Source organism: Arachis ipaensis, chromosome B2, assembly GCF_059453495.1.
Source record: "Arachis ipaensis isolate K30076 ecotype BB chromosome B2, ASM5945349v1, whole genome shotgun sequence".
In the NCBI taxonomy this organism is placed as follows: Eukaryota; Viridiplantae; Streptophyta; class Magnoliopsida; order Fabales; family Fabaceae; genus Arachis; species Arachis ipaensis.
In genome coordinates, this window is record NC_142437.1 from 14,442,422 (window position 1) to 14,514,510 (window position 72,089).

At 31.7% G+C, this 72,089-nt stretch overlaps 4 protein-coding genes across 14 annotated transcripts; 3 read left to right on the plus strand and 1 right to left on the minus strand.

Annotated features, from left to right (window-relative positions):
* Positions 1 to 6,071: 6,071 nt before the first annotated feature.
* LOC107624895 (uncharacterized) lies at positions 6,072 to 12,054 on the plus strand. Of its 10 annotated transcripts, none has more exons than XM_088505486.1 (10): positions 6,120 to 6,354; positions 6,658 to 7,029; positions 7,367 to 7,410; positions 8,406 to 8,451; positions 9,602 to 9,668; positions 9,767 to 9,888; positions 10,462 to 10,597; positions 10,708 to 10,787; positions 10,872 to 11,058; positions 11,601 to 12,054. In XM_088505486.1, the coding sequence occupies exons 5-10, from the start codon at positions 9,608 to 9,610 to the stop codon at positions 11,699 to 11,701; spliced, it is 687 nt and encodes a 228-aa protein (XP_088361612.1). In that variant the 5' UTR covers positions 6,120 to 6,354; positions 6,658 to 7,029; positions 7,367 to 7,410; positions 8,406 to 8,451; positions 9,602 to 9,607; the 3' UTR covers positions 11,702 to 12,054. The 10 variants fall into 10 exon arrangements, with proteins under 10 accessions (XP_088361616.1, XP_088361617.1, XP_088361612.1 ...); XM_088505489.1 differs by lacking the exon at positions 8,406 to 8,451 and adding an exon at positions 9,243 to 9,437 and having other exon boundaries at positions 6,174 to 6,354; XM_088505487.1 differs by lacking the exon at positions 6,120 to 6,354 and adding an exon at positions 9,243 to 9,437 and having other exon boundaries at positions 6,600 to 7,029.
* A 10,973-nt stretch (positions 12,055 to 23,027) lies between these two features.
* On the plus strand, positions 23,028 to 27,705 carry LOC107624894 (transcription factor UNE12). 2 transcript variants are annotated; one of them, XM_016327371.3, is made up of 6 exons: positions 23,028 to 23,561; positions 24,986 to 25,105; positions 25,260 to 25,325; positions 25,922 to 25,987; positions 26,355 to 26,432; positions 26,510 to 27,705. In XM_016327371.3, exons 1-6 carry the CDS (start codon positions 23,193 to 23,195, stop codon positions 26,735 to 26,737), a joined length of 927 nt encoding a protein of 308 aa, XP_016182857.1. In that variant the 5' UTR covers positions 23,028 to 23,192; the 3' UTR covers positions 26,738 to 27,705. The 2 variants fall into 2 exon arrangements, with proteins under 2 accessions (XP_016182857.1, XP_020971186.1); XM_021115527.2 differs by having other exon boundaries at positions 23,050 to 23,552.
* A 1,538-nt stretch (positions 27,706 to 29,243) lies between these two features.
* Positions 29,244 to 32,487, plus strand: LOC107624893 (protein OSB1, mitochondrial). The gene is made up of 5 exons (XM_016327370.3): positions 29,244 to 29,680; positions 30,830 to 30,968; positions 31,059 to 31,143; positions 31,236 to 31,339; positions 31,942 to 32,487. Exons 1-5 carry the CDS (start codon positions 29,307 to 29,309, stop codon positions 32,128 to 32,130), a joined length of 891 nt encoding a protein of 296 aa, XP_016182856.1. The 5' UTR covers positions 29,244 to 29,306; the 3' UTR covers positions 32,131 to 32,487.
* Positions 32,488 to 36,544: 4,057 nt separating this feature from the next.
* On the minus strand, positions 36,545 to 38,187 carry LOC107626821 (uncharacterized). The gene is made up of 4 exons (XM_088504867.1): positions 37,657 to 38,187; positions 37,343 to 37,572; positions 37,121 to 37,220; positions 36,545 to 37,029 (listed from the first exon to the last, which is right to left on the minus strand). Exons 1-4 carry the CDS (start codon positions 37,920 to 37,922, stop codon positions 36,957 to 36,959), a joined length of 669 nt encoding a protein of 222 aa, XP_088360993.1. The 5' UTR covers positions 37,923 to 38,187; the 3' UTR covers positions 36,545 to 36,956.
* Between the last annotated feature and the right edge of the window lie 33,902 nt (positions 38,188 to 72,089).

Genomic DNA, 72,089 nt, shown 5'->3' on the forward strand with positions numbered 1-72,089 from the left:
TGCGTCGGTTACAGCAAGAATAGAATGATACCTTCTTAGTGATAAAGGAGTCCAGTAAGGTGCTGGAGTATCATATTGTGAAAACGGATCTCTCCACTCAACGGTTGGGGGCGAGCTTCTCTTCGAGTGGCGCTATGACGGAGAAGGCAGTCAATAGCCAACAAGACATACCTCCTTATGTTCATATGATGGTCTCGCCAGTGAGTAAGAATAAAGAGGGAAGCTCTTCCCGGGATCGCAGCGGTCTAAAGCAAAGGGCAAATGCCCAAAAATGAATTCCAGGTTTTCCATAACCTTCCTCTCTTTTTTTGGTCTTATGAATATTATCAGTTGAAATTGTAGAGGTGCTCACTCTAAATCTTTTCCCACTCTTATTAAAGATTTAAGACGTGAATTTGATGCAAATTTTTTACTTCTCTTCGAAACTCATCTTAGTGGGGATCGAGTTTGGAAGTCAGAAATAAATTGGGGTTTGAGGGTTGTTTTGTTGAATATGCTGTTGGGCATTCTGGTGGTATTTGGGCTCTTTGGGATTCGAGTACCTGGAAGGTTGATATTTTGGGTCATAATATATAATATGTTCATTAACTGGTATCTTGTAATAACTCTGCTCCTTGGCTTCTTAATGCTATATATGGAAGCCCCCAAAAGGTTAACAGAAAATTGCTTTAGAATAGCTTGCAAATTTTGTCAGAAAATACTAATCATCCCTAGTGTGTGATTGGCAATTTCAATGCCACCCTCCATGATCATGAGAAGCGAGGCGATTCCCTTAGGATTGACTCTGGCGCTTGCTCTAATTTTCGTGATTGTATTTCTGACTGTGGCCTGATTGATCTGGGGTTTGTTGGACGGCCCTTTACCTAGAAGAGAGGTAACTTGGTGGTTAGACTGGACAGAGCTCTTAGAAATTTGGATTGGCAAATAAAATTTTCGAATACTTGTATTAAACATCTTCCTATGTTGAAGTCTGATCATGCTCCCCTATGCCTTCAGCTTTACCCTAATTCTGTGGTCAATAAATGAAAAATGCCTTTTCGCTTTGTTGCGACTTGGCTAACTCACCCGGATTTTGACAACATGGTTCGAGATTGTTGGAAGGTTGAGGCTTCCTGGACAGCTAGTGTCAATGATTTCCAACGTGCTCTTAAGGATTGGAACAATACGATCTTCAGTGATATTTTCAAAAGAAAAAGAAGAATTCTTCATAGGCTTCAGGGTATCGCAAATAGTCTTGCTAACAGCACTAACTAGTACCTTGAAGATCTGCAATTTCAGTTGTGTAAAGATTAAGAGGAAATTCTTACTCAAGAGGAATTGTTATGGTACCAAAAATCTAGGAGCAACTGGATTGAATTTGGAGACCGCAATACAAAATTTTTTCATGGGTATACTATGATTCGAAGAAGAAGAAATAAAGTTCTTGCTCTCCAACAAGAAGATGGTTCATGGATCACAGAAAAGAATGATCTGGAATAGCATGCCTTTGCCTTTTTTACCAACCTGTATCAAGACACCCATGATAACCCTCCCTACGTTCTCCGTAAAGACTTTCCACCTCTTAATGAGACTGATCTTAATATTCTGGGCTGTCATGTGACGCATTAGGAGATTAAGGATGCTCTTTTTGGTATGGGAAGCCTAAAAGCCCCTGGAAAAGACGATATTCAAGCTATTTTTATCAGCAACAATGGAATAAAGTTGGGCCTGAACATTGTAACCTGGTGCAGAGTATTTTTCACAATCCGATCAGTGTTGAGGACCTTAATGAAACGCTTATCATGCTTATACCCAAGGTCGACTCTGTTTCTAATCTAAGACAGATGAGACCTATAAGCTTGTAGAATGTTTCTTACAAGGTTATCACCAAAATTCTTGCTAGCCATATGAGAAGGATTATGGAAAAACTGGTTGGTCCTACTCAAAGCAGCTTTGTTCCAGGAAGACAAGGCTCTGACAACATCATCATTGCTCAGGAAGTCATCCATTCGATGAGAAATAAAAAAAGAAAGCAAGGCTGGATGACTATCAAGATCGACCTTGAGAAGGCCTATGATAAGCTTAAATGGTCTTTTGTTAGGGACACCTTAATTGACATTGGGTTTCCCTCACATACCATTGAACTTATTATGTCTTGTATTTCTACTGCAAGAATGAAAGTTCTCTTAAATGGAGAGGAGCTGCAGGAGTTTAAACCAACTAGGGGTATTCGGCAGGGTGATCCCATTTTTCCTTACATTTTTATCTTGTGCATTGAGCGTCTCTCTCAACTCATTAATTGTGCTGTGAATTATGGGTTCTGGAAGCCTGTTTATATTAAGAAAGGAGAGTCGTCCTTATCACACCTTTGTTTTTTATTCTTTTTGCTGAAACTAGTATGGAGCAAGCTAGTGTCATTAATAGATGCCTAAGTACCTTTTGTGAGAGCTCCAGGCAAAAGGTCAGCCAGGAAAAAACACGTGTTTTTTTTTCCAAAAATGTTGGAAACCCAGTTAGAGAAGAGATGAATGAAGCTTTGGGTTTCACCAGAACTGACAGTCTTGGGAAGTACCTTGGGGTTCCTCTTCATCATTCAAAGGTCTCAAATAACACTTTTGATAAAATTCTCAGTAAACTCAACACCAGGCTTAACTCCTGGAAAGGTGTCCTCTCTTTCCGTGGCAGGAAGAACTACCCTGGTGAATTCTCTCATTTCTTCTATTCCTTTATATACTATGAAAATGCCTTACTTCCTATTACTATTTGTAATTCCATTGACCATAAATGTAGGAATTTTCTTTGGGGAGAAACTGAATAAACGAAGAAGATCCACTGGTTAAGTTGGAAGAAAGTGGGTCAGCAAAAGAAAAATGGGGGCTTGGGTGTTCGCCATGCCCATGCTCTTAATAAGGCTTTCATGATGAAGGTTGGTTGGGGCTCATTGAGAAGAAGGATGCCCTGTGGACAAGGGTTTTGCGATCCAAATATGGTGGAGGTGATGACATTATTCCTCGGGTAGAAAGAAAGCAAAGCAACTCGAACCTCTGGAAAGGAGTATGCGCTAATTGGGAGAATGTCACTAAAAACATCATTTGGTGGGTTGGCAATGGCAAAAAAAATCAACTTCTGGAAATATAACTGGGTCCCTGATTTAAGGAGTTTGGATATGCATGTTAATCAGGTAAGCAATAGAAGCGTTGATTATTCTAGTAACCTTACGGATTTTCTCTTTGTTTCAGGGGATTGGGAGGTTGACAAAATCAAAGATTGGCTCCCGGATGATGTAGTCAGCAAGATTGCTGTGATTCCCCCGCCGTCCCCTTGGAAAGATAAAGACCAGATTGCGTGGGCTCTCACCTCGGATGGATGCTTCAAACTCAAATCTGCTTACCAAGATCTCCAGAATACCACTGACATCTCCAGCAACATTTTTAGCCTTGTTTGGAGTTGAAAAGGACCTGAATGAGTGCGTTTATTCCTTTGTCTTATTGCTCATGACTCCATTCTTACAAATGAGGAAAGGAAGAGGTGCCATCTTACCAATGACGATCGTTGCCCCCTGTGTAGAAACGATGTTGAATCAACTCTCCATTTCATTCGAGATTATTTTTTTGCTAGGAACGTATGACGAAACCTCCTACCTGCCGATCAGTTCCGACATTTCATGAACTCTGACATGCTGAATTGGCTGCAAAGCAATCTCTCGAAGAGATCAAAGTGGTCAAACCTATTTGGCATTGCAACATCTCACCTTTGCTTTTGCTGTAATAAGATTATTTTTGAAAATATGTTAATTTCTTTCGTTACAGCTCTTATCCAGATTAAGGCTAGGTATGAGGAATATCTACATGTCATGAATGTGCATTGGAGGCAAAAGCACAATAAGCCAGCTGCTTATCCGCTGGCTCCCTCCTCATAAGAATGAAATTAAGCTTAATGTTGATGGCTTCTTTTTCGCTAACCAGAATAGTGCGGCGTGCGGTGGAGTATTTAGGGATCACTTGGGGAGATATATCATTGGTTTCGCTTCCAACTTGGGTAGCTGTTAAATTATGCAGGCGGAAATGTGGGGGGTTGTGCGCGGTCTCCAGATTGCCGTGGCCAACAATTTCAAGCGGCTTATTATTGAAATGGATTCTTCCTCTGTCTTTGAGTTTGTAAGAAATAGTTGTACTGCGAGTCATCCTTATGCATCGATTCTTATTGATATCAACATTCATGCCCAACGGCTTGATATTTCCGGATGGTTACATACCCTTAGAGAAGCAAATTATGTTGTGGATACGCTTGCTAAAAAGGGACATACCCTCCTCTTTGGCCTCCACATCTTTGATGTTCCTCCTCCCGATATTAGCTTAACTCTGGATTTGGACTGTTTTGGCATTTTGTGCCCTAGAGGCTCTTAGCTCTGTTTAGTTGTATTTGGTTTTCTTCCTTGTTTGGGGTCTTTGACCCCCTAGCTCATAAAAAACTATTTGGTAATAAAAAACTTACATAATTAGGTTGATCAAGATAATTAACAATGTGTAGTTCTGGACAATTAACTTCTTTTATTCTTGGTCTTCTTGGCATTGTTGATTTTTGTTTTCTCTCCTTGCAGCTACCTCTTATTGAATTTTGGCTTTGCAGCTTCAATGGAAGAAGAGAAGGGAGGAATGTGGGGTTGGGTTTGTTGGAGAATGAAAGGTGAACGAGTGAGGTTGAAAGGGATGGGTGGGTGGAGTTTGTTGGTTTTGAAAGTGGGTCCACGGGCTGGTTTTCTGCATACGTGACGCGTGGCCGTTGGTACGCAAATCGGATGGTCCGATTTGTGTACCCCGAAGTCTGTAATTGGACCGTCCGATTACTCTCCCTGAAATCGGACCATCCGATTTCTTAATCGCAGCCACCACATCCCAGTGAAACACGCCAAACCCCAATCACCATTTTTATTTTTTTATTTTTTAGTCTTGAATCCACATTCATCATTTATTTTATGAAAAGTATAGGAAATTAAGTGTCTAACCAGTCAAAAATTGAATAACTCAATTAATTATAATTATTTTAATTTATTTTATTAAATTATAATTTGAATAATTGACATTAATTATTGATTTTGCAAAATTAGGATTGGTGTAATAACAGAAGCCATCAACAACGTTAATCACGCTCCTGTTTCTTTATTTTCTCTCTCCACACGGTGCTTGTTTTTACTCATCAACTGCGCTGACATTCTCCATCCTATCATCCAACCCGTCGCTGTCTCCTTGGTTCTCCGCTGCGTGTGCCGCCATTAGCGGTGCCGTTCATGAGCGTGGTGCAAGTGTTGTTCATGACTCAATCACATCGCCATTCCCCCGCAAGGACCATCACGCCGAGCTGTTCTTACACAAAGAAGCTGTTGTCGAGGTGCAAAGTTTCCGACAGAGAGCATCATCAATGGCAACTCCTCCACTCGCGATGCGCGGCCTTCGTGGCTTCCTCCTCGCAACGCGCCACTGCGAGTCCCCCGCCGTCCATGCAACGCCATCCAAGACGTCGTCGCCAGCCACCCTGCGGTTCTTCTTTTTCTCCTCTTCCTATTTGGTTTTGAATAATTTTTTTTAACTAGATTTTTATGTTTCTTTTTCCTAAATTTCGGATGATTCTTTTTATTAGTTTTGGATAATTTTTTTTCTATGTTTTGTATATTTTTTTCTTAGGATTTGGATGATTCTTCTTCCTATGTTTTGTATTTTTTTTTAAGATTTAGATGATTCTTTATCTTATGTTTTGGTGTTTTTCTTTTAGAGTTTGGACGTTTTTTTTTTTGGAAAAAGGAATTATGATTTGCGTAATAAATAGTAAAGGATGAATTAGAGTAAGAAGATGTAATTAATTAATAATAATTAATCTGGTATCTTTTAAAAAATAAAATTTAAATAATTACTAATTAATAACAATTAATTAGTATAGAGTTAAGTATAAAAATACTTTTTCGGCCACTAATTCTCGACAGTTATTTAAGCAGACTAGTGAGCTAATCACTACCCCAATCCATCCTAATTCCACAATCATCATTTTTTTTTGGTCAAATACCCTTACAAACACACACATCCCTTCCCTTTCCCAATGGGTTCCACAATCATCATTTATGATCTCCTTTCTTTTTGGGCCTTGGGCCTCTCACTGGATCCAAAAAAAAAAACCGTAAGGAACCTGTTCCTCCTCTCTCTGTCTCTGTTTGTCTGTTCCTCTGCACCGGAGACGCTGCTTCCTCCGCCGTTCGTTGTGCCTCCATCACGGCAGCGCCGTTCTTTGTCCTCTAGCTGGTTTCCATCCGTTTATGGTCGCCGCTGCTTGTTCGCCGCCCTTCACTATCGTCAGTCGTCGCCTTTCGTTGTTGATCCTTCACAGGTAGGTCTTCCCCCATGCATCTCTATTTTTTTTTCATTTCCGACAGCAATTCTCTGTTTTCCGGCCGGTTCGACCGGTCTAATCGTGAACCGACAGCAATTACGGTCCGGTTTGCCCCTAAAACCTTTTCTTTAAAAACGGGAGGTGAATCGTCGAACCGGCCAGAAACGGTTGAACCGGACAGTGAACCGACCGGTTTAAAAGAAGCGGCGTCGTTTTTGCCAAATTTGCTTACTTTCACTCTTGGTTCTAAAGCTCCTTCGTTTCTTTCTCCCTTTCTCCCTCCGTTTCTTTCATTCACAGAAACTCGGCCAAAAAACCCTAGCACTGCCGCCGTCCGTCCGTCTATCTAGCTTCCCTCGTGCTCCAAGTCTTCAACCCCCGTTCGCTGTCACCGATCGCAGCTGCTTCCTCGAGCTCGGCGTCCGTCGTCTTTGTCTGCTCAGCCGCGCTTCCGCCGCCGTTGGTTGCCGTTAACGTTCGCGTCTTCGTTCAGCCGTCGTCTTGGTTCGCGTTCTTCGCCGTTCAAGTTTGCTCGGCGTTCACCGTTCGCGTTCACTCGCCGTTCACCCTTCGGGTTCGCGTTCGTCTGGAAGCCACGTTGCCCTGCTTCAAACTCTGCGACCAACCCGCGCGCTCCACCTTTCCGTCGAACTGCTCTCTTTTGTCGCCGCCGTGAGTTCCCTAAACCCACCACCAGACAATACACTCACACAACACCAATACTCTGCTTGAAACTCTGCAACTTCTTATTTCTATTACAATAAGTAACTATTTGATTTGGCAGTGGTTTGGATTTTTTTCATAGACTGAATTAAAGGATACAATAGTTATGTTCTCTTTTCTATCACATTGATACTAAGCTTTGAATTCTCTTATTTCGTTTCAAGTTTACCGCACTCAACATGTTTGATGAAATGCTTTAACCATATTTCGGGTTGGTTTTATCATTTCTAGCTTTTAGAAACTTAGTAAGTTGATTGCATATGAAATTAGAATAATTGGATCTTAGTAATTAGAAATTTTTTTTCATAGACGGAATTAAAGTATACAATAGTTATGTTCTCTTCTCTATCACATTGATACTAAGCTTTGAATTCTCTTATTTCGTTTCAAGTTTACCGCACTCAACATGTTTGATGAAATGCTTTAACCATATTTCAGGTTGGTTTTATCATTTCTAGCTTTTAGAAACTTAGTAAGTTGATTGCATGTGAAATTAGAATAATTGGATCTTAGTAATTAGGAAATTTTAGCTGCACAAATAGCATCTTTGTAGAAAACATATTAGCATGATGATTCCACTTGCATTAGTGTTCTTCTGGTAAATTTTAACGGTTAGTGTGAACTTGTTAATTTGCTAATTGTTCTTGTGCTGTTGTTTGGTTGTTCTTCTGTTATTTTTATTTTATTTTTGTTGTGATTTTCTGTTCTTGAACTTGTTAAGTTGATAATTTGCTAAATTGTTGGGCTGCTGTTGTTTTAATTTGCTAAATTTTTTGGTTTCTGTGATTTAATTTGTTGGATTTTCTATTTAGGTCTTGTTCTTGTTTTTTTGCTAAATTGTTGTTGTGTATTTATTGTTGTCTTTGAGATTCTTGCTGGATATTGGTGATCATTGATTTATTATATGCTTCATGTTTTCATTGTTTTCTTCTTCTGAAGGGAAAAAAAAATTCTGTTTTCATTGTTTTGTTTCAGAAATTAATTTTTTGTGATCAATGCTCAAACTCTAAATGCTGTTCTGTTGGTTTTGCAGTGTTTGTTTTGTTTCAGAAATCAATTTTTTGTTATCAATGCTCAAACTCTGAATGTTGTTCTTCTGTTTTTGTTTTGTTTCGTAAATCAATATTTTGTGATCAATGCTCAAACTCTGAATGTTGTTCTGCTGTTTTTGTTGTTTCAGAAATCAATTTTTTGTGATTAATGCTCATACTCTGAATGTTGTTCTGTTTTGTTTTAAGGCTGAGTTTAGAAGAGGTGATTGATTTTTGAGTGTTGTTTTGTTTTTGTTTTAAAGCTGTGTGTTGTGTTCAATTTTCATTTTGTAGGAAATTCTGAGGTATATAAGAATTAAGAAGGAAGACTATTTTAACGGTATTATTCTATTGATTCTGGTATTCTACAAGCTTGAACATAGAATTGAAGAGAGAAACCCTTTATTATTTTATCATTGGCCTATTTTTGGCATTGCATATCATTGTAGTTTGTTTATTCATAGAACTAGTTGTTTATGATCCCCTTTTGAAGTTAAAAAATGCAGTAGAAGAGTGTTTAGAACCAGTTGCTTTATTCATTGAATTTTTATAGAATCAGGTGTTTATTATAAAACGGTTTTTCTGGTTGAACCACAGTTGAACCGGTTAAACTAATGAACTAGTGAACCAGTAACTAGAGTGGTTCGATGACCGGTCCGGTTTTTTGAACCTTGGTTTTAAAAAATTTCAATGGGATGAACGTGATCTTTTGTGATTACTGTCAAAACTAATAAATCTGGTTCCGAAATTGAGATTTGTTGTTGTACTGTTGTTGCTTGTTGCAGATTTTTTTTCCCTTTCATGTTAATTATGCTGCTGATTTTGTTCCAATTTTCAACTCCATATTTTTTCAGTCCTCTAAATTTTGTTATTATGCATTGAGATTTTTTTGTTGACGTACTGTATAATAGATGCAAAAAGTTTCATTACCAAAGTGACAATTGGTGTGCTACATCTTCAAGTACTGTTCAAATGTAAAAATTCTGAGTTTAAAATTTCAATTCTTAAACCACAAAGTGTTAGTTTTTCCACTAAGAGTGTTAAATTTTTTAGGTTAAAATTGTTAATTTTGAGTTAATAATAATTAGGTGCATTTTTTGGAAAATTATTTGATAGTCATGGGAATATCAGGGTCTACACAACATTGGAATCTTCATTCCCGGACATACTTTGCAAGATTTCTGTGAAAGTTAATCCACCTATCACAAAACATTTCCCATCACTTCTCTTTTCCAAATTTCTTCAAAACACATACACGTCCACCTCTCCCATCACTGCTACTACCCCCTTTGCCTCTGCCTCTCTCGTATGTATCGTCAACTGTAGGTAATAATATTAAATCTGTCATGAAATGGTAACCAATGAGATGGAGATAGTTCAATGTTAATCATAAATGCTGTTTATTATGTTTGGTTTTTTGGATATGCAAATTACGATTTTAGTTTACAGAGATTTAATTTAATTAATGTTTGACTTTGAAAATTTGACAGTAACAAATGCTGGGACTCTCATATGGAGAAATACTTCTGTTGATTGGAGTAACTGCTGCTGTAATTGGTTGGTTCATGCTGCTGGTCTTATTTTCTCTTTACTGTATGATGATTTTGATTGTAGGAATTTGAAAATTGTTTCTCTGACAAATTGATGTGTAATAGGCCCAAAAGATTTGCCAATCATAGCCAGAACAGCTGGGAGGCTAGCTGGTCGCGCTGTTGGATATGTACAATTGGCTCGCGGCCAATTTGACAGCGTTATGCAGCAAACCCAAGCTCGCCAGGTACTCCTCATGAGGTTACCAAACTCTCGAGTGAAAACTCAAACTCTTATGGGCATATACGTTTAGGTCCGATATCAAGTTTACAATTTTACAAGTAAAACTCTGACGCATTTGCTAGTTGAGTTTTATAATTCATGTTTACCTAAACTCTACAAGTTTAGATGTATGGAGTTTGGTCACATTGACTCTCCTTTCTCCAACCTAGAGCTATAACTAGCATATACTAGATTTGTTAGGTCACATATGTGCTACATTTGGTTTCTCACAATAATCTGGAGAAAGTTAAACCAGTGGAGGAGGTAATTTCAGAACCAGAATAATAATAAAAAAGAGGGAAAATAAAAAGAAAAAAAGAAAGAAAGAAAAATCTGTCCCTTAAGTGTAGATGGGGATTGTGATTTCATGCTTGATATTTACTTTGAATTTCTTAATAATAGAAGAGTAGTGCAAAAGTTAGGCACATATTTAAATTGTATTGAAGAATTTGAGTAATCATCCCACAGCTTGGTAATGGCATTCAATGAGCATTGAGCAAAAACTAAATTCTATTGTATTCACCTGTTTTGTTGTTAGGTTCACAAGGAACTGCAGGACACAATGGCACAGCTCGATGCTATTCGTCATGAAATTAGAAGTATATCACTTATAAATCCTGGCCCTATGACCCGCGGGCTTGTGGATAATCCTGACCAGACATCTATTCCAAATGGTATTGTTTTTTTGAATTTTTCTGTTTTGGATCGTAGTTTAGTATTCTAAAACTGTACTGATTTGCTAAAATTCTGCGCAATCTTGTTATCTTCTGTCGTCGATGATTAGGCACCAAAAAAACCGAAGACGTTGGAGAGAATAAGTCCATACCCCTTGCTACCACTAACTCAACACCCACTGTTATCAAGGTTAGATTGAACACAAATAGAACTTGAAATAAATTATATGCTGCTTCAGGAAAATGTGCTTACATGGTATCTAATATTTTCCAGGATTCACCTTCAAATTCATGCAACATGCAAAGTCAAGCAACGACATATGCCCGATTGGCAGAGTCTGCTATCATTAAGAACAGTTTAGCTGCAAGTAGTACTGAACCCCAGAAGATTAAACCTGAACTGCAGCATACTGTCTTGCCAATTTCCGCTGAAAGCGCTGGACTCTTACCAAATCGTAGCGGTAACTTTTAGTTGTTGCTAGATTTTGTTAGTTTGTTTCTATGGTTAGCTAAAATATTTATAGTTTGTGCATAATGTATTGGGGGTTGTCTGATGAATATCTCATCCTATCCATGTTAGATCACGTACATATATGCGTATGTGTTCAGGCACTGGAGTGGATACTTTCCAGAGTATACAATCAGTGGTGAAAATCCACGCTTGACATGGTCAAGTGGATTTTCTAATTGATAAACTCTTTAACGGTTTATCCGTAAAGTCGTACATTCGGTTGGAGCCTAAACTGATGAACTTGTAAGAGTTTACAAGTTAACTTGAGAGTTTAATAACTTTGTGTGGACTATTTGGGGATGCATTGAATGCCTTTTAGTTCATTGGCTCATTGTTTGTTATTTGTCAATGATTTGAGTGGCTAATGATTGCTCTTTATCCCAATTAATTTTTTCGTTCATTTTTCTTTAATTATTATTATCATGGTGGACTTTCATGTGTAGTTTTGTTATAGAATGATATCTGAAACAAACTTTTTGGTTGTATTGGCAGCTGATGTGAAAGGATCCGACATAGTTCTAGAAGCAATCGTGGAGGCAGAAGTAGCTCACAATGCCAAGGAATTCTTTTCACAACCCCAAAATCAAACATGATTGATATCATGTGGTAATGTTACATTTCACCTTTCTAATATATCTTCAACGTTAGTTGTTTGTTCTTTGTAGCATTTGTAATTGATTTACTTGTAAATAAAAAATCGTATGTAATCCAGTAGATTTCGTTTACCAACATGACGTAGATCAGGTTGATCGAGTGACACGCTAGTGTCTCTTTTTTTGGGTTTTGTTTTTCTCCCGGTGGCTTCAATTAAGAATGGAAAAAAGTTGTGTTAGCAGAGATAGTTGGTCTCAAGTAGGATTAGTCGGCTTTCTGACATTTGGTTTGCATTTTTACTTTTAATTTTTTCATAATTTTGTGAAGGAAAAAAAAAAAAGGTTGAAATCAATGGTGTTCATTCTTTGCATTCTTATTGTAGCTGTCCCTTCGATTATTTCTTAATGCACTACCACCAATGGAGTACACAACGAGTAAGATGAACAAGAATATAACATTGATTATAGTTACTACCTTACAATCTTTGTTACGATCTTCTATTAATCCAACCTTACAAGATTCACAATTGTAGCATAGAATATTTGGATCATTACTCAAAGCACCACAGTCAGAATTGCTATAAGTTGTATTAGTTGCCTTGATCCAAACATTAGAACTTTGATTAACGAATATCCGATTACTTACAACATGACTAAAAAATGACAGTCCGGTGTACAAGTATCCTGCGCTAACGTAGGATACGGGATCAGGAAATGATCGCATTCAAAAGATATAATGTATGTAGTTTAACCTGATAATTATATTGGTAGTTGTTTTTACGGTTTGAATTCGTGAAGATAACTTAACTGTTCGTGAAGATAACTTAACTGTTTCCAGTTCCAGGTTTTCCTTTAACTTGCAACATGACCAAAAAAAAAAATCAAAATTTGTTAAATAGCAATGTTCAACCTATTCATTTGTTATATATATATAACAGCTACTCTATCATGTAATAAAAAAAAAACAGTGTATAGTTTTCGGTAAAACATTATTTTTCTTTCTAATATAGTAATGTTTGAAGGTGGTTTCAGTTTGTCTTAACCATTTTATTTTATTTTATTTCTTTTTCCTTAATTTTAACGTTTGTCATACATATTTTGTGCTAAAGGAAAATTTTATTTATTTTTGACTAATATTACAAATTAATTTAAAAAAAAATTGTAGTCGGATATTTTAGTTTCAACCAATTTTAATGATCTAATCTCTAAAATATTGTACTCGGGTAGATAAATTAGTGGGTTTAGTACTTACTATTGTTGGATTTTTTATTTTTAAATAAAATAAATATTTTATATACCAAAATACATATCACTCATTGCCATTATATATTTTGAGGGGTTAATAGTCAAATTCGTCTTTAAAAGATTACTCATTTTTTAAATTAGTTCTCAAAAGATTTTTTTAGTCATATTAGTCCTGAAAAGATAAAATGCCAGTCGAATTGATCATTCCGTTAATTAGATGATGACGTATCACGTTAAGTGCCATATGGCATGATGACATGATAGGTTAATGTCACGTGTCACAAGATGATTGGTTGATGTGTCAGGTTAGAGACATTTAGCACGCCACGTGTCACTTGACATGTAAAAAAATTATTTATAATCAAAATAGTCTCTGAATTTAAAATTTAAAAAATTAATCAAATTAGTTTTTATATTTTTTTTATTTTTAGTCATAATATTAAATTTAAAATATTTTTTTATAATACTAATTTTAATATTATTTTTTGGACCTTAATAAATAAAATTTTCTTTACATAAAATAATAAAAATAATTAAATTATTATAAAGTTATTTTGTCATTTGTATTTTAAAATAGTAAAACTAGTTATACACTAAGTTTTAATATTTTAGATTTCACTAAATAAATATAGTAGTTATTTAAAAAAAATATATTAAAATATTAAAATTTAACAAGTGATCCCACAAATCGATTTTCAATTATGGAGTTCTACCATATAAATTAAACAATAATAAAAATTATAATTTAAAAAAATTTTAAAAATTTTAAATTTTAAAATAACTTCTATATTATATAGCAAGATTTAAAATATTAAATTTTTAAATATATAATCAATAATAATTTGATAAACTTGTTTAAATAAAAAAAATTTACTATAAAAAATATAATTTAAAAATATAAAATTTTAAAATACAAATAACAAAATAATTTTACAATAATTTAATTATTTTTATTATTTTATATAAAGAGAATTTTGTTCATTAAGGTCTAAAAAAAATATTAAAATTATTATTATTAAAAAATATTTTGAATTTAATATTATGAAGAAAAAATAAAAAAAATTATATAAGGACTAATTTTATTAATTTTTAAAATTTTAGGGATGAAAATGACTTACATCTGGACGTTCAGGGATTATTTTGATTATAAATAACTATTTTACATGTCAAGTGACACGTGACGTGTTAGGTGTCACTGACCTGACACGTCAACCAATCATCTTGTGACACGTAATCATCTAACTAACGGAATGACCAATTTGACTTATCTTTTATCTTTCAAGAACTAATATGACTAAAACAAATCTTTTGAGGACTAATTTAAAGAATGAATAATCTTTCAATGACGAATTTGAGTATTAACCCATATTTTGAGTATATAGGATAAAAGATAAATAAGCATGAAAATCGGGTACTGTATACTTAAAATGTGTAACACTTAATATTTTTAAAATTGAAATAGTCTTTAATATTTTTTTAAATCATTCCTAATATTATAACAAAAATGTTATTTGCACACCAAAATCAACTATTATGTATTTGTCAAATTAGTCTTACTACACATTCAAGTTTTTTGGCAACCAAGTTGGTCCAGGTTCACCAAAAATTAGTTTCATTAGTGAATGCATGAATACATGCTCCAACTATCTCTACTAATGTAAACGTTCGTATCTCGCATTCCTCTTTCTCCTCCTCCTTCTTCTTCTCATTTTTCTTCGCGTTCCTTCTTCTTTTTCACATTCCTTCTTCTTTTTCTTCGTGTGTTTTATCTTTATCATCGTTCTTTTATTGTTGCTGTTATTACTGCATTTTTTTCTTTTCCCCTTCTTCTTCCTAGTGATTTTGTAGCATTATCTGTTTCTTTTTTTTCTTTGTTTGATTTTTTTTAATTTTTATTTTTGTTTAGAGAGTAAAACAAGAAGAATCATGAGAAGGCAAAAATAGAAGAAGATAAATAACAAAAGAAGAAGATGATGATGATGATAATGAAGAAAAAGAAAGAGGAGAAGGAGTTTTGAGAGGAGGAGGAGGAGGGAGGAAGAAGAAGCGCGTGATGTAAAAAATTGTTATAAAAATTTGGTTGGACTTTGTTAAATATTTTGTTTGGTTGTAGAGTTTTTACTTATCAAATACACATATAATTTAACTCATTTTTAATATATATTTTGTATTTATTGTACAAAAGAGATATATTTTACATTTTAGTGTGTATTCTATGATAATTAATTTTGATGTACACCTATTATTAGAGGTGTTCAAGACTTGCTTCGGTGTTATTTTCGGGTCGGATTTGGATTTTGATTTGGGTCACCCAGTTCAAAGTTACTTTCTACAATAATATATATATATATATATATATATATATATATATATATATATATATATTTAAGTTAATTAGTAATGTTATATTATATTTTTATAATTTAATTAATATTTTTTATATTATAAAGTATTATTTTTGTTTTAAAATAATTTATTTTAATATAAATATGATATAACATTTATTAAATTTATTTTTTAAAAATAAAATTTAAAAATTTATATATACTAATGTTTCATTGGGTCGATCCGATTTAATTCGATTTCTTTTCGGATCGCTTCGGATCGGAACAAAATTGATCCGTTATCTTTTTAAAACTGAATCTAAATCTATTTATATCAGATCCGGTTCGATTCATAAATACCCATACTTAGATCCATATTATAATTATTCTTTTTAAATGAGAATTTTTTTATCCCAAACATTAATTTTTAGATAAAGTTATCTCGATAAAAATAAATAAATAAATAAATAAACCCTCCCTCCTTCTTATCAATCCTGCTTCTAATCATCATCATCTTGTTCTTCTAATTTTTTATTTTTTTTTTTGGTGACTATCTTGTTCTTCTATTCGATGGGAAAGCTTAATTGTGAAGGCTATAAAAAATTAAAAAGTGAGGATATATTTGCTCCTTTCTCGATTTTTTTTTTTTAAATATCAGAGATAATGGGTGGACTTGTAAATTTCCCAAAAATGTAGTCCCTTTTAGGAAAACAAAGGGGCAAAAATGAAATATAATTTTCTAAAAATCACCTTTTTATTGGAAGACTTTCACATATGCCATTGTACTTTACTGGCATACTGGTATTCTTTAATTTTTCACCGTGGATATAATGAATAAAATAAGTTGGTGGTGAAGATTATAAAGACATTTTTTTATGTGTATATGCATAGATGTTGAACACCGTGAAATGAGTACCAGCCATTTCGTTAACCGAAGAGTGGATTTTTTTGAAATGTGGCTTGATGCCCTTGTTGTACATTCAAAGCAGCTCATATTGTGGTGTTGTGGAAAGCTTAGTGTTAGACTTGAACCGGCTAAATATAGTGTTAGAAGCAGATGTCAATTGGGCTTGAGTTATTGGTTAATGAATTCTTTTATTTAAATAAAATAAAATAAAAATAAAAATAAAAATATAATTATACAATTTTTATAAATTAAATTTAATACATCTGTGTCTAATTTTTCTTATATAAATTATAGTATTGAATTTTAGTATTCATTATTAAGAGAATATTTAAATAACAATAGTATAAACAATAATTTTAAATTATTAATATTATTCATTGTTAAAAAAATATTTACTAAAGACATAAAAATAAAATAAAATAATACAGATAATGCATATTAAGATAAAATGAGTATTTTGAAGTGGAAAAAAAACACTCTATTCAAATAAAAGAATGTTTGAATACATAAATTTATTTTTGTATCCATGTGCTTTATATTCGGCTTAAATTCATGTAAGTTATAAATTTGTATACTGATATTAATTTTGATATATAAAAAAAGTATGTCAAATTATTTTTGACTATATTACATAAATACAAAAATAAAAAATCAGTCACTAGTTATATAAGAATACATATTTAGTATTTATGAAAAAATTTAATTACCTGGTTATAACAAATTTGATTTTTTTTATGCTAAATTTGATTATTCAGGGGATAATAATTTCATTAAAAATTTGAGTAAAATAACATATATATTTATACATAAATATATATAGTAGTTGATTATTTATCTTTATAAAATATTTTTGCGTGTAATATACACAAATATATAATAATTATATTTTTGTCACATATTTTATTTTATTTGAATGCAAAATAAATATAATTAACAATAACGCCTTTTTATTTTGGTCAAGTCCTCTTACTATATTTGTGCCCAATAACTTTAGCCACATCAAATTGCAAAGGATGAAAAACGAAAAAAAAAAAAAAAAAAAAAAGAGAAGAAGAAAGAAGAGGAGCAGGAGGAGGAACGTATGATACAAAGATACGCATTATGTAAGTGAATTTTGTTGAATTAGAAGAGAAAGTATAGGGAGCCAATGAAAATTTTGTACAATGTGTACAATAGAGGTTTAGGAAGTATTAGAGATATAACCATTAATGTTACATTTTTTTATCAGGTTAAGCTTTTGGGATGAGTGGTTTCATGATATGGTATTAGAGCTCTAGATCCGAAAGGTCAAGAGTTCGATCCTTGGTGAACCCCAAAATCAGCTTAAGCTTTTGGGTCATGAGTGGTTTCATGACATAAGATGTTTAGTACCCGGATGGTTATTCTGAATAGTATAGATGATGTTCATTTTATTCATATTGGCTAGCAGTACTCGAATTAGAATTAACTTGTATGTATTAGGGGTGTTCAAATCCAAACCGATCCAAACTAAACCGCTCATCCAATCCGATCCAAATCGAAAACCGATTAAAACCGCACTAATTCGGATTTGATTGGATTCTATTTTTTGCAAACCGCTGGATTGGATCGGATTTCGGATCTACTTTTCATAACCGATCAAATCCAATCCAAACCGCACAATGTGCTATAATATTATTATTTTATTATTATATTTACAATTATACTTATAACATGTTCAATTTGTTATACATTTTTCTATTATTCATGTATTATATATTATTATTATTATTTAATAAATATTTTATGTTTAAAATGTTATTTATTTATTTATTTTAACTAACCTATAATTTTATTTCTATTGTTGTGTTATCATTAGTTTTTTAAGATATTGTTAAGACTTGTTATATCATTGTTGATTATTTAAAATTTGATGTTGAAACTTGTTATATGTATTTAATTTTTTTATTTAAAAATCGCAAATCCAAACTGATCCAAACCGCTTGTAATCGAATCGGATTTCCAAAAAAAATTTATCCTATCCAAACCGCACCGCACATAAATTAAGCGTTCGAATCGGATGACTTTTTTCCTTAAAACCGAACCAAACCGCACTGCAAACACCCTTAGTATGCATAGTTGTAAAAATGGACCGGACCAACCGGTTCGACCAGAAAACCAGTGAATCGGACCCTATACCGATCCGGTCTGGTGTTTGAAATGTACAAGAAATCGAACTGGTATGAACTGGTCAAATTCAGAATGAACTAATACGAACCGATCAAACTCGGTGAGACGGTCTGACCGAACCGCTTGAGAGTGAAAATATTTTCAAAATGCTGGAGGTAGGGTTCGAACTCCTGCCCTCAAGGAAACAAAAACACTCCACAACAACCAAACCACTATATTTCATATTAAAATATATGCAAATTATAATACATATAGATATCTTTCATCAAATAGTTTACTTTTATTTAATTTAATTTAATTTTAATTATAAATTCACTAATTCTTAAATTAATTATATTTTTATTTAACAATAATTATAAACTCACTTATTTTTTTATAATTATATAATATCTATTAATATTATTTTTTAATAAATACTTGTAGTATATAATAGTATAAAAGATATAAACTAATTAATAAATTATTAAAATTTAAAAATAATAGTTATTTTAATATAAAAACAAAATAAAAATATTTATGATAGAGTAAAAATAATAAAATATTTATTGTTCATGTTCCATATTATTTTAAAATAACTTGATATTTTTAAAATGTTAGTAAAAATATGTATTTTAAATTTTAATTTTAAACTTTTGACTATTTTTTATTTTTTATTTACATAGGACCGGGTCAACCGGTTCAACCAGTAACCCAGCAGTTGAACCAGTAATCCAATGACCCAATGACCTAACCGGTTCGATCACCGGTTCGGTTCTGACAACTATGCTTGTATGACTTATATACCAAGACTTATTATATGTGTAGCAGTACTCTTTTTAATATTTAATAATATTCATCAATCATTACTATCAATCTTAAAAAATACACATATATAATCGATTACAGTTATACCATATTTTATCCTAAGTTATCTTTAATTTTATATTGTCCGTTCCCTTGACAAGAGCACATAGTGATGAAAAATATTCAAAGTTTGTCTATTATCCACTTTGATCTTTTGCAAGATTTGGTAAAAATCTAATATTGTGTTTGTTTAGAGAGACATGATACTGGGATAGAGATACTAAAATAGTTAGTCCAAAATACTTTATTTCGAAAAAAGGTGTATTTGAGAGTCAGTAAGCACGCGTCTTCAAAGAAAGATTTGCATAAAAAAAGTTTATGGCTAGAAATGCGGGACAAGTGTCAAAATTATCACGTTTGTTCAGCAAGCTGCTCGAAATGTTAAATCAAAGGGTCCAAGTTTCGAAAGCTATTCCTGGTGGTTACTTTTGTCAAGCAAAAGAAGCAAGAACGTTTACTGATGAATTAATGAACTTGGAGGTTACATTTCAACCCAATTGGTGGAAGATTCTTATAAATAAGAGAAGAATAGAAGGAATAAATGTTGGAATTTTGTTTCAGAAAATACTCAAGCACACTCATATCCCAGCGACTTACTGAGTTTGCGTTCGAGTTACTTTTCTGTAGGATTCTTTCCACTGTTTTAACTTTTTTATTTACACTTTCTGCAAATTTTACTTTTCTTGCAAGTTTATCATTCAAGCAATATTTATTTTCTCTGTTCAAACTTTACATTCCAGTATTTTTATTTTTCATTTCAAAAGTCCTTTGATCTAATTGAGGACATTTTACTGTTTTATTTAAATTCAATGCAATTCATTTCAAATTCAGTCAATTTATTTTCAAAGTCTTTTATTTATTTTTTCATATTTCCTTAAGTTTCTATTCAATCGAAAGGTTTTTGATGCACTATAAGAAAATTGGTACTCACAAAGATGAGTAGGTTTTGCTCCCAGATAATAGATATCGAATCACCTTCGATTTGCTAAAAATTGATAAAATATATATAAAATTGTGTTTGACAGAAGAAGAGACATGGATAGAAATATTGTATTTAGAGACACTGAATTAGTATATTTTGTGTCCATCCTGACAGAAAAAATATGGAGACAATAACAAAAGACACAACTTATTTTTTATTTTTTTTATTATTCTTATAAATTTTTTATAATTATATTTTGAGTAAAGTATCGTTTTTGTCCCCAACGTTTGGGGTAAATCCTATTTGTGTCCCTAACGTTTAAATCGTCCTATTCATATCCCTAACGTTTGTAAAAGTGATTCAATGTTATCCTGCCGTCAATTACACATCATGAGCGCTTTAGTTTGAGTTTTAAAAATATCTTCTTGAAGTTAGAATACAAATGTCTGGGATGGAATCGATGATCTACTCCGAAAAATAGCTCATCAAATGTTGAAACTAATTCCTACAATATTTACATAATTCACTTTTCTAGGGGACATAATTGAATCTAAACACAAATAGTGGGTATAATATTAAAATCGAACACATCCAAGTGAGACCTAATTGAGAATGAATACATCCAAGTGAGAATAATTGAAAAATATAATCTGATTTGTTAGTATAATTGATAGTAGGATAACATTGAATCACTTTTATAAACATTAAGGATACAAATAGGACGATTTAGTGTGTGTTTGGATTACAGTTTACAAACGGGAGTTTGAATAAAATTGATTTTGCAAACTTGATTTTGATGAAAAGTAGGTTTGTGTTAAGGTGATTTATGTTTGGCAATTTTTACATCAAAATGAATTATAGTAAAATAAATGTTGTTTGGATTATACTACTCAAAATCACTTTTAGATAAAAAATTACTAATAGACACCAACTTAAAAATAATTTTTGTATATTATCTTATCATTTTAATTTAGATATTTGAATAGATCTTATTAATTAATTTTATAATAAAATTAATATTTATACAATAAAATAAAAATAATATATAAAAATTAGCAAAATATATTTTTAATTAAAACTAACAAAATATAAATTTTAGAGAGTACTAAGAATAATAAAAAAAATTAAATATTTATCTTGATAGTAATTGAAATAAATCAAAAAAATTTTATGATATTTTTTATATAGTATATTTTTAATACTCTTAATACTCCTTTTTAATATGCTATAATTTATTATTATTATTATTATTATTTACAATTAATTTTTTGTTTAATTTACTTTACCTAATAGAATCAATAAATCATATTATAAAAATAGGGGTGGCAAAACGGGTCAAGCCCGTCGGGTCAATTCGCTAAACCCGCTAAAAAAGGCGGGTCGGGCTAGGATTTGGAGCCCGCCAAATTAAAAAAACCCGCCAAATCCGCACCGCCAAATTGGCGGGTTTTGGTGGGGCGGGGCGGTCCGAAGATTTTTATTTTTCTTTTTTTATTAAATGAAAGAGTGATTACTATTATAAAATTAATAATTATAGAATTTTTCAACACTTTTTTTTTTCATTTTTGTTTTTATTCTTCTTTTAGTTATTAACTTTATTTATTTTATTTTACAATTTATTATATATGCTTAAATTATGTGACTTATTTTTTAAGATAAAGATGATTCTATTGACAAATAATATTTTGAACAATTTTATTGAAGTTAAAAATTAAAAAAAATAGTAAAAAAATTATATTATAATATGACTATTTTTTTATTTGTATTTAATTTTTTAATTATTATTTTTTGGTTAATTTTAATGAATTTTATTTTTCAAAAAAAAAAAACAAGCGAGCTAGCCCGCCAACCTGCCAATCCGCCATAAAGCGGGGCGGGCTAACATTTTGAACCCATTTTAGTTGGCGGGGCGGGCCGGTCCGCCCCGTTTATGGGGCGGGCCTATGCGGGACGGGCCGATCCGCTTTGCCACCCCTAATAAAAAGATAATAAAAATAATACAAAAAATTGCAATTATAAAGTGTATAATATCAAATAAATAATTAATAAAAAATAAAAATAATAAATAATAAAAAAAAGAGAGTTCATGTAAACAAAAATAATAAGAATTTCATAAATAATATAATAACATGCATAAAGGATAAAGTTGGTAAAAGATAAATAAAGATAGAGTATTGATAGCTAAAAGCCCGTTGGTGAAACGCAGAAGCTCAAAATTGTAGCTTCTTGTAAACGTGGTTTTGAAAGTAAAATCACTTCTACGTTCATGGATCAAAAGTTTACCAAACCAAAAATTGAAGCTTTTAAGAAGGTTAAACGTGCTTCTTCTCCTGTAAGTTATAACGCGTTTGCCAAACACACCCTTAAATGTTAGGGACACAAATAGAATTTACCCCAAACGTTAAAGATAAAAATAATACTTTACTATTATATTTTTTATTATTATATTTTTCATTTCAAATTTTTTGAATAAAAAAAATTAATTTTTAATTTATTTTAATTTATTACCAGATAAAATATAAAAATATAAAATTTTATATTTCTGTCTTTTATATTTTATTTTTATTATGTTGTTTTATCTTATTTTAAGAAACACGTAGCCTAAAAGAACAAATGGCCCATCCACTCTAACAAGTAACCATTAGCTCAAGCCACTTTCACTATTATTGGCTATACTTGGCTAAAACAAGCTGTTCACGGAATCTAACCTTTATGTAATTTTAACTTGCAAAATAGGGTTGTTTTTGGTATTTTCAAACACACAACGACAAAATAATGACCATCAACCGAACCGTACATGTCATATCGGTATACCAATAAACTAATTGGCACATGTGAAAAGTTTCCCTTTTTATTTATTCACTTTTTAACCACGATAAAGCCAAACGCCTCTTGTATCTTCTCCTTATTTTTTCCTCTGAGCTCAGAAGTCAGAACACTTTCGGGAAAAAAAAAAAAAGAAAAGAAAAGAAAAGAAAGAGACCCTTCTCTCCCCTTACTTCATGTAGCTTCAATTTACCCGAGTCAGAACTCATAACACGTTAGCTTCAACTCAGAACTCGACTCGCTCGAGTCCAAAAGAAACCCAACTCGCTCTCCCTCATGGCCAATCGCCATCCTTCCGAGGCTCCCGCCGCCGACGACTTCCTCGAGCAAATCCTCGGCCTCCCGAACTTCGCCTCCGCCGACTCCACCCTCGCCGGAGGAACCGGCGCCTCCTCTCTCGCCGCCGCCGCAGCTGCAGCTGCTGCTTCTCCAGCGGCGCCGATGATGCTTCAGCTAAGCTCTGACGACGCCTCCGCCGCGTACCTCGTCGGCGCCACCGCAGGTGGTGGTTTCCACCCGTCGCCGGTGTACGAGCTTGGGCTGAGCCTGGAGCAAGGGAATGGAGGAGGGTTCTTGAAGCCTGAGGATGCTTCTGGAAGTGGAAAACGGTTTCGTGACGACGTTGTTGATGGAAGAGTTAAGAATGTAACAATCATTTTCTCTTCTTTCCCTTAATTTTTTAGAAAATTAGTGAAATTCTATTTCTAGAAATATTTGTTTATTTATTTTCTCTGTGCCCGCGCGCGTTTGTTGCTTTTTGTTTTTGTAGTGTGTTGAAAATTGATACCGAGAGTGAGAGTGAGGTTAGTGCTTCAATGATTTCAAATTCAGTATAATATGGTAGTTTGCTTTATACTTTGAGTAAACAAAAAGAGTTCATGTTTTTGTTTATGCTTTCTTTTTTTGTTTTTTGGTCCATGCGATTTATTTTGTTGTATTTTATCTATGAGATTTGAGAGGGTTTATAGCTTTGGTGTATTTAGCTTTATAGTGTAGAAACAGGGTGAGCCTTGGCATAATGTTGAGATTGCTGGCTTGCAACCCGAATCTCGCATGAAAGCAAGGGTATGTAGGTTCATTCTTCTCAGACACCACTATATAGGAGCTTCATGCACTGGCTTGGAGAATAAGACTTGAGAGTTAAGTTTAGTGAGGGGTAAGAAAGGTGACGATCTTAGTTTAGGAAGGAGGGTTTTAATTTCTCGGCAGAATATCTTTTATTTTGGTTTGTTTTTGTGGTGTTTTTTTTTTTTTTTTTGGGGGGGGGGGGGTGTAACAAGTATGGCTGTCTACTTGTCTTGTGTCTAACAAGTAACAAGTGAGAATTTGTTGGTGGAATAGGAGTTGGTGTTCATAGAGAAATGAAAGATGTAAAGGGAATGTTATTGCAGAAAATAGAAGATGGAAAGTTATGTTGAGCATTGTTTATATGTGAATATGCTAGGTGTTTCCTCGGTTTCGGCTTTATGCTAACTTACTATGCCTATATAGTAGCAAAAGAAATTATAGAACATTTAGTTTGGAGTTGATAGAATCAACACCAAGTGTTGAATGGTACTTTTTCTGCAAAATTGAATCTCAGAAATAAGACTCTTCAACATGCTGTAGTGGTACGTTTCTTGGGCATGCTTTTGTTGATGCTGACTTGCTATAGGATCAACGAGTGCTCATATTCAAATTTTTGTACTTGGTGTCTGGATCTTTGTTGTGGTACTTTAGTTGGAGTATATAGCCTTTTAACATAATGCAGGAAGGGTTCGAGATGAAGATGAGTGTATTATGACTGTAAGATAGGAGCTCACTCTTAATACATTACTAAAACCCTGTTAAAATTGTTCTCATGGAAGTGATTTAACATTCTGCAAATATGATACATTTGAAACTCAGCTATTCAGGTCTGGGGGTTTCTGGTTAGGGCCGTTTCCTTTGGGTCTTTTAACCTCAGGTCTAAAATTATAGGACACATAATATGCTTGGTTTTGGCTTGGTCTTATATAAAATGCTTTCTTCTATGCTTTTTTCTTTCCCCTACTTCCGAAACAATAGCAATTTTTGGTGTTCTTTTGCAGGTTTTCCATGGGCAGCCCATGCCTACAACTGTTCCCGCTGCTCCACATCCACCAGGAATGCGCCCTCGGGTGCGGGCTCGTAGAGGTCAGGCTACAGATCCACACAGCATAGCTGAAAGGGTGAGCTTCTGGATATTTAAAAACATACTCTGCTGTTATGAAGATCTATTTATTTAGTTTTTGGCTGTGATGGTGTTTTAATTTAACTTTAGGGAGAAAATTGCTTTTGTTAATTCCTCAATCAGTTATTTTTCTTCATCGTTCATGTTACCAGCTGCGCAGAGAAAGAATAGCTGAAAGGATCAGGGCCTTGCAAGAACTGGTTCCCAGTGTTAACAAGGTATAGACTACTCAATACTGTCATTATATTGGACTCTTTAATTTTGCATCAGCATCAATAAAATTTGGTTCTTTGAGTTTTGACTGATTTCTGTTTCAATGTATTGTAATGTTGGAACACAATTTTCATTTCTTGCTTGATTAGAACATAATGACCTATATTGGCACGGTTTGTGTCCGTCTTTGGCAATGTGAATGTGTTTGTAGACTTCTTTGAATGTAAAAGTTTCTTGAAACATAATGCTTCAATATATGAATATGTAAATTGCTGGGCGATCTAGGAGCATCCGTTGTTTTTCCCCTCATTTTATTTACTAATAAGATAGTGAATACATTGTACATGATATCACAATATAGTTAATCAAGGAAAACTGCTTCTATCAAAGGGGTTTAAGAGGAAAAATGTTTACCAATGTTCTGCTTAGATGTGAAGTCTAGGGTGCTTGAAAAACGAAATAAATCTCTTCTCAATTTCAAGATATAATGAAACTTCTTTTTTTAAGTTGTGGTTCTGCAGTATTCCCGCCGACTTCCTGCACCTGCAGTTGTCTAATTATTTCATTTTTTCTGATGTTAGCTTATGTTTGCTTTGTTCAGACAGATAGAGCTGCTATGCTCGATGAAATTGTGGATTACGTCAAGTTCTTAAGGCTTCAAGTGAAGGTTATTGCCCTCGTGACACTCATCAGATTTCTATAGTTATTTTTGCTATATATCTGTCTGTTCTTATTAGGTCTCAATTTCTAATTAATTACTGCTTATAATGGGAGTTGCTTGACTCAGTTGGAGTTCCTCAATGGAAGTATGATTTCCCATATTTTTGTTAGTTGTAAACCCTTTTTCTCCTACAAACATGATAACAACTTCATGGATTTCTCTAGCCATCCATGGGAGTAGATATTGCTATTTGAATATGAAAAATTATAGTGAAATCAAAGCTCCTAATAGGATACAATTTTGAATTTTTCACCGATTTGAAACTACAAGTGCAAAGACTTTGCATAATTGTTTATTCATTGGGGTTTTTCAGGTTTTGAGCATGAGTAGGCTGGGCGGTGCCGGTGCAGTGGCTCCATTAGTAACCGACATCCCATTATCATCAGTCGAGGTAAGTGTTATGACAAATGTGTAGTTTGCAAAATTTCACTTTCCTGAACGACTCATCAAATTTAGTACCTTGATCAGGAAGAAGGCGGCGAGGGAAGAAACCAACCAGCTTGGGAGAAGTGGTCGAATGATGGCACAGAAAGGCAAGTAGCTAAGCTAATGGAAGAAAATGTTGGCACCGCCATGCAGTTCCTTCAATCAAAAGCACTCTGCATCATGCCAATCTCACTAGCTTCAGCGATATACCAGTCACAACCACCAGACACCTCTAGCATAGTAAAGCCAGAAACTAACCCTCCTTCATAGACACATATAACTAAGTCATGGGGTTCCCTAGGGATTCTTGAATGATCGCAAGTTTGCCACCTCATGTTTATACAAACTCGCAATAAAGTCGATCCTACCACTTCATTTAAGGAGAAAAGGGCAAATAAGTTCCTAATCTTTTATCACGAAGACAAATAAATCCTTCACTAAATTAAACTTTTGTTAATGGGAGACACATAAGTCCCTCTAGGGATGGTTTGAATTTGTATAGAGGGACTTATGTGTCTCCCGTTTACGAAGGCCAGGAACTTATTCGTAATTAACTTTGGTGAGAGACTTATTTGTCTTCGGAATAAAAGGCTAGAGACTTATTTATCATTTTCTTTTATTTAAAATATACTCAATTGTTTATGGATCCCCATCACTGTGTTGTGAGTGTGTGTGTAAATATGAGGCTGTGAACTTATGCTCATATAAGAATTCTAGGGGGTTCGCCCCATCAAGTGGTGCCCCTCAAGGGCCTACTCTACATTGCTGGGACCCAAGACCCAAGAGTCATTTGTCTGTTCCAAATCCCACCCTTAATTTTAGTCATTGGTTCCATCAAGTTGCAATCGAAGTCAGATGCCATAGTCTTTTTACCTTTCTTTTACCTTTGTTAAATACAGGGTTCTATGTCAATGTATTAAAAAATAGCAGGCCCCATCTTGTCTTGCTAGGTTTTCAATTAAAGGGAGGAAAATGTCAAAAGCTTTCTCTTTATGTTTTTTGTATCCATGGGTGGGTGTTAGTGGAACATGATGGAAGCACTTTTTTATAGTGGGGGCTTAATATTTTTTTGGTTAGTGGGTAGTGGGACCTTGTAAAAGGCTTAGAGTGGTGTGTATATTTTAATTAGTGATGTAACCTTAGAGAGTTTGAAAATTGTAGAGATGAAATGGATAATGAGTTGCTTTAAGAATGCTGGTTCTTGCAAGTCCAATAGAAAATGATGATGCTTTTTTGTTTGTGACTTGTTTATTCTAAAATAATTGGTCTTCTTATCTATTGGTGTAAGCACAAGTTTGTGGGTGCTCTCTTCACCTAATCTTTATCAGTAAGTTGTAACCTTATGCAACTATAAAGTGACAATAACAATTCCATTTTGGTATATATTTCATACTTGAATATCTAATGACTATGATTTATGAATACCCAATACCAATTTGCCATCGGTTTCTATAATCTATCATAACCTACTAAAATCATTCTTTGCTAATAATAGGTGGGAATGGACTATTCATGTTTATTCTAATGTCAACATTCCTTCAATGTAACTCTCAACTTACCAGACAAGTCATGTCCTAACATGGCACTAAAATGTAGTCCTACGATGTGAAACCATTCATCCTATGCCTTTTGACCTTACAGTCACACCAACATTATTACATGTATGAAAAATGAAGTCACCCTAATGACAATCACCTTTCATACTTCATGACTCCACTTTCATCCTCCCATTTGGTTTAGTGTTCAAATAACTAAACTAATTTTTAGAGGAATCAAAGTTAGAGAAATTAGAGTAGATTATTACTACCAACATTTGTTATGATAAATAATTAAATATTATACGTGATACACATTAATTCTGGCTTTAAAATTACATTTGGTTGGTAAACGAAAACCAAATAGGCACGAAATAAGTACTAAACTACTAATACTTTTGGTAAAGGGTGCATAAAGCTTCTTTGGAAAAAGGCACTTTCAAATTTTCGTCATGTTCTCATTTTTTATTATTAAAATACTTATATTCTTTTAGAAAATGTTATGTATACACAAGAAATTAGCTATCAAATTAACTACTATATATTTATTTATAAATACATGATAGATGGATTCAAAATTTTAAATTTTTAATATAAAACATGAATTCATAATACAATTTTATTTTTAAAATTGTCAGCACAATAGATTAACTTATTCAAGATCGTAATGTCAAAAGATCTTAACTACTTGTTCTTGAATACTTATCAGCAAACTTTAAATATATAATATTTTAGCTCTTTTGGATTAAGTTAGTAAAACTCATATATATAATAAAAAATACAAATTCAGTAGAGATTATTTCTCATCTTATTAATCTATTTACTTTAAAAAAAGTTTTTCCAGTCAAAATACCTTGATCTAATAGGTTGAGAAAATCAAGATTTTATGTGAAATAAAAAAAAGTAAATTAAGTACGTAAAATGTAAAATCTTAATAAGATTTAAATAGTAAAATTGTTAAATATAGTACAAATTTTACAAAATGATTGACTCATTTAAAATGATGATATTGAAAGATTTTAAAAACTAAATCAAGATTCTAGTTACTAATAACCGTATCTTCACAAGAAATAGAAATAGAAAAGAGTACATCATGGTCTGCTATGCAACAAGCCACAACACAAACTTTAATGAGGAATAATAAGGCCCATTTTATATTGGGCTAACAATAAATTAATGAAAATGGGCCTAAGCCCAAATATCTTTCTTGCCAAAAGAACTGAGCGTCTTTCTTCATTCAGCATTTCCCTTATCAAGAGCTATGCAGAGTCACAGTTTCTCAGTCACAGCAAGTCAGCAACAAAATGATGGCGTTGTTGCAACAACCATCTTCATCATCAACGTCATGCACCATCTTCAGGAACCTTCTCATAGTTCCCAATTCAAAACCTAAAACGCAGTGTTTAACTCAGTTCCAATGCAAGAAGATGAGCAAACCAATTTCGCTCAAGTGTTCCTATTCCCCTTACTCAATCGAGCAGCAAACTCAGCAATCGCAGTCACAGTCACACGTGGCGTGCCCTAAGCCATCGGAGATTCAGTGGAAGAAGGAGCTATGCAACTCCGTCAGCCTCATCGGCGTCGTCGCCGCACCGGTGGAGATCAAGAACTTCCCCTCCGGTAAGGTTCTCGCATGGACCCGCCTCGCCGTTAAGAAGAACGCCACCCAGAATTCATGGTAACTATCTTTGAAACCGGATTTTTATTCATTCATTCATTCATTTTTATTTTGTGAAATTATATTATGCATTTGCTTCAATGGAAGGAACACAATTCTCTTGTTTCTTTTGGAGAAATCAGTCTTAGGGTTTGGAAGTGATAAATTTGTCTTCGCCATTGGAATAATATTTGAGTCGTCTTTCGTGGATTCATAATATGCTTGTATCAGATTAGGCTACTCTTTATTCGAAAATGGACGACTAGTTAGTGTTATGTACAAAATCTGTACATGTATGAATTTGTTTGGTGATCGATGAGGGACGGATTTGTGCAGTGTGGGATGAATTCGTCATATTCAAATTCTATAGGAGATTGAGAGGTTACTACATGCATAAATTCTTGTTAGAGAGGACTTGTATGAGTTTGTTACATCTGTTTGGTCTAGTGCTCAAATTTAGTAACAATACATGGATATTTTTTTCCCTATAGGAGCTAAGAATGTGCGAGAGATTATTAGTACATGGCATGAGGGTCGCATCCGATGAGGTCTTAAAGTAGATGTATGCAGCTGTTGTTAAATGCTAAGCAGAGACTGCTTCTAGAATTTGAACGTTTGACCTTCAAGTTACAAAATAGAAGGTTTACCTTTACGCACGTTGAAACTAAGGATTAGAAGCTTAGTCGGACAGTTAGTATTGATACTAAGCGACCTCAGCTATGGTAATCTTTTTGTGTCAATGTAGAGATGTGCTAGTGTGTATAATGTCGGTTTGATTTCCCTTGTTTGTTTTTGATTTATTTTATTTGATTGTTTTGTTCTTGTGTGTGCACTCAATGTCTTATGTTTTTTGCTTTTCTTTGGCAAGCACCTTTTATTATTGCATTGCATTCCATTTCTTGTTATTTTTGCTTTTCACAAAGTTTATATTTTTATTCTCTTTAGTAAGCACCTTTGGGTTCTACTGGATTGTATAACCAACCCCTTGTTATTATTCTCTTTTTTTTTTTCTCATCCACCTTCTTTTGTGGTTTTTCTAATGAAATTTTGTTTTAGAGAATGTCAAATGATTTGAAAATTTGAGTTTTATCTTAATACCACAGCAAACTCCTCATTTTGTGCTGACTTAAAATAAGTGTCTTTCTCAAAGAAGCTAGTTTTTATAATCAGGATTAATTTGACGTTCTGGGATGAGCTGGCCCATGCTGCTTTTCAGCATGTACAGAAAGGCCATCAAATTTACGTCTCTGGTCGTTTGGTGACGGATACAGTTGAAAGTGATGAAGGGAAGCAACAAACCTACTACAAGGTTTCTGTGATTACCGATAAATAGTTTACTTTTGTAATTTTGTTTTCTCGCTGCTGTCTGCAAGTGCATCACTATGTTATGTTCTCTCAGGTGGTTGCTCAGCAACTGAATTTCATTGAAGGGAATTTCTCGCCAGGATCCTCACATGATCAAGACTTCGATTACACGACATCTGGTATGACTTCTACTCTGAGGAATATAATGCTAACTTCAGGACGATTTGTTTTTCACCAAGATGACATTGACTATCTTCTGCTATTATCTCAGGTAAAAAAGCAAGTTATCCGGCAACGAATACTGGTTCTGTAGTTGAGTTATGGCAAGCATTCTTTGCTAGCCCAGGGGAGTGGTGGGACAATAGGAAAAATAAGGTAAGTTTTCAATATTAATATAGAAAAGTTGAATATTTGGTTGTGCTATTCCCTTTTAGCATTATGGATAAGTATTGTGTGCTGGCCATTGTTTCTTGTTTTTGGAGTTGCTTTGCCCTGGCACCCATACATGATCAAATTTACTTTGGCTTTACTGATTTATCGATTTCGTTTATTTTAAAGCACAAAAGTTTAAGGATAGATGAAAGCATCTGGTTCCAAGTCCATGACATGTATTAGGTCTTATTGAGATTCAAATAATAGTCATAATTAATCTGATTGATTTCATAAGCTCCTTTCATTCTCATGTCCTTACAGTTTTTCATGCTTTCCATTTTAGCATGAAGCGTCAGTTATTGCATTGAACCATAACAAAGGGGAAAATCCCAACATTTGGCAGCTTTGGATTATATTTAGTAGATCAAATCTAATTAACAATTCAATTCCTCAACTGTGGCTGAACTAACTCATGGAACACCCTTCTGAATTCTTTTTATAGCCATGTCTAACTTGCTTCTTAAAGTAGTTTCATTTTTTTCGAAGTCATCATGAATTTGTTACGCTTTATATGTTAAAATATATATATATTTTTAAAATTGCAGAGGAACCCAAAAGGCCCCGATTTTAAGCACAAAGATACAGGCGAAGCTCTGTGGGTCGATGGCAGATACAATCCACCATGGGTCAAGTCCCAACTCGAAATATTGGATTCAAGAATGGGATCCCTATCGGGTCACAACTCTAGGATGCCTGTAGATATGGTGACTGCAGATGAGATGTTTTCTTTCTGAAGGTTCACTGAATCCTTGTCGGAACCAAAATTCAATGTCAACTGTGGAACTTCTTTGTACAGTTTCCAATTTACCCACAAATTTTTATTCTTTTTCATGTCGCCGTTGTTTGTAATCTGTGGTGGTAATTGGTAAATCAACCGGGATGATCATAGTCGATACTGAATTTTGCATGTATACTTAATTATATTGTACTATCTTCTGAATCTTCATAGGGAGAATGATCCAAGTTTCTTTTATTGTGATAGCTACACTCAATGACGGAGAGGCTGATTGTTTCATTGCTAGCATTTTGGATAATTTCTTGTATGGTTTAATGGCATTTGAGAACTCATAATGGGAATCTATTTGACCAAACCTGATATTTTTTAACAGAAGATTTGATTAATAAAGCAGCTACATTAGTTGGCCAATGGAATAGAGTCAATAACCTATACAATATTAGAATCCAGAAGGAAAGTGTAATATAAACACAGTTATCTAGTTATCGTTGTACTTTTAATTTATTTATCATCATTGATAGAGTGTAGACGCTAATTATATTGGGATTCACATTTATTTTGATTTTTCATGGTATCTCACAAAGCTGTTGGTCAGTGGGTTGTTGTGTATACAAAGCCGGATTGTCCATTTAATCGATGGATGGATGGATATTATGTTAACTTAGTATGATGATTATTTTCATGTAACATTTATTGTTTGGGATTGTGAAGGTGTTAGGCAAACCCAACTCCAACTTCGGTGGAGGGGAAGTTGATTGATCTGAATCATGTGTCTACGTCATTGAAATGGTGAAAAATGGAAGAATCCAATGAGGCAACAACTCAAAATTATTAAAGCAAAGCTAGTATCTAGGATAATGACTAAAGGGTTCATGCATCTCTTGTCTATTTTTGGATTGATGAGTTTAGGACGTTACCATAACCATGTCTGCCCAATTTGGAGAATCCCATGAGTGATAGGCATGGACACTGTCTCACCACAATCAGTGAGTTTTGAAAACCATCATCATCATCTCTTTCTAGCATCTCTTAAACTCGATTATTGTGTTATTAGCACTACGACTGTGAAAAAGGTAAAGATTTTTCAGTGAGACTCTTTTATTATTATTATTATTATTATTATTATTATTATTATTATTTCACTGTTAAAACTTAAACTTGAGACCTCTGATGAATAAGAGATACTGGCTATCTTAATCAATTATTATTCGTTGATAGTATCCTTTCTTCGACAAAAAAAAAAGGAAGAAGATAAATCGATACTATTGTGTCATGATCACATTACACACTTCACAAGTGTAGTTTCTTTTTATTCATGTAATATAAGGGGTTTTTGCTACTTAATTAGAATATTTGGTTAATGAATAGTTTCTCAAATTTTAATCTCATTATACTACTATAAACAAATTTAATATATTAATTAGTCTTTTAGAAGTATGATATGACAAATTTGATTATGTTGTTGATTTATTATTTAATTAAAAAATATATAAATAAATATATATAATTATATACAAAATTTATAATAACTGAATTGATAACTAATTTTTAGTGTATATTAAGCATTTTTGTTTAGTTTCTCATATGACATGAGATAGATGTACATAAAAAGGAAAAAAATGGGCATAGCAATTTTTTTTTTTTGGTGACTACATAGCAATTTAATTTGTGAAAGAATAATTTATTTTCAAATCTTAAAAATAATAAAAATATGTTTGATTGGTCATTTTTAAAATATAACAAATCATCGGTGGAGAATGACGGAAAAGCAGTGGTAGCAATAGCTTTGCGTGCCCATACGGCCATACACAAAGGTGGAACCGGTGCTACTGACAATGAAACGCCGTAATGATGAGGACATGGAGGCCGAGAATCAAATTGTGACACAACCTTTGTTGATGAAGAAGGGAATGAAGAGTGGGTTGTTAGGGCTGTATATGGTTTGGCTAATCAAAAAATTAAATTGTATTTTGATTAATAAAAATTTAATCTTGATTAATTAATTAAATTGATTTTATATGATAAAATTGATTATTAACTGATTAAAAATTTAAAGATTAGTTTTAACTGATTATAAAAATAAAAACTAATTTTAAAAAAAATAATTGGTTTTTGAATAAAAAATTAGTTTTTAAAAGGAAAAAACCGTTTTTTGGATAAAAATTGTTTTTATAATTAAAATTTTAATCTAAAAAATTGAAATAAGAATTTTTTAAATTTGGTTTTGATTTTGGTGAATCGGATAAAAATCAATCTTTTAAATTTAGTTTTGGTTAATTAATTTTAAAAAATATAAATATAATTTTTAAAATTATTTTATTAAATTAATTAACCAAAATATAATTATAATTTTTTAATCGATTAACTATATTGTGCTTTTTAAATGTACACCCCTACTGCACGCTGATGGGACTGATGATGATGCGGATAATGAGCTGAAGATGATGCAGATGCTAGTGGAACAAAATTTGACAAAGGGAGCTGGGTTAATGTCTTGATGAAGATGGTTCCGTTGGAGGTGGAAAAACAGTACATCATGGAGATGGGGTGACTTCAAGCCATGAGGAAGTTGATGCTAGAAAGGGTGTATTGGATGAGGTTGGTTCGGGCACAGAAGCTAGAAGCCAGAGAGGATTTTTTTTAGAAATAAAATAAAAAAAATAATTATTTTTTTATATTTAATTTTTCAACTTTAATTTTTTAAATGCAATTTTTTTTTAGATTTAGAGCGAATTCGCCACATTCTTCGTGAACTCTATATTTTTTTATAGAGTTTGCCTAATTTCCGAAGAACTTCACTTCAATTTTTTCTAAAACCCACTAAACTTAAGTTTTTAAATTATTATCATCGTCTCCAAAAATACATAAGAATACACACAAAAATACACATACAACAACCATGACTTCTTCAACATTGTTGAAGGCAATGATAACCATTATCATCATCTCCAGACATATATAGATATATGGGAATAAGCCATATTTAATAAAGATTTTTTTTCATTATAAAAATTATATAATTTGAAAAAAAAAATCATATTTAAAAAATTAAAATTGAAAAATAGAATTTTGAAAAATAATAAATTTTTTTATTTTATTTCAATGAAAAATTCAGAAGCCACATGACCAGTAGAGATGAACAGACTTTGAAATGGGAGGAATAGATGTTTGAAAATAGAAGAGCATGAGACTTAATTGTGGAGTTAGGAGCAATATTGTACAATGAAAAAGATGATATTATAATAATTTTTTAATTGAATTAGATATTATCTGATAGAGGGTGTTTATGAAAAAATATTTGTCAATTACATATCAAAAAATAATATGTGAGAGATAAGATGATTATTGGTTTGTCAATGAAAATAGGTGATGAAAGAAAGACTTGATTTTGGGAAGAAGTTTGGTTACAATACGAATTTTTGAAAGGTAGATTTTCGAGACTTTTCTCAATTTCAAACCAAAGAGGATATGTTATAGGGGATTGTCAATTTTAGGATGAGTTAGAATAGATTTGGAACTTCCAATGAAGGCGAGATTTATATCAACGGGAGTTAAAACGAAAATGTTTGGTAACAAAAAATAATTAACCAAAATCAGCTAAAATTTATCTTATTTAGCATATATTAATTGTTGCAACAATTAATGAATGTTAAATAAGATATGTTCTAACTTTTTTTGGTCACCCTAGTATTACCAAGTTGAAACTAGTGAATCAATTGTATGATACTTTAAGGCTGCTTAAACTAGCAAATAATAGAGAGAATAGAGTTGTGTAGAAATTTGATAGAGAAAGAATATTTTCTATTAACTCTTTTGTATAAGTGTTGTAGGAAGAAACGCTTCTGGTAATAAGCTATAACTTTATCAAAATTATTTGAAGAGGTTTGATTCCATCAAAAATAAAATTATTTAATTGGTTTGTTTTAATAGGTAGAATGAATACTTAGGAAAAATTGAGTAAGCTGAGAATTTTTTACGAGGAAGAAAAGATGTTGAATATATATATTCAGCACTTGTTTTTTTATTGTGAATTTATTTGACATGTACGGTGTATATGATTATTTAATTTTGGGAGGTTATGATTTTTTTAGGTACATTAAAAAAATATTTTGAAAATAGGACAAGTGTTTTTATTAAAAAAGAGGAGCGCAAGAAGTAATTGATGTATTTGTAATATTTGAAATGTCTTAACGAAAAGAAATGGAAGAATTTTTTTTAGAATAAAAAAACAAGTGTAAAAAAAATTATTAACAATTTTTTCTTTTAGTCACAAAGAGCGAAGAAATGTGCATTTTTTAATTGTATATTTTATTCTTGTTTTTGTTCATTTTTTATTTCACATTATGGTGTTGAACTTGTTTGTTTTAAAGAAAGAAATTCTGAGTATATAATGCTGGGGAGATAAATATAGATGTAGATCAGACCATTAATTTTGTTTATTAAAAAAAAAAAAAAACGTTACAACTCGTAGATCCAACTTTTATACATATAATAATTTGTACACAAAACATATATAATGTATTGTAGGACAAAATGAGATATGATATCATATACCCTCTCTGATCTGTACAATTAAAGTAACATCATTTGCTTTTCTTCATTTTTTGTTTTGTTTTGTTTTGGGGATTTTTTAAAAGCATCCATACTCAATGAAGAAGCAAGGCTTTGTATATGGGCTATGGCACCTTGCTAGCTAATTGGTAATTACTATTATGACCTCTCACATAGGCATAGGCCACCAATTCAGTTTCTTGCTTTGCACAAACCAAACAAGGAATTCAATTCTCATGGTCCACTATTTCAATGCTTTAATTACTCCATGCTTCATAAACAACCCAATCCCTTAGCTTCTGATCCTTTCACAATCCTTAGCCTCTTGCAGGAAGAAATGAACATGCTGCAATAATATAATTAACATGAGAAAATAAATAAATAAAATTAAAAAATAAAAGAGAATTTAAAAAAAAAAAAAGAAGAAAGAAACTTACTTCCATGGCACATCTCCAACCAACATCCAATCACCATCTTTGTCTTCATAAGTTGGAGCAAATTCAGATCCATTGTAGCCTTCTCTTTCTGAATATTCACCTGAATTAAAATTAAAAAAATATAATTAACAAATTATGCTTTTCAATAATAGAAAAATATATAATAATAATAATAATAATAATAATAATAATTTGTGTTATTGAATTTTATTTGGTCCTTACCAAAAGTGCACTTGAACATATTTTCCAAAGCCATGAGTAATTCTTGGTAGGTGTTGTAAAAATTGAGATCAATCTTCCTCAAGTAAGGTGCACCTGCCATGCTCACTTTCACATACATACCAACCCCATCAACCTCTTCTCCCTTCTTCTTTTGTTCTTGTTGTTGTTGTACACCATTGTTCTTCCTGTAAGATCTAATTGGTGGCCACCCCACTACTACTTGCTGTGCTCTGCATTTATTTCAATAATAATTTCATTATTATCACAAATTTGAATATTGGATTTATTGTTTGTGATATATGTATATGACTTACTTTGAGGGTGGGACATTTTTGTCTTGGTCATCATTATGATGAGAAATCATGGTTCTCTTGTTGCTTTTGAGCTCTTCCTCATCATCAATGGATTCTTCAGGTGAAGATCTCTTGTTGCTTCTAATAACAACACTTGATGATGATGATGATGAGTAACTACATGACGAGAGTTTCTCATCATGTTCATCAGCACTGCCTGGCAAACCCAACCTCAACTCTGTTGCCTCAAGGTTCAAACCTACTTTCTCATAGCTACAATTCTCCATCTATATATTTTTTCAATTTCTCAATTGATCTAATAATAATAAGAGATGCTCACAATTTCTATGATAGAGTATTATGAAATTTCTTGTGTGTGAGAGAGAGATGTGATAATTGAGAAGGAATTGAAGATGTGGTGTGTGATGAGAATAGTTTGGTTGGTGATTTATTTTTATAGAAACATTAGGGAGGGACAATATCTAGGTGACTTATTCTTTTGGTGCATGAATTTCAAATCTTTACATGCAATGGTAGGGTCCTCATGTGGACAACTTATTCCATCTTTCCAAAACACTTAGTTAAATTCTGCTCTATGCATTAATTAATCAATTAATCAAATTATATTTCATAAGATGCTAAAAAGGAATAGTCACTCAACCAAGTTGGGTTTGTCTAATGGTTAGTTCACTAGTCCGTTTAAGTAAGTGTCGAGAATTTGAATCTCGTCTTGTGCATACAGCAATCCATTGGTTAGCCGCAAATCTTTAAATAGAGCTCCGATCCGCCACGAATTAGTCCTTGACCTATCAGGCTGAAGGATACCGCAGAGAACCAAAAAACAACAACAACAATAACAACAACAACAACAACAACAATAACAATAATAATAATAATAATCACTCTACTAATAGATAAAATATAAAATTTACCTAAATTTTATTCCATGAAAATAATTTTATTTTTATCCTTTTGCGTTGAGAAACATTTAAAGTCATTCAATTTATTTTCATTAATATAAACATTCATAAGTTATACAAATACTAAGTAATAAATAACTAAGGATTTATTATTGGTTTGTAATAACATTTATTAATTTGTATATATTTTTCACATTTTAAGCTTTTTTTTTTCAACTCTTAAAACAAAAAAAATAGAAATAAAACATAACAATATTATATACAGCAAATACTCTTGACATCTATATACAATAATTATACAAATACAATTGTCATAAGCTAATGTGTATTTATTTATTTATTTTTTAAATTAAGAAAATAAAAAAAGAAAATATGCAAATTTGTTGTGGCATCCATAATTGAGATTGAGAAAGAGGGCCTACAAGCACACGGTTGAAGGAGCGCGTGGGGGTGGGGGTCAGAAAAGGGGGGGACATGAAAAAGCATGGTTGTAGGAGTGAGAGGGAACAAACACAGCCCATTGGTCCTCAAGATCATGGACCACATTAATGGACGGTTCTGATTGACAGAGAATCTTGGAGCGTTGGATCACGGGGTATAGAGGGGATAAGCTCATGTGATTGGATCCCCATCTAACATGTGGGTCGATGTTCTTATCACTCTTAACACACAAATGCCAATTCACTTTTTCTGTGCCTCATCCCATTTAATATTTTTATGGAAAAATCAAAATAAAATATGCTTGCTTATATCACCTTATGTTATATTATTTCAGCTCTCTAATTTTTTTCACCTCTAAAATCATAATTCACAAAGACCTTTTTTTTTCCAAGGTTTAGAATAATAGTGAGTAGTAGTAACAGTTATTTATTTATTTATTTATTTCAATACAATGATTGTGATTTTTTTTTTTTGGATTTTAAACCTTTATATAATTATGCTGTATATATAACAAAATTATGACATCGCAAATTTTTATATAAAACACAAAAATAAAATAAAAATGATACCAAAATATATTATATAAACAAACAAATTTTATCACAATAAATATAGAATTTGAATTGATCTCTATCACAAGACAATTTGTTATTTAAAATTTAAGAATATACAATTCAATTTTAAAATAAATTTATTTAGATAAAATCTTCTATTTTACAAAAATAACACATAAGAAAATACAACAAATCTTTTGTCTAATAAAAAAACACGAAAAAGAAAAAAAGAACATGTTGGGAGAAAGAAAAAGTAAAAGAAGATATGTTGGGCAAAATTTAGGTGTTACAATTAAAAAATTTTAGTGTTATTTTTAAAAAACTTTTGTGCTATTTTTATAACTTCTAATTAGTTAAAAAATTTTCCCTATCAACCTTAATAAAGTTCAGTGTTAACATTTAAAAATTTTCTGTGTCAAGCTTAAAAATTTATGGTGCTATTTTTTTGATAAATTATGCACAATTCAAAACTTCTCTCGTCTTCTTCTTTATCATTGTCATGGTCGTCATCTTCTTTTTTTCCTTCTTCACATTTTCCTTCTTGTTTTACCTTTTTATAATTTTTTTTTTTGTTTTCATTCTCTTAAAAAGAATAAATATAAGAAAAAGAAAAAAATTAAATAAAAAAATATTGTAATAACACCAGAAAAAGAGGAAGAAGAGGAAAAGAAATAAAAAAACTTAGCAACAATAGTAGTAATAGAAGAACGACGAAAAAAAGAAAATACACGAAAAAATGAAAGAACGTGAAAAAGAAAAAAAAATGCGTGATTTACATACAACTTGTGTGAATAATTTTTGTTGGATTTTGACCAACTTGATTAGACTTGATTGATAAAAAATATTTAAATATATAGCAGAGCTCATATTTTTATTACACTATTTTAAAAAAATTTAATTATTCTATTGTAATAGATTTATTTAATTATTGTAAAAATGAATTATTTAATTAATATATACATCAATTCATATAAATATACAAAATATATAATGACTGATATTTAGTATACATATAATATATTTTATCTTTATATATATAAGTTCTCATATTCATCAACTAGATTCTAAACCCACCATACTGAACCAAACTTTAACTAGTTGGGTTTATTCTTTCTGGTTTATATTCTAAGAGTCTTGTTTAAGCAATATATAAAAGTAGAAAAAATATAAAAGTAATGTTTTAAAATTTAAAAAGCCAACCGGTTTGCTATATGGGCAGTGGTATTAAGCACATGAATCACATCTTGTTTATTTCGCCCACATTATTCATCACCTTAGCTCACAAGTAACAATATCATTATCACATTTTAAATCAAACCCTTAATTATTAAGATGTGGTCTTTTCCAATCTTTGGTTATGTATCACCCTTAGGGTCAAATAAGTGACCAAAACACATTCAAATATACATTGAATTTGTGCTTAAAACACATACTTTAATTACCCTTTACGTCTCTTTTTGTATTTGTATAATTTAATTTCACACTGGTTATAATGGGTACCACAATAATAACCAAACACACTTCTTTTATATACATTGGATGCTTCTATAGTTATTCTATATATAGCTCCCTTAATATAAAAGATATCTAAATTCATGAATGTGTGACAACCATTATTATTTGTTCATCACTATACATATATATACATGGAACTTTATGCAAGATCATGGATTTGTGTGTATTGCTATTATGATGAAAGGTACCACTCTATTTTGTTAAATTAAAGGGAGAAGACAAAATTTGGATAAATGTTAATTGTTTATAGAGAAATTCTCCTTAATTATAAGAATAGTAAAATAGATTTGTTATTAATTAATAGATTAACAACTTAAAATAGAATAACAAATTCTGTTTTGTGCAAAAGAATCTGTTGTTACATACACAATTTATCACTATTCACTACTACTCTCTTTGAATCCTTCACTGATATGTAGATGACACATTATTTTTTTTTTTAAATTCAAATCAATTGGATTGTAATTAGAATTAAGTTGAGCTAACTCGCTCAAATTCAACTTGTTAATAATTTGATAAGTTGAGTTCATAAGTTTATGCACTGAATTTGAGCTTAAACTTAAATTCATATATTAAATGAGTTGGGTTTAAACTTAATTTATTAGTTCATGAATTGATTTGATTATATATATAATTATGTATTTTACATATCAAATTAATAATAATACATAATTTTACACGTCTACACATATAATTATAAGATGAATTCTATTCAACCCTCTCTAAAATAACATGTAAGTTACTCTTAATGATGTATCACATTTTAATTGGTCATTATCTTAATTATAGTTGGATTATTTTGTAATTTATTATTTGAGATGAGTAATGGTATAATTTCTTGAAATATCAAAACTCCACTGCTGTTAATTGAAGGACCTTTCCACCCCTCCATTTTTTCTTCATCGCGTAGCTTCTGTCCTTCCAAACATCACCGTCGTCGTCGTGACAAGAAGCGCCAACGTTGTCGTCATTATCTCTTAACGATGTCGTTGAATTCTCGTCATCTGTAACTTTGCCGTCTTCCCAATATAGCCAGTGCTGACGTCATCGCTATCTCCTATCCTCTCACTGGATCCCTCTTTCTGCCCCTGGATCACTTCTTAATAACATAATTAATGGTTAGTTTGGTTATTAAATTTTTTTATTAAAAAAATATATCTTTATTTAATTAGATGATAGAACGTATATTCATCTGTAAAATATAATATAATAAAATAAATTTATTCAGAGTATTTAAAATTATAATTAAATCAGAAACATACAAATATAATAATAAAATTTGTATTTTAAACAAGTAAATATATCTTTTATCATACATAAATTATTTAAAAAAATGAATAAATAGTTAAGATTAATAACACAAGTTTAAAAAGATAAAATCCAACTTTCTTACAAGTATTTTTTATAGTATTTTTATTCTTTTAAATTTTAATTTATTAGCACTTTATTATTTACTTAATAATTAAACAAATTATTTTCATGAAAAATTATTTTTTGTATTATCTTAAAGAAGAGACCAATATAATAGTTTAAAAAATAACGTAAAAATAATATTTTAAAAAAATAGTTAATATTAAAATTTTTAAATGAAAAACTAAATTGTATAGATATTTAAGAGATAAATATACAATACATGCCTAAAATTAATAAAATAGACAAAAATAATTTTCTATTTCTCAAGAGTACTCCTATTCAATGACGGACCCAGAAAATTTATGTTAGGGGGCAAAAATAATATACATTACTATCAAAAGATATGTTAATCTAAATTCAAAAAAATAAAAGTGCATATTAATTATTCGAATAAAAAAATAAAAAATTACATATAATAAAATAGAACAAAAGATATTTTTAAAAATATTTTTCTATTATTATTTCTATAATATATATATTCTAAATTAGTAAATTAGTCAATTGACTTTAGAAATTTATATGCAACATAATTACATATAATAAAATAGAACGAAAGATAAACAAATAAATAATAAGGATCACTAAATTGAGAATAAAATAAAATATATAAATTTGTAAAGAGAATAAAAAATTAGATTAATACCTAAACTATAATTGTTTGAATTATAATTTGTAATTAAAAATATCAAAAAGAGAAACAATGAAATTGAAAGATACATAGAGTTATAAAGGGTTATATTAAAAAAATAAAAAAACTTAAAATTTACCTTTTGATGAAGAAAAGATGACCATTAGAAAAGGAATAGGAAAAGAAGGTTGAAACTAAGAAGAGGATTTAAGATAATAAAGGAGTGACGACGGCTGAAATTTGAGAATGAGAGAAGACAAAATTTAATTAGGTTAACTAATAGTCAAAATAATAGAAAAATAAAGTGGATTTGAGACTTTAAATAATTGGACTAAATTTATTTATAATGGGGTCATTTAAAATTTAAAATGGGACATATTACATATGTATATATTTAAAAAAAAAAGAATGGGGCAAATGCCCCCCTATTTCACTACCTAGTCCGTCCCTGCTCCTATTTATATGTTTTATTTATTTTAGGCATATATTTTATATTTATCTCTTAAATATTTATACAATTTATTTTTATATTTAAAAATTTTAATATTAAATATTTTTTATTTAAAATATTATTTTTACGTTATTTTTTAAACTGTTATATTGATCTTTTCTTTAAGATAATACAAAAAATAATTTTTCATAAAAATAATTTGTTTAATTATTAATTAAATAATAAAAAACTAATAAATTAAAAATTAAAAAATAAAAAATAAAAATATTATAAAAAAATACGGTAAAAAAGTTAGATTTTATTATTTTAAATTTGTGTTATTAATTTTAACAATTTATTCAATTTTTAAAATAATTTATGTATAATAAAGCATATGTTTATTTGTTTAGAATACAAATTTTACTATTATATTTATATGTTCATGATTTCAATTATATTTTAAGTATTCTAAATAGATTTACTTTATTATATTATATTTTATATATGGATATATGTTCCATTATGTAATTAAACAAAGATGTATTTTTTTAATAAAAAAATTTAATAACCAGACTAACTATTAATTATGTTGGTAAGGAGTGATTCACGGTAGAAAGAAGGATCGAGTAAGAAAACAGAAGATAGCGATGACATCGGCAATGGCTATATTAGGAAGGACGGAAATTTAATGATGTAGTTAAGGGATGATGCACTAAATAAAGAGAGATTGCCCTGACGACGACGTCAGTGCTTTTTGTCACGACGGCGACGCCGATACTTGGAATGACCGAAGCTAAGAATGCAAGAATCGAAAGATGCTTCAATTAATGGGAGTTGAGTTTTGATATTTTAAAAAATTATACCATTACCCATCTCAAATAATAATTTACAAAATAACCCAACTATGATTAAGATAATGATCAATTAAATTTAACACATCATAAAAGGTAACTTACATGTTATTTTAAGGAAAAAGCTCTACATCCATGTAAAAATTACATGGATTATATCCATGTAACTTTCACTCCACGCCCCACACCCCGCTTGTCTTACACGCGCCTCTTATAACCTAGATAACGAATCCTTATTTTGCGTTATCAACGTTTCTCAACGTAAACTTTTTCATACAACATAAACCTCTTTCTTCTTCTTCTTCTTCTTCTTCTTCTTCTTCTTCAACCTAATTAAATTCGTTGTTCTCCTTTTTCGCGTTTTTCTTCTCTGCATTATAGATCTGAATTGATTCAACGCAATTATCTTCGTCGTTCATCTTCTTCGTTTTCTTCTTTGATCTGCACTTTTGAATTGAAACAATGAATGAATCAATTTCAAATCAGTTGAATGAGTGCGATTTTGATGATTCTTCTCCATCAATTTGATGAGGTTTGGATTATTGAATTCTGAATCAAATTTAATGGAATGAAATTTCTAATTTTATTTGAAGTGAATTGAATAGACTGAGGTGATCTACATCTGAATTGAATTCAATTGAATTGATAATATGTAATTGTGAGTAATTGTGAGTGTCAGTAATTGTGAGTAACTCTGAGTAAATGTGAGTAACTTTTCGGTTCGGTAAGTACTAAAGAGGTGGTTCATTATTTTCATGTTTTTGGTTCGGTCCACAGAAAGGAGTCTAACAAAAAGTAGACCAATATGTTATGTTTTCTTTCCTAAGCACTATATAATTGTTTCACCGTAATTAAGATTTCGGTTCACCATAACTAAGATTTTAGTTCACCATGAGTACTGTGTTCGGTTCATTCTGCACTACTCAAAACTCTTCTTCCTCACCTTCTACTGCTTCTTCACCAGAGAGAGAAGGAGAAAAAGACAAAAAAAAAAAAAAATACAGCAGCAACAACAACAAAAGAATGACGATAGGATTTTAGGGTTTAGGATTTTAGGGTTTAGGGTTTATGGGTTCAGGGTTCAGTATACAGGGGTTCAGTGTGTTTTAAACTTTCGGTTCACCCCATGTATTAATTTTGGTTAACCGTGTTTATGGTTGAGGGTTTAGGGGTCTAGAGTTTAGGGTTCAGGGTTTTAGGGGTTTAGGGTTTACGGTAGGGTTCAGGATTTAAGGTTTAGCATTTAGGGTTCAGAGTTCAGTGTTCAGGGTTTGGGTTCAGGGTTTAGGGTTTAGGTTTTAGGGTATAGGATTTAGGGTTTAGGTTTGAAGGTTTTAGGGATTTAGGGTTTATGGGTTTATGGTTTAGTGTTCAGGGTTCTGGTTTTAGTGTTTAGGGTTTAGGGTTTAGGGTTCAGTGTTTAGGGGTTCATAATTTTTTGGTAAACAGGAGAGCGATTTGGATTACTCTTCTGAAACGAATCAAACTGACAAAATTTGGATTATTCAATTTTGAATCGAATTGAATGGAATGCAATTGCTAATTTGAATTGAATTAAATGGACAGAGGTGTACTGAATTGAATTGAATTGAATTGAATTGATAATATGTAAATTGTAGGAAGAGTTAATTATTTGAATTTGATTTTATATAATGGATTATGTTTCGTTCACCCAGTACTATACAATTGTATTATTTTCGGTTCACCATAAGTACTATGTTCGGTTCACCATGAGTACTGTGTTCGATTCATTCTGCAGAAAGCTTTTTGAATTTGATTTTATATAATGGATTACGTTTCGTTCACTCAGTACTATACAATTGTATTGTTTTCGGTTCACCATGAGTACTGTGTTCGATTCACCATGAGTACTGTGTTTGGTTCATTCTGCACTATTCAAAACTCTTTTTCCTCACCTTCTATTGCTTCTTCACCAGAGAGAAGGAGGAAAAGACAAAAAATATAGCAGCAACAACAACAAAAGAATGACGATAAGGAGAAAATACGTGAAGAAAAAGGAACGCGAAAAAGGAGGAGAAGGAGGAGAAGGAGGAATGTGAAGAAGAAGGCGAAGAAGAAGAAGACGCTCCATGCGTAAACGAGCGTGAGAAGAAGAAGAAGAAGAAGAAGAAGAAGAAGAAGAAGAAGTTACATGATTACATGGATGTGTAACATCCCCCTTATTTTAAAGGGGATTGGATAGTATTCATGTAACAGCCCAGACCACTCGCTAGCACGATATTGTCCGCTTTGGCACACAAGGCCTCACGGTTTTGTCTTTGACGATAGGAATGATAGCCAAAGCCCCCCACACTCACTCATCAAAACGCGTCATGCTAGGAAGAGGTATCCACACCCTTATAAGGCATGCTTCGTTCCCCTCCCAACCGATATGAGACCTTACAATACCAAAGCGGATAATATTGTGCTAGTGGGTATATGTCGTTTATATATTACTTTTACTATAGTTTTGAATTTAATTTATATTAATGGATTATAATTATAAATTGGATTGTGACTTATGATTTATGATTGATATATCAATGAATTATAATTATACTGGATTTAAATTTAATATGTATATAATGTCAATTTAAATTTTTTGAGTTTACCGATTTGAGTTAATTTATGAAACATGTTTTTTATTAAATAGGTTGGTGAGTTTATCGAACTTTTAAACAGATGAGATTTTAATTTAAAATAAATCTATAAATAAATAATAAACCTAAACTTGTGCTGTATATAAACCAGATTCATCCTAACCAAAACCCAATTTGACTGGGGTCATACTATTTTCATTCCTACCTTTATATATATAGACACACATAGAACCAAACCAATATAATATCCAAAGCAATCTAATTAATAACCAAATTATATATTTAGATACTGTTAGAGATATAATAATTTATGTATTTCTTTTATTAATTTAAACTTTTAAAAAAATTTTATAATATAGTATCAAAATTTTTATAATTTAATAATCTAAAATTCAATCTTTATTAATTTAAAAAAAATAATTTCAATATAAAAAAATAGAAAATAAAATAAAACTTAGGCAAAGAATTCACCCAAACAAAAAAAAAATTGTTGCATGAGAAGACGTATTACAATTTACAGATATAATTATTTATATATTTTTTTCTATCAGCTTAAACTTAAAAAAAAAATGATTTTATGACTGACACTTATATTAATTAACGACTAAACATCTCTATTTAGCTGAGACTATTTTTCATAATAAGTAGCCGTATATATAGTTGGAGTAGCTAGCACAATGAAATAATTCGCGAGTAGAAATTAAAACACTCTTCAAACGTGCTTAATATTAATAATATGAATAAGTACTTTCATAACAACGAACGAATCATAATTAGATAATTAAGTAACCAAAATAATTACTGCTAGCTACCAAGTTAGGTATTGTTTGGACTATAAACAAAAGTGCAAATCAACAAACACACGACTAAAAATAAATAAATAAAATAAATCAGAATACATGACACATGTTGGGTATGTTGCTAGATCATAAGAGAAGAGTGGCCAACAAAGCACTAATGAGTGTCACAATAACAAAGGTAATTGATTAGAAAACAAAGAAAAATATTATATGTACATACTTTATTTTTCTATATTTACCAAATCATAATAATTAAGTTTTACACCCCATTAATAATAGAAAAATGTACATATATTCAATATAAAGGATAAGTAGGACATGGTGTTTTCAATTGCCAACTCAACTCTCTATGCTTCTTTGTTGGACTTGTAACACAGACACAGACACAAAGGGCCATCGCATTTTCTTCCAACCAGTTAAGTTGAATAAGAACAATTAACATTTGCTTGCTTCGTTGTTTGTCGATTACTCTTTCCTATTTATGTAAAGTTATATAAGTATAAACCCAAAAGAAATGATAATGAAAAAAAATTCAATCATGTTACGTGAGCATATATAAAAGAGCAACCACTAATCAATCATTGCATATAAAAATACATATTTAGTATTTTATAATTTTTTTATTATGTACAACAGTAAATAAATTTAATTTAATTTGATTATTCTATTATAAAATATTTAATTATTTTGATAGCTGATTATTTAGTTAAAAAAATATATTAATCAATATATATAAATATACATCAATATATAATACTTAGTTTGATGCCTAATTACATATAATATTTTTAAATAAATTATTTAAGTATGATCTATATATCAAACTTAAGCAAACTATTTTTTTTATGATAGATTTATAAGGGCTTGTAAGAAAAGATTGTTTTTTTGAGTTATATTTTTTTAAAAGATCTTATAAAAAAGTAAAAGTAATTTTATGTTTGGGTATTTTATGTAAAAAGATCTTTTTATCTATCAATTATATTTGAGTATAACAATATAAAAGTATTTTTTTTTGTTTATTTATTACATGAAAAATACTTTTTTTAAAAAAAAATCTTTTGAAAAAGATGTAAATTACAGTTTCTCAAAAAAAATATTTTTTTATCAAAATAATGACACCCAAATAAGTATTTATTTAGATATAAACCCTAAAATAATAATATGATCCTATAATTAATATTAAACTCCATCCCATCTATGTTCATTTTTACAAATGTTGAGTTCTACTTAAAAGAAAAGATGAGTTAATATCGAGAATGGACCCTCTCAATTGTTAAAAAAAAATTGAGTGTAAAGTGTGATCTTTAACTTTTTATTATTTTCTCTTTTATATTTATTTTTTGTTCTACTTATAAAATTAATAATAAAAAATTACACTTTACTTCTTTAATTGTTAAAAAAAAATTGAAAAGATTCATTTCCAGTTAATATCTCGTTACTTAATACTATAGCCTTTGTTGTTGTGAGACTCAACTTCAAAACCAAGATTTGATGATTTCTTTTTATTCCACGATTCCCTCTTCTTTCTACCCACCTTTCTCTCTTTTACTAGAAGAATTAGAAATATCTATATAGTAATAGTGTTGGTATAGTCAAATGATATATACACTAAGAAAATTTGTAAGTGTATCACCAATATTAGTATTTTAATAATTTTTTAATAATTAATTTTAATTAATATATTATATATATTTTATATAATTAAAATCAATCGTTAAAATTATTGAAATAGCGGTAGTTTAGATACATTTAGAATTCTTTCCCACATTTGACGCGTATTAAATATATAGAGAGAATGGGGAAGAAAATTAGGTAGGTGATGAATGATGAAAGAACGTTAGGCCATTAATGTAATATTTGGAAGTATAGTTGGGGGGCACTACACTAGTACCTAGCTAGCTAGCATGCATGATTAATTCATACATCTTTTCAAAACAAAGCATACACACGTGCGGTATGCTTCATGGTGATGGTGAAATGTTGAATTGTATGTGGGCCTTCATCCACACGTGGGTGATAGGTCATAGACTTAGGACCTTTTATATGATGTTAAATTAGGTAGGACAATGAAGGCCCAAAAATTAATTGTTTAGGTTAAAAGAATTAGTCCCCACCCTACACCCTAATTGTTTCCTATGGTTTACCCTACTTGGTGCCTTAGAATTCATATGATTTGATTTGATTGTTTATTTCGCCATGCCCATGTATCTTTTGAAAGGGTATACAATTATAGATGTAATAGAACTCCAACTTTGACTAGTAATGGAGTTAAAGAAAAAAAATATTATTTATAATGTGTATGACGTAATCGTAATAGTAATAGTAATAGTAGGCAAAAACAGAGATGGGGAGAGAATAAAGAAAAACAATGGGTAAAAGTTAAGAAGAATAACGTTTGGGACTACAATGCTCCATTTCAGAACCATCGGCCATTAGCTTCAAAAGCAGAATTAATTTTTTAAAATTATTCTGCTAATTTTTTATAATTTTATTAAATTCTTAATTAGATTTTTATATTTATTTATTTTTTAATTAAATTTTTTGGACTAATATTTTTTTAATTAGATCTCTTTTGACCGTAAATACTATCAAATAAGAGCATTCATAGATTAAGTTGATTTAGATTTGGAATAAAATGAGAATTGAACCAATTAAATTGTAATTGATTCGAATTGGTTTGGTTTTACAGTTTTTTGTGTATGTATCTGAAACAAATTAAATCGATTAAAAACAGATTGATTTAGTTCAGGTAATTGAGTACCCGATAAAATAAAAATTTTAATGTCACTAAATACACTTTTCTCACAAAAGACAACACTTTTTAAGGGTAATATAATATTTATGTTTTGGGTGCACTTCACAAACGTCTTCTAATATCAAACGCACGCAAACTTGGTGATTTTTTTCATTTTCACGCTAATACACAAACTCGCACACCTTCTCCTTCATTGTAGAATTTTCATTCGTTATGCATCATCACCATCATCACCTTCGTCTCATCTCTTCTTCACCGTCGTTGTTCATCACCATCATCATATCTTCTCTATTCTTTGTCACCAGGGAGGCATTTTCTGTCTCACTTTGTATCGTCTCTTTCTCGGTCATTCTCTCATTGCTCTCTCTTTTTAGTGTCAAAGAAGGTATGTATGGCTACTGTAAGACTCTGAATTTTTGAAAATTTTATTACAAACTAGTTTCGATTTATTTTATTCGTTCAAGGCTTTACTTTAGAAAATTATTTTATTAAAGGTAACTAAATCAAGTTTTGATTAAATTGAGTTTGAATTAAATATATTTCTTATATAATTTTTATAATTATTAGAGATTTAACACGTTTGAAATTTAAAAGTTTTAGCAATTGAGATTTGGAATTTAATACTTTAACTTTATGAACCAAAAGAAATTTTATTGAATTATCTCTAATTTAAAATTAGAGTACTTATCATAAACTAATTAGTGAATTTTTAAATAAATAGTGTTCTTAAATGATTTTAATGAATTACATTTGGTTTAAAATTAGTATTTTACCCTTTAATTTTATCAAATACCTATTCTACTTTTATTCTTTTAACCAAATCCTATCCCTAATTTCCAAATTAAATGCACATGCTCACCTAACCTTCTCACACAATACACGAAGAAGAAAAGAGGAAGAAAATGACTATGAGAAGCATAGAGAGTCAACAGAAAAGAAAGAGAAAAGAAGAAAAAAAAAAGAAGGAAAAAGAGGATGCTGGCGAGGAGCAGTACCGTCGTTGTGGCTGCGATCAAGGAGGGAGAGAGAGAGAGGGGGGATGGTGAGCGAGAAAAAGAGTGGAAGAGAGAATGGACGACGACGTGAAAGGCTGCGATCACCGTCATCATCGTTGTGGTTAGAGGCACCGGATGCAGGAGAGAAATCTTGTCGTCGTCACCACATTAGAGGAGAAAGAAAAATGAGAATGTGACAGATAAGAGGAAAAAGGGGTTGTCTCCAATGCCACCAAGCCGTAATGCCTCCGTTGCCATCTATTGGATCCGCCACTGTCACTGAGAGGAGCCCAAAGAGAGAGAAAGAGAACCAAATGGAGAGAGGGAGACACGACTAAATACGAACAAAGGAGGAGGAGGAGGAACTCGACAGAGTTGTTGTTACTACTAGAGCTGTTGTTGATGCTGCTATCTTCGGGTTAGAAAATAGATGGTTGATGCATCTCCAATCTGTGTGACTTGCGACTATTTGAGGTAGAAAATATTTGTTTTACAAATTTGGAATGCTTTAAAAGTTTAGCAAATACGTGCATTTGAGTTTATTAATGTCTTATAGCTTGATTATCTTTATTAAAGATTTGATTTAATTTAATTTTGAATATTGAAGTTTGTTTAAATGATTGAATTAAAGCTGATTAAAGATTAAAAAATAATTAATAGCTCTAATAATAAAATTAATTAGTAACAATGCTTGAAACTTTTTGGTGGGTAGATTAGAATTTGAACAAATTGTTTATTACCTTAATGCGTGAAAATTTGAAAACTTAAAGATAAATTAAGATAATAAAATAGAGACATTAATGTTGAGAATTTGATTTGTATACGAAAACTTGAGAAAGGGTTGAAAAATGTTGACTTTTTGTATGAAACTTTTGAAGGGTAGAAAAATCTGAGCTTTAAGGGAGGTTATGCCAAATTTTTATAAGAATTTGATTGGATCGAATAACAATGTTATTTTTAATTGGACATATTACAAAAATCATAAATAATTATTATTGCTAAAATAGTAAAAGGAGAATTTAGTTATATATGGATTAATTATAATCATGTTTATTTACATATCATTATAATTATTTTTTAGAGTAAAGTATCGTTTTTGTCCCTAACGTTTGGGGTAAATCCTATTTGTGTCCCTAACGTTTAAGTCGTCCTATTTGTATCCCTATCGTTTGTAAAAGTGATTCAATGTTATCCTGTCGTCAATTACACATCATGAACGCTTTAGTTTGAGTTTTAAAAATCTCTTCTTTAAGTTATAATACAAATGTCTGGGATAGAATCGATGATCCACTCCGAAAAATAACTCATCAAAAGTTGAAACTAATTTCTACAACATTTACATAATTTACTTTTCTAGGGACATAATTGAATCTAAACACAAATAGTGGGTATAATATTAAAATCGAACACATCCAAGTGAGACCTAATTGAGAATGAATACATCCAAGTGAGAATAATTGAAAAATATAATCTGATTTGTTAGTATAATTGATAGTAGGATAACATTGAATCACTTTTATAAACGTTAGGGATACAAATAAGACGATTTAAACGTTAGGGACACAAATAGGACTTACCCCAAACGTTGAGGACAAAAACGATACTTTATTCTATTTTTTATATAATTATGCAAGATAATTTTGGGGATGTTAATGAAGATAAGATTCTTATCATAATGGTTTATTAGTAAAGATGGTTTGTTGATAATGACTTTAATTAAAAGATATTTATATACGATAATGATATAATATTTTAGTTTTTCGTAGTTTATTAGTAGTAAACTCTAAGTGGTCTCATGCATATTTTGATATGGGTATGTTTGTTTTAGTGTGAGATTTATGAATATTCAAAATTATAATTATCCCAATACTTTTTTCATTATAAACATATTTTATTCAAAGCACTACAAAAAAAACGTTGAGTACCATCGGATTTATCATCGAAAAAATGAATAAAATCTGACAGTACACTGTTTATCGTCAGATTTTGCGTTTGAATTTATCCGACGGAGTAAATCTTGCCGGTAACAAATTACCGTCGGATTTATGTATCTGACGGTAATTCGCATCGGATTTAGCGGCGGAATATGGATATCAAAAAGACGAAATATGTTACAACTTACCATCGAAAATTTTTCGACGCTAACATTGGCGCCAAAGCATACTGCTTCGCGAATCCGACAGTAAAAGCCAATGGAAACATTTTTTTCTAAGTTTTTTTGGAAAATTAGCTGGGCTGTTACCGTTGATATATTCCGACGGTAGATTATTTTTTTAATAATTTTTTTCATCATCTATAATGTACCCCGATATTTAATAATTGAAACAGTGCTAAACCTGATGTGAAATATCAAATATACAAATTAAAAACACGAAATGATGGTAATTCAAATATCTGAAATAATGCTAATTATATTACATTCTTCTGAAAGTTTGGTAAGAAAATACATAAGATAGAACTATATTTACATTAATCGTATTCAGATTCATCATCTTCTTCCTCTGGTTCACCATTCTCCTCTTTCGAGGTAGTTTCCTAATCATCGAACCCATTTTCCTCTTCTTCTTCGTCGTCGATCCTGTCTTCTTCTTGAAGATCATCGTCCTCTGGTGATAGTGCGTCGCCATCTATTCCAAGGTCAATGATGTCATCATCCATAACAGCCGACCTAAGGGTGATCGGATCACCGGTATCAACTACCATTTTTGAAAAAATTGGGTTATCAATCTGGTAAGGTTCCTAACCCTCTGTTCCATCAGACTCGATACGGCCTCTTAGCTTAATCTTAACCACAACTAACCAACTAGACTTGCATGAACCCGGATAAGGTAAACAGTATACCTGTCATGCATTTTGAGGTTGAATAAAAAGATCGTAGTGCCTATATTTTCTTGTTACATTAACTTCAGTGATATCGTAGTTCCTGTGTTCTCGTGTTCCTTGTCACGAACTTGGATCATACCATTCACGCACGCACACCTTGTACGTAGTGCAACATAAATACTCTAATTGAATTATATTGTGCAACACACCAAACCAATCAAAATGACCACCGCCTAAATCCCTATGAATCTAACCTCCGGTATTATCTGTTTTCTTTTTAATCGACCACTGTAAAGAATGGAACCGATATCCATTAACATTGTATATCAGATAGCTTGTGCCCTTATTCATTAGGTCCCAACTAAGTGCAACTAATTCTCAATCTGTTGTGTCAGTTAAATGGACGCTGACGTATTCTCTGAACCAATGTGAAAAATTATTCAATGAGGTATCAGGATTTGTCTCTTGGAATAACCTATATGACAGAATAGGATAGAGAAGTTTTGATTAGATTAAGAAGTTAGTGTCTTACTGATTGCAATACACTCACATGAGGTAGGATGAAATCTGGTTATAGTTAAGCAACACATGCAGATTTGCGACATCGATTTCCTTCTTCTTTAACCAATAGTCACTGTCTACACCCATTGCAGCTCCTTTCGGAGCAAAGATTGGATATATTGTTCTACTTGACGAGGATTCTCCCCTCTCATAGTTTCTTCTAACCCTTGTTCTACGTGACTCAACATGAGGTTGAAGATAGAATGAGCAAAATGCGGATGTTTTCTTAACTAGGAATGCTTCATAGATACTGCCCTCAATCTGAGCTCTGTTCTTCACGGTGCGCTTGAATGAACCAATCATCCTATCAAATTGGTACATCTATCTAAATTGAACTAACCTACATAGTCTTGCTTCGTACGGTAGGTGGATTGCTAAGTGTTCCATAACGTCAAAAAAATGGAGAAAATATCCTCTCTATTTTACAAAGTGTGATGAGAATGTTCTTGTCCATGACTGTAAGATCATTAGTGCTAAGTTTCGTAGCACATAACTCCCTAAAGAACTCACTTATTTCTTTGAGGAGTTTTCAAATGTTGTTTGGAAGTTCTCTAAACGTGACAGGAAAGACTCCATGAGGATATGACAATCATGACTCTTCAACCCAGCAAGCCTACCTTGTGAGACGTTTGCACACCTGCTTAAGTTAGAGGCATAACCATTAGGAAACCTTAATCCTCTAATCCATTTACAAATATTTTGTCTCTAGTCATTCGTTAGAGCAAACACCGCTTTTGGTTTAACCCACCGCCCGTTCTAAAGTCTTTTTTAAGTTCAGATTTGGTCGCCTGCAAATGTCCACCAAGTCTAACCTAGCCTTATCATTATCCTTTATTCGCTCATTGTCCATTACTGTGTGAATGACATTATCAAACACGTTTTTTTCAATGTGCATCACATCAAGACAATGTCAAACTAAGTTGTCTTTCTAATAAGGTAACTCTCAAAATATACTCTATTTAGTCCACTTATGCTTCCTGCCATATCCCAGAGGTCTCAAAACTGCCCTGTTATCGACGACCTTTGGGATTCTACTAACATGATTCTAAACTTGCCTACCACCCAATCTCATGGGTGTCTCTTCTTGTTCAGTTTTAATCTTTTTGAACGAGTCCTTGTTGTGCCAAAAAGGATGATCGATGATGAGAAATCTTCGATGACAATCAAACCATGAATTCTTACTGCTATTTGTCAACTAAAATACCTTTGTATCCTCCATGCAAATGGAACATGTCATTCTGTCCTGAGTGGACTAACCTGACAACATCCCGTATGCAGGAAAGTTGTTAATGGTCCACATTAACGCAGCATGCGGTTGGAAATTTGTGTTCGTCAAAATATCATACGTTTCTACACCATAGATCCATAACTCCATTAACTCATCCACCAAGAGCTGCAAGAAGAAATCTATTCTGGCCTTTAGATTGCTGAGACCAGGTATCATACGAGTTAAAAACATGTATAAGTTCTTGATGCACATTTTGGGGCACAAGTTATACGGTGTCACCATTACAAGCCAACAAGATTATGCGTTACCAAAATTAGAATTTGGTGTGAACCTGTTAGATCACAAAACTAGTCTAACATTTCTAGGCTCGCTCGCAAATGTAGGATGAACCCGATCAAAATGCTTTCAAGCATCTCCGTGTGACGGGTGCGTCATGATTCCATCATCTCTCTTGTTGTTACTATTCCAGGTCATGTGAGGAGCCGAACTCATCGATGCATACAATCATTTCAGCCTAGGGATTAAAGGCCAGTAGTGCATCTGTTTCATTGGAACTCTCTTTAACCGCCGTTTACCAATCTGTTCTCTCTTGACTTGAAATCTCGGTGATCCACAAAATCTACATTCAGTTAGGTCTGCATCCCTCTTGTAATACAACACACAACCATTCAAACAACAATCAATTTTTATCAAATTTAAAACCAATTTTAAAACTAACTTATTTATTTTGTAGTGGCTCCAGGGGATGCCAATGGTCCCGATAGGTACCAGTTTGTTACAAAGGATGACCCACTTATTAAAAGACTCTTGGGTATCATTTGACTCCGACTTAATACTCATCATTCTAACACATGCAGACAACTTTGAATGAACGCACCCTTCAAACAAAGGTTTTGTGGCAGGTTCTAACAGATGATAAAATCTCTTTGCCTCCGGATTAGGCTCTTGTTCAGCTTCTTCCATTTTCGTAACATCTATTGCATCAAACACCATCTCGTTGTATCTCTCTTGGTTACCCTTCCAATTTATTTTTTTCATGTTTAGTTCTCTCACCACGCCCGAATCATCGTTAATTTTTTCCATGTTTATTTTTGCACAAACCAAACATGTTTTAAACAATTTAAATGATAATTCGGCAACACTTCTCCTTAATTCAGAGACATCCATCAATAAATATAATAATTTTCACAGAGAAACAATTGCATGCATAAATTATAACATACACACATTCAATAAAATATCAAATCCTAACCGTTCTAGTGCGCAACCCCTTATAACACCACAATTTTTCAGCAAACAATGGTTTCGAGAAGGCGCCACTACGCAACCTTCTCCCACTTCTGTATTAAAATTCCATCCTAGAAAAAGTAAGTCCAACATAAAATTTAAACAATTCATTATCTTCAGAGTTAGAAAACTAACCTGAAATATTACTGCACAGATTACAAAAAAAGTAAATTCCAACTGATTTAAGAGAAAATAGCACCGTCCTAATAAAAAGGACAACTTATTAAATTCACAAGTTGAAACTCATTCAAAAACTAATTTGAAAGAGTAAGTAAAATTCATTATTGTAATTAATTAAAGGTGCATGCTATTGTACCTATATATAGTTGTCTAATTTACTAAAAGGAGATAAAAATTAATATTTAATTTAAAAATATAAAAATAAATCAGTTTTAAATATTTAAAACTTACCCTAAAAGGCAAGTTCGGCAAATTCGGCACCAAACTCATAGCACCAAAGAATTTGCCTTAATTAAAACCTAATTCTAATTTCAACAAACTAACAACAAGCATTACAAAAATAAGCGACATAAGTTTAATGCAATTGAAAGAAACTCATTCATTGAACTCAACTAAAATTTTTCAACAGCTCAAGTAATTTTTACTTACATTAAATTAACACAACAAATCCTAATCACATACTTCATTAAACAAATTTAACCACAGATTTAACAAAAACCTTAACAAAATGCTAAACTTACAAAATAATCTGAAAAAATAAAATAACTATACCAACAATAAATATGATGATACGTGGTTGCAGGGTCTTTTTAATATGATGGTGATAGAGGTGGCAGTGACAGCGACATGAACAGCAATCGCGACAGAGGCTGCGACAGGGACATCAGGAGCAGCATCGATGACGACGTGCAGCGGTAGCAACAGCGGGTGCTCCAGGAGGTGGCGACGACGACGACGTGCTCCCGGCGGTCGCAACGGTGACAACTTTGACGGAGAGGGAGAGAGAAGAAGAGAAGAGAGAGAATGTGTTTTCGCAGAAGAGAGAGGGAAGGGTTTTGCGTTTGAATTTTACCTACCAAAACGACGTGTTTCACTACTAAACCATTATACTAGCGGAATATACCAACAGTAAAATTGGCGCGGGTGACTTACGTTTTCACGCCTTTAATTACTGTTGGATTTAGTGACGAAAAAGCTTTCCGACGGTAATTTTTTTTGCGACGAATTTCTCATACTGTCCGTCGAAAAATCCGACACTAAATCCGTCGAAAAAGTCTATGCTAAATCCGACGGTAAATCCGACGATTTTCAACGCTTTTCATGTAGTGATGATCATTTTTATTATTTAAAGAATAATTTATAATATTATTATATATTTATTTTTATTTTATAATATTTGACTAATGTAATTAAAAATGCAGCATTATATGTATAATCATATTACTAAGATGTATCTTTAAATATTACTAAATATTAGATTTTAGAAAAAAAGATTAAGAGTATATATATATATATATAATATGTGAAAATTAAAAAGAAAAAGTGAAGAACATAAAACTATGCATATACAAAATAGCTATAGATATATAATATTGTTACGTTTTTAAGGTGATGTATTAGTAAAGATAAGTATAGTCTATTTTTTTAAAATATGGTAAGTATGAGTAATAAAAAGTGTAATCTTTAGTTTAATTTTTTAGTGTATCATTTTAAAAGCGTAGCTTATTTTATTTTTGAAAAAAGTAGTTTTTGATAAAAAAAAAAAAAATGTCTTTGACAAGACAATGTTCGAATAGACAATTTCCATTAAACTGTCCTCAAAACTAAATAAGTATAACCTTTGTCAAAGGTATTATTTTTCATTATTTTTAACTACAGTTTTTAATAAGAATAGTTGAATTGGTGATTTTTTTGTAGTGTTTGTAAACAATAAAAGAAGAGAAAAATATATAGTATTTTAATATTAGGTGTATGATTGATCTGAAAAAAAAAATAGGGAAGTCTAATAATAAACAAGAAAAAATGAGTATACCTAATCAGAGAAAAAATTAATAGAATAATTATTTTTGTCATAACAGTAAACCAAAAATAAAAAAGGAATTTTGTTAGCTAGCTTAAGTTCTAAGTAAAATTGACTCACTCATTACTGTTAAAGAAGATATTTTGATGATTTCAACTTTCAAGTGGAGATAAATCCATCCCCATTAAAAAATATGGATAATATATATAAATTTCTCAACTAAAATTTAAATAATAATTTGGGACATATATCTATCTCAAACAGGCAACGTCCACAGTGAGCTCCTAAAAGGTTACTAACATATTGAAATTGAAATGTCTTGTTATTTATTATAAATTATAAGAAACATTTCAAGTGCACCGGAGAGTACTGGTACATTTTAACCGTTGATTTTAATTAATATATATTATATATATTTTTTATAATTCAGATCAACGATTAAAATAATTGAAGTACCAGTACTCTCGGTGCACCTGAAATGTTTCCTAAATTATAAACTTGTAACATGGAATGCATGTATATACCGTATTGTCCTTGCTCAATGTTACCTTTGACTCCCAACTAGCATGTGTTATTGTGGGTATTTGAAGTTGACCGGTTTACTTTACTTTTTTTTGTCAAACAGGAAATAGTGACAGTTTCTTATTCATGTACTATACAACTATGAAAAAGTACAACATATCAATAATGTTGACCACCATGCATCATGCATCATTATTCACCTCCATTATCCTCCTCTAGTAGTTTTATCATTTCTTTTCAGGTTATTTAAACTTTTGGAGGATAACATCAACATTCTTTAGGTATTCTAAGATTGAGTTAATTAAATGTATTGTTGATAGTTTACTATTATTTTATTGTGTTTCTCTTTCTTTTTTTTTTTCTTTTTAGATATTTACGATAACTTTAGTCATAGTTTATGATAGAATATAATGACATTATTTAAATCTTATTATCAGTTGTGCTTATGGAAAAATATAATGTTAACCAATAATATATATATATTAAGAAAGCATTCTCGTAGTGAATAATAAACACTTTATTATGATATTATATAATTAGATATATGTACTGATCATGTATTAAAGTTAATTTATATATATTAAAAAATATAAAATTCAAAATTAAAGGGCATGGTAATTAATTAACAATATGATGTTGGCTAAAGTTATTAGAAATATAATTATTTATATATATTTTTTCAGTTTAAATTTTAAAAAAATAATTTTATAATAGGGTATTAGAATTTTTATATATAATAATTAGCTTTTTACCTTAATCAAGTAACTAAAAAGCTTAAGTCTCATAAATATAAAGTCAAATTTCTGATCATAAAATTTGGCAAATTAGTGTGTTGTTGAAAAAGTATAAGAGTACAACAACAAATATGTAGCTTTCAGTTCTTTATTATTAATTGGACATGAACCCTATTCACAAGGAAATGAAAATGGTTTGCAAAAGATATAAAAAAAAAAAAAACCAGAAACTAGCTAGGCCCAAACCCGTTTCATGGACGGTTGTTCTTTGAATCTTTTTTGCATACTGTGCGGATCATTGCCATGGTTAATGGGAAACATTCATTGACACGTACCGTTCAAGAACTATACACATAGACCATGCCTTAATAATAAAAATAGTTATTAATGTATATCCTTTCAATAATTTTGCATGCTTTACGTGTCCCTTAGCTTTTACTCTTTTTAAGATATTTTAATTTTTAAATATTATTCTACTTTGATCCATGCATATCAAATTGTCGAGGAAAAATAATAATGCATATTCTAAGATATATGTATGTATATATACACACACATGTTCACATCAACGGATGAAATCAATAGTCTTTAATAGCCATGTTTGACGGAAAAAATCTATTAGAATGTGATTGGAACTCTAAAAAAACATGGAATTGATTTGATATTCGCCAATCTATTATCTATCTTATTTCGGTTTGTGAAAAAAAAAATTTGATTTTTAAAATCCAATAATATTCTATCATATCACTATGTATTTAATTTTTTTTTTCTATTTTACTTGATTTTTGGTAACCTCAACAAGATTTTTAGATAGGATATCGAATCAAACTTGTATTAAGATCTTAAGTATCGAAAAATAGATACGATTCCTTTGAAAAAGAATGGGCTCGACCCAAAAATTATTTAGTGTCCGTGTCGAAATATATGAGATACTTGAATTGTAGCAAATAATAAAAAATTACAATAAAATAAATAAAGCTTTTAAATTGACACTGAAAGAAAGCAAAAATACTTAAAGAATAGAAGTAAAAATAAAAATGCGTAAAGCAAAAAATGAAAAAAAGACAAATAAATGAAAAGTAACAGAAAAATAATATAAAAGAAAAGCAAATAAAAGTAGATTTCCAACACTCACATGCACTTGTGCTTCATGGTCTTCCGTTGCATCGCTGGGACTGGGAATTTTGGCGGAGACTTACCTATGATAATCTAGTGTTTTTTAAGAAGTCCCAAAACTCTTTGGAGTTTTTTTTATTTATAGACTATGGAGATAGACTTACTATGAAGCATGTTGTCCACTATCTGACTTCCTCCTTTTTCTCATCCATAACCTTGCCTTGACCATGAAGAATCTTGACTTCCAAGTTTTGATACCCACATCTTCTTTGGTCTTCAAGTCTCACGTTTCTTCAGTTTGCTCCTCAAATTTCGCACTCATATTCTCCACTCAGCTTTAAAGGTCGAATAGCAAGCTTTGATGCTCAAGGAAAGGCAATAACTACCTTTCGACTTCGACGCTCTTTGTACTATCTTTCTTCGACTTCAGCTTATCTGTCTCTACTTCTGTAGTCGAAACACTTCTTCTGTAGTCGAAACCATTGGCAGTCAAAACGCCTTCTTGTTGAGAAAAATTCATTTTTCGTACCAACAAATTTTCCCTTTAAAATTTGTTATTTTGTTTAAAAATACCATTTTTAATATTTGAAAAGATAGGTACGCATAATTTAAAATGACGCACGTTTTTCTGGAAATACATAACATTCTCTGAGCTTTAATAAGTCGTTCTTTGAATAGAATACTCCTTAAATTCTTCCTGTCGAATTACCTCATGAGTCAACATGGACTTTTAAGAAGAAACTAGTTGTTTATTCTCCCTAGTATGTAGCCCGACAGTTTGGCTTGGCCCAAGCCTTACTTTCTTTTCCGTCTCTCGATTCTAAGGCTCAAATGATTCATTATGAGGTGTTGGAGACAGAAGAATTCAACAAGATGTTAGAGATGAACCACCAAAGAATGTCGACTCAATACCAGCATCTGAATATCAATCATTGTTTTCTATCGACTCCTGATTTTCATGGATGGTGATCAAAGTATTTTTTTATTCATTGTACATCTGTCAATCAAGCCCTCTTGAATATGATTTTTCCTACTGCGCAGATAGCGTCAAAGAAAACCAAAGGTGAGTATATGGAAGAAATCTTGAATTTCTTTTCAAGTACATCGTACTTCTCTGGGCATTTTTTCTGATATTCGACTCACCTTACTTTTGATTTCTTCAATTACTCAACAAACACCCCTAACTCAAGTTGCTACTAACCCTTAACCAGTTAAGAAAAATTGGGATACTGATGAAGACACAGCTCCTAAAACAAAAACCAAAGAAGGGGGAGGCCGAAGAAGAGAAAAGTCGAGTGGTGCAACCCTTATCTCAAAGAAACGTGGTCCTATTGATATTCTGATGGGAACTGGACCAGCAAAGACTCAGAAAATTCGACCTGCAACCTCTTCAAAGGTATATACTTGATTATGTCTGTCGTAAATTAGAAATTTCACCTTGTACTTGTAATTTTCATTTTTCCAATATATCGCAGTCGAAGTAATCCCAGAAAGGAACTTCCTTTCAAGCTGATGATATCAACAATTCTACTGATCGAATAGTGGATCAGTAGTTCATGCTGAAACAGAATTCCTTCAGCCTATTCATACTACTCAGACTGTTAGTCCATTTACTCCTGTTCTAACTTCGACTCAGAATCCATAATCGATAACAACATCTTATATTTCGATCTCTTCTCCACTGGTACTTCTTTTGTTTAGATTTTCAATGTTAAGTTCCTTTTGCCTATCACCTGATCCTTATATTTTTGCCCTTTTCAAATTCGCTATATGCCTCTTCCTAGTGATGTTGAAACTTACCAAAAATCTGGTCCTACATATAGATCAGGCTCAACTGCTGAAACCACTATTGTTCCTGGATGTTCGACACAGAAATTCGTCAAAATGTCAACATAGAAATTCGTAGACGAAGACACTATTCTCGTACTGTCGACACAAAAATCTGTCAATCAATACATGGAGCCACCTTTTAATGTTTCTTCCCCAGAAGACGGAGATTTGAATTTCGATGACATCGACTTTGATCTGGAAAATATCCTGTGTGAAGCTCGACAGGTTTATTCCTATAAAGGAACTATGGCATTGTCTTCTGGTCCAGAGTTGAGCATTGTTATCCTTCAAGCTGAGAAGTCGACTCAGGCAGTGTCGACCAAAGAAAAAGAAGTTATAAAAGAAGTTACTTCTGCTGTGCCCATGGGTCTAAAACCTCAAGTTATCGACAGAATCAACATTGTTCTTGATTGCTTGAACTGTTCCATTGAGGATATCAATGACAATATTGTCCTAAAAGCTTGACTTACTGATGCGCTTACTTTTCTCAATCAACGTATTTCCTCTGACATGCATTCACTTGAGAACAAGTCACTTGAGACTTTAGCCGACTATGATACTCAGCTGAAAAAAATATGACACGGCTAAGTCTCAGGTCACTGAGGTTTTATCGGGGGGTCAGGTAAAGGAACGACAAATGGTGTCGAAGATTGCAGCCTTAGAGAGATAATTGACTGATCTAAATTCTGGAAAAAAAAAGTCGCATCCACCAACGCTGTTCTCTCTCTTTGACCGAAAAATATTGAAAAGGCTCATGCTTCCAAATTTTCAAGTCGAGGTAGTTTAGTCGAAGCAGTCACTCAAGCCACCAATGCCCAAGAAGCAGCGCAAGAGTCCTTAGGCCTGGACCAACATCAAGAGGATCTGAAACTCATGTTTAGGAGCTTACTCTAACTCTCTTTTGCACTTATTTTGTTTAGTATTATCGACTTAATTTGTTTTAGTGACAATGGTATTTTTTGAGATACTTACCATTTACATGCATGGTTCAACTGCTATTTGTATCTCTTATTGCATACGCATTGCTATCGAAAATTTTTTCTATTTTAAAGGGTCCTTCCCATAAAGGAGACCATTTGCCTTTGACTTGCTCAATCGGAAGTACCAATTTCAATACTAAGTCATTAATTGCAAATATTTTTCCTTTCACTTTTCGATTGTATGACTTATATATCATCTCTTTTTGCTTTATCATTCTATCTAGCATCATGAGTCGAACTTGGTCTAACTCATCTAATTCATCAATCATACTCGACCAATATTGTTCGACTGGCAAATCATTATGCCTTGCCACCCTTATGTTTTGCAAATTTATTTCAAGTAGCAATACAGCTTTATGACCATACACTAATTCATAAGGTGTCGATTTAGTTGATTCTCATAGAGAACACTTGTAAGCCCATAACACTTGACTTAGTGTAGTGTGCCAATTTTGAGACTGCCTCCCTATATGCTTCTTTATCAAACTTATCAGAATTTTATTAATAGCTTCGACTTGGCCATTAGCCTGTGCATAGTAGGGAGTCGAATGTACTATTTTAATGCCTTGTGACTCAACAAACCCCTCTATTTGTCGACCAGTAAACATGGTCCCTTAATCTGTAGTCAGCGTTTAAGGAATGCAAAACCCTTTATTTGTCAGGTGAAGTCAATCCTGACACGATCTGGCATGAAACCGCATCTGAGCCATACAAGAACGGTGTCTACGAGCTGGGATCGTTCTTCACAAACAATCTCCACACCTTCACACTGAGACATTCATTCGCCTCTATCACCAGTCAGCCCATCGATCTCGAAGACGGCATCGATTTGAGGGAGCAGGTACTGGAGCTCACCCGGAGTCTTCACCAACAGATTCAATAGCTGCAGCAGTCTGAGGAGAAGTATCAGGAGATCCTCACACGCGTCTCAAACACACATTCCCTCACGCTAGAGTGGAGACGAGAGTTGGAGCGGCTTCAGCTGATGAAGCAACAGATGACGGTGTACCAAGATTTGATGCGGGTCAGTGGCAGCGGCGCTGCTATAGGAGCACCGACATCACCGCATGGTCCGTTGCGTCAGCAGGACCAGGGGATGATGACGACGATTATCTGAATCTTTAGTTATTAGAGTTTTGTTGTAGATTGTTTCGTTGTATATTCTATTCTTTTGACTTTTAATTTTTTTATACGCATGATATTTAATTTACCATATTTGGTTTCTATTATTTAAAATTTGACTATTAATTGTGCAAAAATATAAATTTAAATAAAAAATAAAAAATTTGACCACCTATTGTGTTAAAAAAATTTGGATTTACCATCGAATTTATTGGGAGGAAAATCCGACGGTAATTAGGCGGAAAAGAAAATAGTAGAACGCCAAAATTACAAGCGAAACTTTTTTGACAGTAATTACTGGCGGATTGAATAAAGAATCTGTCACAGAATCTGATGGTGCCTACCGTGGGATTGAAAAATCTGACGGTAATTAGTTACTAGCGAGAGTTATACCGTCGGATTCATTCCGACGAAAAATTCGCCAATAAATTTGATGGTATTTAACGTTTTTTTTGTAGTACAAGTAAAAAAATTAACTTCAATTCTTTTAATTTGTCTCCAATTGGCTGAAATTTTTTAGAACCAATAGTGATAAAAGGTAATTAATATTCATTGTAGAGATTGAATTAAAAGTGATTTGTAGAAAATTTGATTCTAGTTCTAAGTTGGATCGGAGTCTTACTCTGATACCATAATAGTTACCAGAGATCAAGGTAAAAAATTGAAGATTGAGAAAATGATGAGAATGCAGAATTTGTTCTGCAATGGAGAAAAGGAAAAAAGTGTAATTGTATTGATTGCTTGTAATAGACTGTATACACTTCACATATAATGAGATGCTCATAGTTAACTATAGATAGCACTCACTTGTAACTACTACATCTATAGTTATATAACACCTTTAGAGTTATGCAGTTTTGGTTTTCTATCTTGTAAGCTAAGTAATGTCACTTTTATCCTTCTTATGCTCAACAAAATAGAAACTATTAATTTGGGTTAATTGAGTGATAAATTGAATTCACTTAACTACTTAAGTAAATGTCCGAAATTCAAATCTAGTCTTGTGTATATAACAATTTATTTATTAGTAACAAATTCTTAAATGAAATTTAAATTTATGAGTCGGTGAAAAATTAATCCTTATCCTATTGAACTAAAAGTAAAACTAAATATAAATGATGGGCATGCATATTTCGATTTGCTTAAGAAATTAGGCATGTGAGTGCTGAATTCAGCAGAAGGCTCAAGTTATATGTTAATTTGAAGCAAATATGCTCCTGATTTCAAGACATGATCAGATGCTTTTTACAGTATCAATAATAAGTCACGTACTGTCCTAAAATTTCGATCATGTTTTTCACTACTTGATTATTCTTAATTAACTTTACTTTTTTCACGCTAATTCTTCAATATATTTCATTTTTTATTTCTTTGCTTTGCAAATGAATACACCGACAGTACTAGCTAAAATAAGTTTTAAGAATGGCAAAGTTTTAAACTTCTATTACATTGAAAGAAGATCTATTTATCTTATATACAAGCTTAATATTTTATTAACCATAATAAATGTATTTAATTAACAAAAATCATATGATTCTACCAAGTTATATATAGAAAAATGCATTAAAAAATCAATTAAAAAATAATTAACGTTTTTTTTTTGTATTTAACTTAAAATAAGTATATTTTAATTTTGTCTTCTTTAACAGTTATGTTATTTCAATTTTAATTTATACTTAACGTTTTAAAATTATTTTATTATACTCCCATACGCTAACACCATGGAAATTATTATCGGAGACATGTAGGTGACATTACAGGAATTCCAGAATTAGGTTTAAATTAGGTTTTTGTATGCGTACTATGCATTTATGTTAATAATAAGGTACTGAAAATCGAATTAATCATCAAATTAATCAAATTTTTAATTGGAGTTGAATTAAATATTATAAAATAATTAATATATTTATGATATATAATTTTTTTAAAATATAATTTAATTTATTATTTTAAATTAGTTAACCATTAAAAAATTACATCGATTTGACCGGTTAACTTTTTTTACCAATTTTATTCTATTTGTTACTGAATAGTGTCAAATAATTTTTATCTTAAATTGGATTGGTTTAATGACCTCTTAATCAGGTCAAATCAGTCTATTCAATTTGATTTTCAAAACCATAGTTAATACTAAAATTATATAAGGTATCCCAAAAAATTAAATAAATAAATAAGAGACAAGCTAGGTTTTAGTCACGTCATAAATTGAAAATTTCCATAGCAAAAGCTAAACATATAGCAAGGGCTTGTTCCGGAAAGAGAATATGTTAACATGGTTGGATCCATAATGTTGTATGTATAGCCAAATATACAAGTTTTGCATGTGAAATAATGTGACCTATCTAGCTAGTGTACAACATAACTAATTTTCACGTAGCAGTGCCTATTTATTCTCTATTCTCTGTCGCAAAAAAATTAAAGTCGATCCTATATATATTAGATAGCTATGTCTATACTCTATAGTGCTAAATTAAAATCCAATGGCATGTGCGATGCTGACACATTACATGGGAAAAAAAAAATACTAAATATAAGGGAGGTTTTAGACTTTTAATTTTTGGTTGAATTTGAAGTTGCGATACTATTTATTACTGCCACAAATTTGGTAATAAGCCATTGGAATTTTGTTATTGAGTTAGTTTGCTCGGGTGGTTGTGTAACAAATTGTTGAGGCTAGTCCAAAGGGCATATAGAACCAACCACCTTGAAGATAGGATTGTGAAATTATTTAATTACTTAAGTTAATTATATAATTTTTTTATATAATAATTTATAGGTTTAATTACTCTATTGGTCTCTATAGTTTTATCAAATTTTTAATTAGATCTTTATACTCTTTTTCTTTTTAATTAGGTCTCCACATTATTTTTAGTTTTGTAATTACGTTCTTTTCATATTAAAAATGTTAAAATTAATATAATATTTTTACCAAAATACATGCAGTCAAAAATTTAATTAATTTTTAATTATAAATACCTTCAATTTACGAAGAAATATTCAGTTAACTCTAATATTTTTTATATTAGGAGGGACTTAATTACAACATTAAAGTAATGTAAGGATCTAATTGAAAAGAAAAAAGTATAGAGACCTAATTAAAAATTTGGTGAAATTATAGGGACCAATAGAGTAATTAAGCCTAATTTATAATTAAACATAGGGCAATTTACCTATTTAAATAAACTGCTAACCAAAATTACCAGAATACACATTATGCAAACTGGATACTGAAATGCATTTTTTCCCTAAACTATGTAAACCGCGACAGGAGTATCGCGGTTTACAAAATGCACGTAATCCGCTACAGGGGGTAGCGATTTATACTATGTAAACTTTGCCTATAAATACCAAGATAGGGAATGAGTTATTTGAAGAGAGTCATTTTCACACTTTCAGAAATGGATAGAGAGGAAAGCTTGATGGTTCTAGTCCACTGTTCTGGTAAAATAAAAAAAAAGTAACAGGTATGGTGTTAAGTTCACGGATAAAGAACCGCTGAGCATTTTTATCTGTTTGACTGATACTTTGTCGGATCTGAAGAGGAACATATTGCAGAAGGCAGGGTTAGTTGGGGTCATGTCGGTGAAGAAGGTGTTCTATAAGATTCTGATAGCGGTCGTGTCGAGTGGTGTGCAGTATGAAACATTTGTCATCGGGTCAGATGAAAACATGGGGGTGTTGTTTCATTGTCGGCGGAGTTTTCCGAAGGTGAGAATACACGAGTTGTTTGCCAAGTTGGAAGACCATGTGGAGAGTTCCGGGACTTCAGCGCCAAATTCTCAGTCGACGACGGTGGGGGGTGCTTCTACTTCGATGCCTGTCGTTGCACCCAGGTGTCTCCTACCTGCACCTCCACCTGTTCTAGCACCGGTAGATAGGTCACCCGGTTTGATTACTGGTCTTGTTGGGAGTGGTGAGCCGGATCACTATGAGAACGCAATGCGGGACTATGATTCGGACGATGAGCCCGATCACACCCTTGTAGCGATTTATGCATGCATCAAAAACACACATAAACCGCAACACTCCTGTAACGATTTATGTGATGGTTTTCGTCAATGTAATCCGCGACACCCCTGTAGCGGATTATGTTCATTTTGTAAACCGCGATACTCCTGTCGCGATTTACATAGTTTAAAAAAAATACATTTTAGTATTCAATTTACATAATATGTATTCTAATAATTTTGATTAGCAATTTATTTAAATAGGTAAATTGCCCTTAAATATATATATATATATATATATATATATATATATATATATATATATATATATATATATATATATATATATATATATATATATATATATATATATATATATCAACAAAAGAGTATTACACTGAAAATGCATAAACACTAAACTATATTATATATTAGAGAAAAAGATAGATAGGTCCCTAATTTTTTAAATTTTTGACAAATACATCCCTGACAAAATTTAAATATAAAAAAGTCCCTAACTTTAACAAACGGAGGACAATTTAGTCCTTCCGTCTATTTGCCTCTCATACACCAAACGGAACTGGCTGACGTGGCTGAAACGGTATCCAGGTGTCCGTTACGGTGCCACGCTGGAAGGAGAATAAAGTTCGAAGGACAAATAAGTCCTTGACGTCATTTTGCAAATAAAGTTCGAAGGACAAATAGGTCCTTAAGAATTTAGTTCATTATGCTTCTATATGTATCATATATTACTATCTAATTGAAATATACCTATATTATGTATCATATATTACTATCTAATTTAATAATAAAATGTGTCACATGACACTCTTATTAAAATTGAGAGAAAATATTTTTTTTCAAAATTAATAAACTCCTTTCCTAAATTCTCTCATCTACCTCTCTCCATTTTTCTATTTCTCTCTACTATTTTTACTCTATATATAATTATATTTTAGGGTAAAAAACCCAAATGAGCCAAGGGGAGCTTAGTTTAACATAAATCCGCCAAATCAAATTTCGATACGTCAATCCACCAGAACAGATTTTTATATAATTCGAATCAAAAGGATTCGAATTCAGTTTGCAAGTAATTCGAATTGATTCAAATCGAATTACTATCAAAGAATATTCCCACGTAATTCGAATCAATTAGAAACGAATTATGCATGCAAAATTCCTTAATAATTCGAAATGACTTACTTCGAATTATGTTGGAGTAGTTCGAGTCATATCATTTCGAATTACTTGGAAAATGGCACTTGAGTGAATTTCGAATCAAATTGATTCGAATTAGGTGAATTTGGTGAGTGTTAGTAATTCGAATCTAATTGATTCGAATTACACGGATTTCGGCTATATAAGGAGTTCGAACCAAGTTCATTCGATTCACTTTATCATTCTCATACCCCACCAAATCCCAGAGAAAACGACCAACATTCGGGCCGAGTAAGCCCGGAGCGGCATATTCAGGCGATGGGGGATGATCTGGGGAGGCTTTATCGTTTGGATGGAGTTGCTCATATCGCCGGTGTAATCAACGAAGAGGTTAGTGGTTTATGATGTTGCGTTGTTGATAGTGTTTTTTGTTAGTGGTTTATGGTAGTGGTTGATGAAAGCGGTTTATGATAGCGGTATTTCTTCATGGGTTATGATAGTGGTTTTATGATAGTGGTAGTAGTTAATGGTTTTTTATAATGGTTTATGTTATTGTTAGTGGTTTAGGTTACTGGTTTAGGTTAGTGGTTTAGGATAGTGGTTTAGGATAGTGATGTAGGCAAGTGGTTTTCGTTAATGGTTTTTGATAGCGGTTTCTGTTAGTGTTAGCGGTTTAGGATAGTGGTATAAGCCAGTGGTTTTTGTTAGTGGTTTTTTGTTATTATTTTTTCTTAGTGGTTTTTGTTAATGGTTTTGTATAGTGGTTTCAGTGACTGTTAGTGGTTTAGGGTAGTGGTTTAGGGTTGAGGTATAGGCTAGGGGTTTTCGTTAACGGTTTTACTTGTTAGTGATTGTTGTTTTTGTTAATGGTTTTTGCACGTGGTTTATGTTAGCGGTTTGTGTATACAAGGTTGGTCGCTGGCTTAATATATGATGTGTCGCACGATTTATTTTTTGGTTCTTTATGAAATATATTGTATACGTTAGTGGTTTGTGCATCTGTTCTAATTATGCGGTTTATCTACTGCCCAGCCTCGGCGTTGCATATCCAGCGTTAGGCGGTAGCAGGGGATGCGTCTTGATGAGAGGTACGTTCCGTACTTGCAGATGGTCGGATTGTACCATCTTGCGAGACTGAACGACAGATGGTTCCGACTAGACGAGCCCCTAGTCAGCGCATTCGTCGAGAGGTAGCGGCCTGAGACGCACACCTTCCACATGCCGTTCGGAGAGTGCACCATCACGCTTCAGGACGTCGCTTAC

Excerpts from the sequence above, each read along its gene's own strand:
- LOC107624894 (XM_016327371.3), top strand. The coding sequence starts at position 23,193 with ATGGCCAATCGCCATCCTTCCGAGGCTCCCGCCGCCGACGACTTCCTC. Across the intron at positions 25,326-25,921 it reads TGGTTCCCAGTGTTAACAAG|ACAGATAGAGCTGCTATGCT; the intron begins GTATAGACTACT and ends TGCTTTGTTCAG. Across the intron at positions 26,433-26,509 it reads TCCCATTATCATCAGTCGAG|GAAGAAGGCGGCGAGGGAAG; the intron begins GTAAGTGTTATG and ends TACCTTGATCAG.
- LOC107626821 (XM_088504867.1), bottom strand. The coding sequence starts at position 37,922 with ATGGAGAATTGTAGCTATGAGAAAGTAGGTTTGAACCTTGAGGCAACA. Across the intron at positions 37,221-37,342 it reads TATGTTCAAGTGCACTTTTG|GTGAATATTCAGAAAGAGAA; the intron begins GTAAGGACCAAA and ends ATTTTAATTCAG. Across the intron at positions 37,030-37,120 it reads GTTGGAGATGTGCCATGGAA|CATGTTCATTTCTTCCTGCA; the intron begins GTAAGTTTCTTT and ends ATATTATTGCAG.
- LOC107624895 (XM_088505490.1), top strand. The coding sequence starts at position 9,608 with ATGCTGGGACTCTCATATGGAGAAATACTTCTGTTGATTGGAGTAACT. Across the intron at positions 9,669-9,766 it reads AGTAACTGCTGCTGTAATTG|GCCCAAAAGATTTGCCAATC; the intron begins GTTGGTTCATGC and ends GATGTGTAATAG. Across the intron at positions 10,598-10,707 it reads CCAGACATCTATTCCAAATG|GCACCAAAAAAACCGAAGAC; the intron begins GTATTGTTTTTT and ends GTCGATGATTAG.
- LOC107624893 (XM_016327370.3), top strand. The coding sequence starts at position 29,307 with ATGATGGCGTTGTTGCAACAACCATCTTCATCATCAACGTCATGCACC. Across the intron at positions 29,681-30,829 it reads AACGCCACCCAGAATTCATG|GATTAATTTGACGTTCTGGG; the intron begins GTAACTATCTTT and ends TTTTATAATCAG. Across the intron at positions 31,144-31,235 it reads CTTCGATTACACGACATCTG|GTAAAAAAGCAAGTTATCCG; the intron begins GTATGACTTCTA and ends CTATTATCTCAG.